Raw genomic sequence first — 72,089 nt, 5'->3', positions numbered from 1 at the left:
ATCTCTATCTTATATGAAGGATAGCCTTATACCTATCTCTATCTTATATGAAGGATAGCCTTATACCTATCTCTATCTTATATGAAGGATAGCATTATACCTATCTCTATCTTATATGAAGGATAGCATTATACCTATCTCTATCTTATATGAAGGATAGCCTTATACCTATCCCTATCTTATATGAAGGATAGCATTATACCTATCTCTATCTCATATGAAGGATAGCCTTATACCTATCTCTATCTTATATGAAGGATAGCCTTATACCTATCTCTATCTCATATGAAGGATAGCCTTATACCTATCTCTATCTTATATGAAGGATAGCATTATACCTATCTCTATCTTATATGAAGGATAGCCTTATACCTATCCCTATCTTAGAGAAAGGATAGCCTTATGCTTATCCCTATCTTATATGAAGGATAGTCTTATACCTATCTCTATCTTATATGAAGGATAGCCTTATGCTTATCCCATGCATGTTTTAACTCCTTCACTGTATTTGCAGCTCACACTTCTGCAGGAAGGCTATTACTCTCTCAGTAAAATAATATAATACTGGGCATATTACTGCAGGAACGTTTCCCCTTTATATAACATCTCCATCTCTCTCTCTCTCTCTCTCTCTCTCTCTCTCTCTCATAAATATAAATAACACCATGTCCTCTCTCTCTCTTTCAATTGCTAATACCTCTCCCTATACACCCATAAGCACCTCGCTCTGCTGCTAATACCTCTCCCTATACACCCATAAGCACCTCGCTCTGCTGCTAATACCTCTCCCTATACACCCATAAGCACCTCGCTCTACTGCTAATACCTCTCCCTATACACCCATAAGCACCTCGCTCTACTGCTAATACCTCTCCCTATACACCCATAAGCACCTCGCTCTACTGCTACTACCTCTCCCTATACACCCATAAGCACCTCACTCTACTGCTAATACCTCTCCCTATACACCCATAAGCACCTCGCTCTACTCCTAATACCTCTCCCTGTACACCCATAAGCACCTCGCTCTACTTCTTATACCTCTCCCTATACACCCATAAGCACCTCGCTCTACTGCTAATACCTCTCCCTGTACACCCATAAGCACCTCGCTCTACTCCTAATACCTTTCCCTGTACACCCATAAGCACCTCACTCTACTGCTAATACCTCTCCCTATACACCCATAAGCACCTCGCTCTACTCCTAATACCTCTCCCTATACACCCATAAGCACCTCGTTCTACTCCTAATACCTCTCCCTGTACACCCATAAGCACCTCGCTCTACTGCTAATACCTCTCCCTGTACACCCATAAGCACCTCACTCTACTGCTAATACCTCTCCCTATACACCCATAAGCACCTCGCTCTACTCCTAATACCTCTCCCTATACACCCATAAGCACCTCGCTCTACTCCTAATACCTCTCCCTATACACCCATAAGCACCTCACTCTACTGCTAATACCTCTCCCTTCTGAAATAGTGACCCCTTAATCCTTTTCCTTAGATACTGAGGTCAGAAGTATCACATATTCTATATTCTGCCCGAGGGTTATTACCCCCCAGATGGACATTAGATGCCAGGGTCCAGAATTCTGACCATTCCTCTAGTTTACATAAATCCCTTCAGGAACATCAACCCTGTTACATATCTTTGTGTCAACCAGATCTCTGAGGACCAGATTCCTGAGGACCAGATTCCTGAGGACCAGATCCCTAAGGACCTGAGAAATGCCGAGAGCATCAGGGTAGAATCTGTATACAACATCCTGAGGCATTTATAAAATAGTGACTATACTGTTCCATGGCTGTGCTGCTTCCCCTTATAGACATCAGTGAAAAGGTGAATGAACCTGCCGGGTTATCTAACGTTTGATTTCAGCTGCTCAATGCTTGTGTTCTTGGGAATGTGTTAAAGGGGTACTCCGCTGCTCAGCATTTGGAACAAAATTTTCCGAACGCTTAGAGCCGATGACAGGAGCTCGTGATGTCATAGCCCCGCCCCCTCATGGTGTCATACCCCGCCCCCTCAATGCAAGTCTATGGGAGGGGCGTGACACCCGTCACGCTCCCTCCCATAGACTTGCATTGAGGAGGCGGGGCGTGATGTAATGAGGGGGCAGGGCTATGATGTCACAAGCTCCTGGCGCCAGCTCCAGCGTTTGGAACAGTTTTTTACAAACGCTGGGCAGTGGAGTACCCCTTTAAGCCTATCAGGCTGTATTTGTACGAAGGGCATGAGTATTTTCCGCCCCCTGCACTTCTAGGCTGGGCATTAAGGAATTTTGTGTAGGAGGCTGGGGTATATAACGCCCCTGCACCTACTGGTGGGGCTTACGTGTTGTTTGCAGAAGAGGGCAGGTCACACTGTGCTACTGTTTCTGGCATTTCAAATCTCCCGGTATTGAGCTCTGTCAGCGGCTCTATAAGAGCCTCGTGTCCCTGAGTCTGTCAGGTGATCCGGGCTCAGCTTCTCATGTACATCCTGTACCACATCTCCCAGCATTAAGAGCCTTCCCAGTCTCCAGTCCTCCTTCCTCTCTTGTTGAGGGGTAAGCCGGCACTGTGAGGTCTAAGCCCCAGCTTTCTTCTATGTGCACACAGGCCAGTATCGCTCCTCACCGCACCTAACTAGGCCCCTCCAGGACTTATGCCCATACCTGTATCTCCCTGTACTTGGCAGTCCAGTTCCCATACAACACAACTGTAGTGTTGGGTGAGGGTAATGTGCAAATTAACCTTTTCGTGATGCCAGGGCATGGTTAACCTATACACCACCCGAGGTTGAGCCAGTTTCTCCTGGGCCAGGCACGGGGCAATAAGTACTCCGACGCAAGGTTATGGAAAAACTGACTTTACTGAGGCAGGATAGATGGTAAAATCTGTTACAGCTCAGATTGGTATAAAAAGAGGTGCAGGATGAACCTTGGAAGCTTATTCGCTTGCTGGGACTTATAGTTGATTGCACTGTGTATGACTGATTGCTGTCTGGCAACCCACACTGGACTTTAGTGACTTGTATGACTGACTTGACTTACTTGAATTGAATCCCCGGGACTTTAGTGCTGACAGCTAGACTTGACATCTGCCTGGGTGCAGGGGTTTTGACTTAGCAGCGTGGTTGCAGGATTAGACTTGAGGCCTCCTCAGAACACCTCACAAACTCACTTCAGACTTCTCTAAACTGAACCTTAGCAATGACTCTCCTCTCCTGAACAGAACTCTGAACTCCTACCACACAATATAAGGGGCTGATTTAGAGCATTCCCATTGGGCAAATAAGTCACATGGTTCACCTCATGCACACTCCCCTAACAACAGGGTTTCTAAGGTTTAACAGTCTTAAAGCAACAGGGACATAGATAATGACAGTACATTAAAGGCGTACTCCGGCCCTGAGACATCTTATCCCCTACCCAAAGGATAGAGGATAAGATGTCTCACCGTGGGGGTCCCGCCGCTGGGGACCCCCACAATCTTGTATTCTCCACCCACCTGTTTGAGCTGCACGCCGTGGTGCCCGCTCACAAACCACCGGGTGGTGACCACGGGGCCGGAGTATCGTGACATCACGACTTCGCCCCCGTGTGACGTCACCCCCGCTATGCAAGTCTATGAGAGGGGGCGTGACTGACTTCATGACTCCACTCCCCGTGTGACATCACCCCCTGCCCCCACTATGCAAGTCTATGGGAGGGGGCGTGACGGCCGTCACACCCCCTCCCATAGACTTGCATAGCAGGAGCGGGGGTGATGTCATACGGGGGCGGAGTCGTGATGTAGTGGATTAAACTCATCGTTCTTGTACATAATGTATATACCGAAGCATGGAGAAATAAATCAGACAGAGCCATTGTGCTTTAGCGTTCTGTGTGCTGTCCACTGGCTTTATTTCAAATCGTTCAAGTTTATATCATCTTTGTCATTAACATAAGTTCCCACCCCCTGCTAGGGGGGTGTGCAAATATCATGAGGAATGTGTCTTGTCCTCATGGCACTCCACTTCCTGTAACTGTTTCACAAGTCTCTTTTGTTCAGTCTTCACACGATGGAGGGGGCCAAGATGGTGGGGGCCAAGATACCGGAAGGAGCAGAGGGGGAAAACAGATAGGGAAGGGGCCTCCTACATGAATCATTTTTTTTTTTACATGGAAGGAAACCATAGAAACATCTATTACAGTGACATCACGATACTTTGGTCCCGGGGGCGGGGCGTGACTTCACACGGGGGCGGAGCCGTGACTTCACGATAATCAAAAGACTGAGAACCTTCAGCCCTTCTGGCAGTACTTACAGGTGGGTGCTGCATGCTAGAATGTGGGGGTCCCCAACGGCGGGACCCCCGCGATCAGACATGCCCTATCCTTTGGATAGGGGATAAAATGTCTTGAGGCTGGAGGAGCCCTTTAAACTTGGAAAAGAGAGCTTTTTTATTGCTACATTACTTGAATACAAGATTGCAGGGGTCCCCAGTGGCGGGACCCCCTCGGTGAGACATCTTATCAACTATCCTTTGGATAGGGGATAAGATGTCTCAGGGCCGGAGTACCCCTTTATACATAGCATAGTATTGAGGTATAGAGTCCTGAGTAATGTGGGCCCAAGACGGACACTGAAGGCAACATCTGCCCCACAGGATGGGCAGTATACTATATTCTGTACTGGGTCACCACACAACCTAACATTGTAATGGGCACCATGGTCCAACATCTCACAGCTTTTTCAATTAAAAACATAAACAAATATATAGAGCAACAGAATAGCATACAGCAATAAGATATATAAGTATATAGATGTAAGTTAGTCAGGAGGACATAACACCTCATTCTGTTATAACAATCAGTCAATAATAGAATATCTCATAGTAATTCTCCATCCCATTGTTACACAACAATCATCAGTCTATTTTCTTCTAACCTTCACAATTGTTGAGGTCGTTGTGTCCCGGTCTCCAGGATGTTGCACCTGCAGGGATTTCCGTGTACGCTCCGGTTACTCTTGGGCTCCGGAGCATCTCTCGTTATAAGTTTTTTAAAATGTTTGAACATAGTTGTGGTAGCCATGGGGTGTTAGCAGAAATACCTGATCTCTTTGTAACGCCAGGGCACTGTTATCCTATACACTGGTGGACCGCGGTCCAGATCCAGACCGGGGCCGCCAGTCATCCAGACCGCCCACCGGATCTCACCTCATTTATTTGTATAGGTGTCTCTAAGACACCAATACAAATGAATAGCCGCGGTCTGGAGCGAGGGAGCGCTGTGTTCCCTGCCCAGCAGACCGGCGCTTCTCCTGTGATGCAGGCGGTGTGATTAGCGCTGCCTGCATTATCTATCTGCTCTGGCCAGGCCTAACTAGGAGAGGCCAGAGCAGCGGAGCAGCATGGGACCTGGGATGGGAGCCAAAGGTCAGGTAAAAATTTGTGTTCTTCCACGTGTGACTCTCCAGTTGTTTTATAACTATAACTCCCATCATGACCTTCTGTCTGTGCAAGATGGGAGTTGTAGTTTACAACAGCTGGAGAGTTCAGGGGGAAAGTTCATATGGGGGCACAGCGGCATCATTAATTCTGGGGGCACAGCGGCATCATTAATTCTGGGGGCACAGCGGCATCATTAATTCTGGGGGCACAGCGGCATCATTAATTCTGGGGGCACAGCGGCATCATTAATTCTGGGGGCACAGCGGCATCATTAATTCTGGGGGCACAGCGGCATCATTAATTCTAGGGGCACAGCGGTATCATTAATTCTGGAGGCACAGCGGCATCATTAATTCTGGGGGCACGGCGGCATCATTAATTCTGGGGGCACAGCGGCATCATTAATTCTGGGGGCACAGCGGTATCATTAATTCTGGGGGCACAGCGGCATCATTAATTCTGGGGGCAAAGCAGAATCATTAATTCTGGGGACACAGCGGCATCATTAATTCTGAGGGCACAGTGGCATCATTAATTCTGGGGGCACAGCGGCATCATTAATTCTGGGGCCACAGCGGCATCATTAATTCTGGGGGCACAGCGGCATCATTAATTCTGGGGGCACAGCGGCATCATTAATTCTGGGGCCACAGCGGCATCATTAATTCTGGGGCCACAGCGGCATCATTAATTCTGGGGGGCACATAGGCATCATTAATACTGGGGACACAGCGGCATAATTAATTCTGGGGGCACAGCGGCATCATTATTATGGATACACAGTGGCATCATTAATTCTGGGGGCACAGCGGAATCATTAATTCTAGGGGCACAGCGGCATCATTAATTCTGGGGGCACAGCGGCATAATTATTTCTGGGGGCACAGCAGCATCCTTAATTCTGAGGGACACAGCGGTATCATTAATTCTGGGGGCACAGCGGCATCATTAATTCTGGGGGCACAGCGGCATCATTAATTCTGGGGGCACAGCGGCATCATTAATTCTGGGGGCACTGCAGCATCATTAATTTTGGGGGGCACAGAGGCATCATTAATACTGGGGAAACAGCGGCATCATTAATTCTGGGGGCACAGCGGCATCATTAATTCTGGGGGAACAGCGGCATCAATAATTCTGGGTACACAGCGGGATCGTTAATTCTAGGGGCACAACAGCATCATTAATTCTGGGGCACAGTGGCATCATTAATTCTGGGGGCACAGCAGCATCATTCATTCTGGGGGCACAGCAGCATCATTAATTCTGGGGGCACAGCGGCATCATTAATTCTGGGGCACAGCGGCATCATTAATTATGGGTGCACAGTGGCATCATTAATTCTGGGGGCACAGCAGCATCATTAAAGGAGTAGTCCAGTGGTGACTCAGTGGTTTACAACTTATCCCCTATCTTAAGGATAGGGGATAAGTTGCAGATCGCGGGGGGTCCGACCCCTGGGGCCCCCCGCGATCTCCTGTACGGAGCCCCGACAGCCCGCGGGAAGGGGGCGTGTCGACCTCCGCACGAAGCGGCGGCCGACACGCCCCCTCAATACAACTCTATGGCAGAGCCGAAGCGCTGCCTTCGGCAATCTCCGGCTCTGCCATTGAGATGTATTGAGGGGGCGTGTCGGCCGCCGCTTCGTGCTGGGGTCGACACCCACTATCTCGGCGGAGAGCCGGGGCCCCGTACAGAGAGATCGCAGGGGGCCCAAGCGGTCGGACCCCTCGCGATCTCAAACTTATCCCCTATCCTTAGGATAGGGGATAAGTTTTTCACCACTGGACTACTCCTTTAATTCTTGGGGCACAGCCGTATCAATAATTCTGGGTACACAGCCATATCAATAATTCTGGGGCACAGCAGCATCATTAATTCTGGGGGCACAGCGGCATCAATAATTCTGGGTACACAGCGGGATCATTAATTCTGGGGGCACAGCAGCATCATTAATTCTGGGGGCACAGTGGCATCATTAATTCTGGGGGCACAGCAGCATCATTAATTCTGGGGGCACAGCAGCATCATTAATTCTGGGGGCACAGCAGCATCATTAATTCTGGGGGCACAGCAGCATCATTAATTCTGGGGGCACAGCGGAATCATAAATCCTGGGGGCAAAGCGGCATCATTAATTCTGGGGGCACAGCAGCATCATTAATTCTGGGGGCAAAGCGGCATCATTAATTCTGGGGGCACAGCGGCATCATTAATTCTGGGGGCACAGAGGCATAATTAATTCTGGGGGCACAGCGGCATCATTAATTCTGGGGGCACAGCGGCATCATTAATTCTGGGGGCACAGCGGCATCATTAATTCTGGGGAGCAAAGCAGAATAATTAATTCTGGGGACACAGCGGCATCATTAATTCTGAGGGCACAGCGGCATCATTAATTCTGGGGGCACAGCGGCATCATTAATTCTGGGGCCACAGCGGCATCATTAATTCTGGGGGCACAGCGGCATCATTAATTCTAGGGGCACAGCGGCATCATTATTATGGATACACAGTGGCATCATTAATTCTGGGGGCACAGCGGAATCATTAATTCTAGGGGCACAGCGGCATCATTAATTCTGGGGGCACAGCGGCATAATTATTTCTGGGGGCACAGCAGCATCCTTAATTCTGAGGGACACAGCGGTATCATTAATTCTGGGGGCACAGCGGCATCATTAATTCTGGGGGCACAGCGGCATCATTAATTCTGGGGGCACAGCGGCATCATTAATTCTGGGGGCACAGCAGCATCATTAATTCTGGGGGGCACATAGGCATCATTAATACTGGGGACACAGTGGCATCATTAATTCTGGGGGCACAGCGGCATCATTAATTCTGGGGGAACAGCGGCATCAATAATTCTGGGTACACAGCGGGATTGTTAATTCTAGGGGCACAACAGCATCATTAATTCTGGGGCACAGTGGCATCATTAATTCTGGGGGCACAGCAGCATCATTCATTCTGGGGGCACAGCAGCATCATTAATTCTGGGGGCACAGCGGCATCATTAATTCTGGGGCACAGCGGCATCATTAATTATGGGTGCACAGTGGCATCATTAATTCTGGGGGCACAGCAGCATCATTAATTCTTGGGGCACAGCCGTATCAATAATTCTGGGTACACAGCCGTATCAATAATTCTGGGGCACAGCAGCATCATTAATTCTGGGGGCACAGCGGCATCAATAATTCTGGGTACACAGCGGGATCATTAATTCTGGGGGCACAGCGGCATCATTAATTCTGGGGGCACAGTGGCATAATTAATTCTGGGGGCACAGCAGCATCATTAATTCTTGGGGCACAGCCGTATCAATAATTCTGGGTACACAGCCGTATCAATAATTCTGGGGCACAGCAGCATCATTAATTCTGGGGGCACAGCGGCATCAATAATTCTGGGTACACAGCGGGATCATTAATTCTGGGGGCACAGCGGCATCATTAATTCTGGGGGCACAGTGGCATAATTAATTCTGGGGGCACAGCAGCATCATTAATTCTGGGGGCACAGCAGCATCATTAATTCTGGGGGCACAGCAGCATCATTAATTCTGGGGGCACAGCGGAATCATAAATCCTGGGGGCAAAGCGGCATAATTAATTCTGGGGGCACAGCGGCATCATTAATTCTGGGGGCAAAGCGGCATCATTAATTCTGGGGGCACAGCGGCATCATTAATTCTGGGGGCACAGAGGCATCATTAATTCTGGGGGCACAGCGGCATCATTAATTCTGGGGGCACAGCGGCATCATTAATTCTGGGGGCACAGCGGCATCATTAATTCTGGGGGCAAAGCAGAATCATTAATTCTGGGGACACAGCAGCATCATTAATTCTGAGGGCACAGCGGCATCATTAATTCTGGGGCCACAGCAGCATCATTAATTCTGGGGGCACAGCGGCATCATTAATTCTGGGGGCACAGCGGCATCATTATTATGGATACACAGTGGCATCATTAATTCTGGGGGCACAGCGGAATCATTAATTCTAGGGGCACAGCGGCATCATTAATTCTGGGGGCACAGCGGCATAATTATTTCTGGGGGCACAGCAGCATCCTTAATTCTGAGGGACACAGCGGTATCATTAATTCTGGGGGCACAGCGGCATCATTAATTCTGGGGGCACAGCGGCATCATTAATTCTGGGGGCACAGCGGCATCATTAATTCTGGGGGCACAGCAGCATCATTAATTCTGGGGGGCACATAGGCATCATTAATACTGGGGACACAGCGGCATCATTAATTCTGGGGGCACAGCGGCATCATTAATTCTGGGGGAACAGCGGCATCAATAATTCTGGGTACACAGCGGGATCATTAATTCTAGGGGCACAACAGCATCATTAATTCTGGGGCACAGTGGCATCATTAATTCTGGGGGCACAGCAGCATCATTCAATCTGGGGGCACAGCAGCATCATTAATTCTGGGGGCACAGCGGCATCATTAATTCTGGGGCACAGTGGCATCATTAATTATGGGTGCACAGTGGCATCATTAATTCTGGGGGCAGAGCAGCATCATTAATTCTTGGGGCACAGCCGTATCAATAATTCTGGGTACACAGCCATATCAATAATTCTGGGGCACAGCAGCATCATTAATTCTGGGGGCACAGCGGCATCAATAATTCTGGGTACACAGCGGGATCATTAATTCTGGGGGCAAAGCAGCATCATTAATTCTGGGGGCACAGCGGCATAATTAATTCTGGGGGCACAGCAGCATCATTAATTCTGAGGGCACAGCAGCATCATTAATTCTGGGGGCACAGCAGCATCATTAATTCTGGGGGCACAGCAGCATCATTAATTCTGGGGGCACAGCGGCATCATTAATTCTGGGGGCACAGCGGCATAATTAATTCTGGGGGCACAGCAGCATCATTAATTCTGGGGGCACAGCAGCATCATTAATTCTGGGGGCACAGCAGCATCATTAATTCTGGGGGCACGGCGGCATCATTAATTCTGGGGGCACAGCGGCATCATTAATTCTGGGGGCACAGCGGCATCATTAATTCTGAGGGCACAGCGGCATCATTTATTCTGGGGGCACAGCGGCATCATTTATTCTGGGGGCACAGTGGCATCAATTATTTAGGGCACAGAGGTACAATTTGTTGTACAGGGCACAGAGTTTGTCAAAAATGTATTTGGGGGCATAGCGTGTGGCAGGAATATTGCAGGAGAATAGCGTGTGGCAGTATTATATTCAGGGGTACGGTGTGTGGCAGTAATATATCAGGGGTACCGTGTGTGGTAATTTTATATTGAGGAGTATAGTGTGTGGCAGTATTTTATTCAGGGGTACAGTGTGTGGCAGTATTATATTCAGGGGTTCCGTGTGTGGCAGTATTTTATTCAGGGGTACAGTGTGTGGCAGTATTGTATTCAGGGGTACAGTGCGTGGTAGTATTATATTCAGAGGGTACAGTGTGTGGAAGTATTATATTCAGAGGGTACAGTGGGTGGCAGTATTATATTCAGGGGTACAGTGGGTGGCAGTATTATATTCAGAGGGTACGGTGTGTGGTAGTAATATATTCAGGGGTACAGTGTGTGGCAGTATTATATTCAGAGGGTACAGTGTGTGGTAGTATTATATTCAGGGGTACAGTGTGCGGCAGTATTATATTCAGGGAGTACAGTGTGTGGCAGTATTATATTCAGGGAGTACAGTGTGTGGCAGTATTATATTCAGGGAGTACAGTGTGTGGCAGTATTATATTCAGCGGTACAGTGATTGGCAGTATTATATTCAGGGGGACAGTGTGTGGCAGTTTTATATTCAGGGGTACAGTGTGTGGCAGTATTATATTCAGAGGGCACAGTGTGTGGCAGTATGATAATCAGGGGTACAGTGTGTGGCAGTATTCAGGGGCACAGTGTGAGGTAGTATTATATTCAGAGGGTACAGTGTGTGGCAGTATTATATTCAGGGGTACAGTGTGTGGTAGTATTATATTCAGGGGTACAGTGTGTGGCAGTATTATATTCAGGGGCACAGTGTGTTGCAGTATTATATTCAGGGGTACAGTGTGTTGCAGTATTATATTCAGGGGCACAGTGTGTTGCAGTATTATATTCAGGGGTACAGTATGTGGAAGTATTATATTCAGGGGCACAGTGTGTGGCAGTATTATATTCAGGGGTACAGTGTGTGGCAGTATTATATTCAGGGGTACAGTGTGTGGCAGTATTATATTCAGGGGTACAGTGTTTGGCAGTATTATATTCAGAGGGTACGGTGTGTGGTAGTAATATATTCAGGGGTACAGTGTGTGGCAGTATTATATTCAGAGGGTACAGTGTGTGGTAGTATTATATTCAGGGGTACAGTGTGCGGCAGTATTATATTCAGGGAGTACAGTGTGTGGCAGTATTATATTCAGGGAGTACAGTGTGTGGCAGTATTATATTCAGGGAGTACAGTGTGTGGCAGTATTATATTCAGTGGTACAGTGATTGGCAGTATTATATTCAGGGGGACAGTGTGTGGCAGTTTTATATTCAGGGGTACAGTGTGTGGCAGTATTATATTCAGAGGGCACAGTGTGTGGCAGTATGATAATCAGGGGTACAGTGTGTGGCAGTATTCAGGGGCACAGTGTGAGGTAGTATTATATTCAGAGGGTACAGTGTGTGGCAGTATTATATTCAGGGGTACAGTGTGTGGTAGTATTATATTCAGGGGTACAGTGTGTGGCAGTATTATATTCAGGGGCACAGTGTGTTGCAGTATTATATTCAGGGGTACAGTGTGTTGCAGTATTATATTCAGGGGCACAGTGTGTTGCAGTATTATATTCAGGGGTACAGTATGTGGAAGTATTATATTCAGGAGCACAGTGTGTGGCAGTATTATATTCAAGGGTACAGTGTGTGGCAGTATTATATTCAGGGGTATAGTGTGTGGCAGTATTATATTCTGGTGCACAGTGTGTGGCAGTATTATATTCAGGGGTACAGTATGTGGAAGTATTATATTCAGGAGCACAGTGTGCGGCAGTATTATATTCAAGGGTACAGTGTGTGGCAGTATTATATTCAGCGGTACAGTGGTTGGCAGTATTATATTCAGGGGGACAGTGTGTGGCAGTTTTATATTCAGGGGTACAGTGTGTGGCAGTATTATATTCAGAGGGCACAGTGTGTGGCAGTAATATATTCAGGGGTACAGTATGTGGAAGTATTATATTCAGGAGCACAGTGTGCGGCAGTATTATATTCAGCGGTACAGTGGTTGGCAGTATTATATTCAGGGGGACAGTGTGTGGCAGTTTTATATTCAGGGGTACAGTGTGTGGCAGTATTATATTCAGAGGGCACAGTGTGTGGCAGTATTATAATCAGGGGTACAGTGTGTGGCAGTATTCAGGAGCACAGTGTGAGGTAGTATTATATTCAGAGGGTACAGTGTGTGGCAGTATTATATTCAGGGGTACAGTGTGTGGTAGTATTATATTCAAGGGTACAGTGTGTGGCAGTATTATATTCAGGGGCACAGTGTGTTGCAGTATTATATTCAGGGGTACAGTGTGTTGCAGTATTATATTCAGGGGCAAAGTGTGTGGCAGTATTATATTCAGGGGTACAGTATGTGGCAGTATTATATTCAGGGGTACAGTGTGTTGCAGTATTATATTCTGGGGCACAGTGTGTGGTAGTATATTCAGGGGTACAGTGTGTGGCAGTATTATATTCAGGGGCACAGTGTGTTGCAGTATTATATTCAGGGGTACAGTGTGTTGCAGTATTATATTCAGGGGCACAGTGTGTGGCAGTATTATATTCAGGGGTACAGTATGTGGAAGTATTTTATTCAGAAGCACAGTGTGCGGCAGTATTATATTCAAGGGTACAGTGTGTGGCAGTATTATATTCAGGGGTACAGTGTGTTGCAGTATTATATTCTGGGGCACAGTGTGTGGCAGTATTATATTCAGGGGTATAGTATGTGGAAGTATTATATTCAGGAGCACAGTGTGCGGCAGTATTATATTCAAGGGTACAGTGTGTGGCAGTATTATATTCAGGGGTACAGTGTGTTGCAGTATTATATTCTGGGGCACAGTGTGTGGCAGTATTATATTCAGGGGTACAGTGTGTCGCAATATTATATTCAGGTGTACAGTGTGCGGCAGTATTATATTCAGGAGCACAGTGTGCGGCAGTATTATATTGAGGAGCACAGTGTGTGGCAGTGTTATATTCAGGGGTACAGTGTGTGGCAGTATTATATTCAGGGGTACAGCATGTGGTAGTATTATATTCAGGGGTACAGTGTGTGGCAGTATTATATTCAGGGGTATAGTGTGCGGAAGTATAATATTCAGGGGCACAGTGTGTGACAGTATTATATTCAGGGTTACATTGTGTGGCAGTATTATATTCAGGGGTACAGTGTGTTGCAGTATTATATTCAGAGGGCACAGTGTGTGGCAGTATTATAATCAGGGGTACAGTTTGTGGCAGTATTCAGGGGCACAGTGTGTTGCAGTATTATATTCAGGGGTACAGTGTGTGGCAGTATTATATTCAGGGGTACAGTGTGTCGTAATATTCTATTCAGGAGTACAGTGTGCAGCGATATTATATTTAGGAGCACAGTGTGCGGCAGTATTATATTAAGGAGCACAGTGTGCGGCAGTGTTATATTCAGGGGTACAGTGTGTGGCAGTATTATATTCAGGGGTACAGCATGTGGTAGTATTATATTCAGGGGTACATTGTGTGGCAGTATTATATTCAGGGGTACAGTGTGCGGAAGTATAATATTCAGGGGCACAGTGTGTGACAGTATTATAATCAGGGTTACATTGTGTGGCAGTATTATATTCAGGGGTACAGTGTGTGGCAGTATTATATTCAGGGGTACAGTGTGTTGCTGTATTATATTCTGGGGCACAGTGTGTGGCAGTATTATATTCAGGGGTACAGTGTGTCGCAATATTATATTCAGGGGTACAGTGTGTGGAAGTATTATATTCAGGGGTACAGTGTGTGGCAGTATTATATTTAGAGGGTACAGTGTGTGGCAGTATTATATTCAGGGGTACAGCGTGTGGTAGTATTATATTCAGGGATAAGAGTGTGGCAGTATTATATTCAGGAGCACAGTGTGCGTCAGTATTATATTCAGGGGTACAGTGTGTGGCAGTATTATATTGAGGGGTACAGTGTGTGGCATTTTTATATTTAGGGGTACAGTGTGTGGCAGTATTATATTCAGGGGTACAGTGTGTGGCAGTATTATATTCAGAGGTACAGTGTGTGGCATTTTTATATTCAGGGGCCCAGTGTGTGGCAGTATTATATTCAGGTGTACAGTGTGTGGCAGTATTATATTCAGGGGTACAGTGTGCAGCAGTATTATATTCAGGGGGTACAGTGTGTCACAGTATTATATTCAGGGGTACAGTGTGTGGCAGTATTATATTCAGGGGTACAGTGTGCGGCAGTATTATATTCCTGGGGTACAGTGTGTGGCAGTATTATATTCAGGGTACAGTGTGTGGCACTATTATATTCAGGGGTACAGTGTGTGGCAGTATTATATTCAGGGGTACTGTGTGCTGCAGTATTATTTTTAGGGGGTACAGTATGTGGCAGTATTATATTCAGGGGTACAGTGTGTTGCAGTATTATTTTCAGGGGTACAGTGTGTGGTAGCATATTCAGGGGTACAGTGTGTGGTAGTATTATATTCAGGGATACAGTGTATTGCAGTATTTTATTCAGGGGTACAGTGTGGTAGTATTATATTCAGGGGTACAGTGTGTGGCAGTATTATATACAGGGTTACTGTGTGTGGTAGTATTATATTCAGGGGTACAGTGTGTGGCAGTATTATATTCAGAGGGTATAATGTGTGGCAGTATTATATTAAGGGGTACAGTGTGAGGCAGTATTATATTCAGGGGTACAGTGTGTGGCAGTATTATATTCAGGGGTACAGTGTGCAGCAGTATTATATTCAGGGGGTACAGTGTGTCACAGTATTATATTCCTGGGGTACAGTGTGTGGCACTATTATATTCAGGGGTACAGTGTGTGGCACTATTATATTCAGGGGTACAGTGTGTGGCACTATTATATTCAGGGGTACTGTGTGCTGCAGTATTATATTCAGGGGTACAGTGTGTGGTAGTATATTCAGGGGTACAGTGTGTGGTAGTATTATATTCAGGGGTACAGTGTATTGCAGTATTTTATTCAGGGGTACAGTGTGTGGTAGTATTATATTCAGGGGTACAGTATGTGGCAGTATTATATTCAGGGTTACTGTGTGTGGTAGTATTATATTCAGGGGTACAGTGTGTGGCAGTATTATATTCAGGGTTACTGTGTGTGGTAGTATTATATTCAGGGGTACAGTATGTGGCAGAATTATATTCAGGGGTACAGTGTGTTGCAGTATTATATTCAGGGGTACAGTGTGTAGTAGTATATTCAGGGGTACAGTGTGTGGTAGTATTATATTCAGGGGTACAGTGTATTGCAGTATTTTATTCAGGGGTACAGTGTGTGGCAGTATTATATTCAGGGGTACAGTGTGTGGCAGTATTATATTCAGGGTTACTGTGTGTGGTAGTATTATATTCAGGGGTACAGTGTGTGGCAGTATTATATTTAGAGGGTATAATGTGTGGCAGTATTATATTCAGGGGTACAGTGTGTGGCAGTATTATTTTCAGGGGTACAGTGTGTGGCAGTATTATATTCAGAGGGTATAATGTGTGGCAGTATTATATTCAGACGGTACAGTGTGTGGGAGTATTATATTCCTGTGGTACAGTGTGTGGCAGTAATATATTCATGGGTACAGTGTGTGGCATTATTATATTCAGGGGTACAGTGTGTGGTAGTGTATTCATGGGTACAGTGTGTGGCAGTATTATATTCAGGGGTACAGTGTGTGGCAGGATTATATTCAGGGTACAGTGTGTGGTAGTATTATATTCAGGGGTAAAGTGTGTGGCAGGATTATATTCAGGGGTACAGTGTGTGGCAGTATTATATTCAGGGGTACAGTGTGTGGTAGTATTATATTCAGGAGTACAGTGTGTGGTAGTATTATATTCAGGGGGTACAGTGTGTGGCAGTATTATATTCAGGGTTACTGTGTGTGGTAGTATTATATTCAGGGGTACAGTGTCTTGTCAGGGGTACAGTGTCTTGCAGTATTATATTAAGGGGTACAGTGAGTGACAGTATTATATTCAGAGGGTACAGTGTGTGGCAGTATTATATTCAGGGGTACAGTGTGTGGCAGTATTATATTCAGGGGTACAGTGTGTGGCAGTATAATATTCAGAGGGTACAGTGTGTGGCAGTATTATATTCAGAGAGTACAGTGTGTGGCAGTGTTATATTCAGACGGTACAGTGTGGGGCAGTATTATATTCCTGGGGTACAGTGTGTGGCAGTAATATATTCAGGGGTACAGTGTGTGGCATTATTATATCCAGGGGTACAGTGTGTGGTAGTATATTCATGGGTACAGTGTGTGGCAGTATTATATTCAGGGGTACAGTGTGTGGCAGGATTATATTCAGGGTGCAGTGTATGGCAGTATTATATTCAGGGGTAAAATGTGTGGCAGGATTATATTCAGGGGTACAGTGTGTGGCAATATTATATTCAGTGGTACAGTGTGTGGCAGTATTATATTCAGGGGGTACAGTGTGCGGCAGTATTATATTCAGGGGTACAGTGTGTGTTAGTATATTCAGGGGTACAGTGTGCGGTAGTTTTATATTCAGAGGGTACAGTGTGTTGCAGTATTATATTCAGGGGTACAGTAGCCGGACGTATTATATTCAGGGGTACAGTGTGTGTCAGTATTATATTCAGGGGTACAGTGTGTGGTAGTATTATATTCAGGGGTACAGTGTGTGGCAGTATTATATTCAGGGGTACAGTGTGTGGCAGTATTATATTCAGAGGATACAGTGTGTGGTAGTAGTATATTCAGGGGTACAGTGTGTGGCAGGATTATATTCAGGGTTACAGTGTGTGTCAGTATTATATTCAGGGGTACAGTGTGTGGCAGTATTATATTCAGGGGTACAGTGTGTGAAATTATTATATTCAGGGGTACAGTGTGTGGTAGTATATTCATGGGTACAGTGTGTGGCAGTATTATATTCAGGGGTACAGTGTGTGGCAGTATTATATTCAGAGGTACAGTGAGTGGCAGTATTATATTCAGGGGTACAGTGTGTGGCAATATTATATTCAGAGAGTACAGTGTGCAGCAGTATAATATTCAGGGGTACGGTCTGTGGCAGTATTATATTCAGGGGTACAGTGTGTGACAGTATTATATTCAGGGGTACAGTGTGTGGCAGTATTATATTCAGACGGTACAGTGTGTGGAAGTATTATATTCCTGTGGTACAGTGTGTGGCAGTAATATATTCATGGGTACAGTGTGGGGCATTATTATATTCAGGGGTACAGTGTGTGGTAGTATATTCATGGGTACAGTATGTGGCAGTATTATATTCAGGGGTACAGTGTGTGGCAGGATTATATTCAGGGTACAGTGTGTGGTAGTATTATATTCAGGGGTAAAGTGTGTGGCAGGATTATATTCAGGGGTACAGTGTGTGGCAGTATTATATTCAGGGGTACAGTGTGTGGTAGTATTATATTCAGGAGTACAGTGTGTGGTAGTATTATATTCAGGGGTACAGTGTGTGGCAGTATTATATTCAGGGTTACTGTGTGTGGTAGTATTATATTCAGGGGTACAGTGTCTTGTCAGGGGTACACTGTCTTGCAGTATTATATTAAGGGGTACAGTGAGTGACAGTATTATATTCAGAGGGTACAGTGTGTGGCAGTATTATATTCAGGGGTACAGTGTGTGGCAGTATTATATTCAGGGGTACAGTGTGTGGCAGTATAATATTCAGAGGGTACAGTTTGTGGCAGTATTATATTCAGAGAGTACAGTGTGTGGCAGTGTTATATTCAGACGGTACAGTGTGGGGCAGTATTATATTCCTGGGGTACAGTGTGTGGCAGTAATATATTCAGGGGTACAGTGTGTGGCATTATTATATCCAGGGGTACAGTGTGTGGTAGTATATTCATGGGTACAGTGTGTGGCAGTATTATATTCAGGGGTACAGTGTGTGGCAGGATTATATTCAGGGTACAGTGTATGGCAGTATTATATTCAGGGGTAAAGTGTGTGGCAGGATTATATTCAGGGGTACAGTGTGTGGCAGTATTATATTCAGGGGTACAGTGTGTGGCAGTATTATATTCAGGGGTACCATGTGCGGCAGTATTATATTCAGTGGTACAGTGTGTGGCAGTATTATATTCAGGGGGTACAGTGTGCGGCAGTATTATATTCAGGGGTACAGTGTGTGTTAGTATATTCAGGGGTACAGTGTGCGGTAGTTTTATATTCAGAGGGTACAGTGTGTTGCAGTATTATATTCAGGGGTACAGTAGCCGGACGTATTATATTCAGGGGTACAGTGTGTGGTAGTATTATATTCAGGGGTACAGTGTGTGGCAGTATTATATTCAGGGGTACAGTGTGTGGCAGTATTATATTCAGAGGATACAGTGTGTGGTAGTAGTATATTCAGGGGTACAGTGTGTGGCAGGATTATATTCAGGGTTACAGTGTGTGGCAATATTATATTCAGGGGTACAGTGTGTGGCAGTATTATATTCAGGGGTACAGTGTGTGGAATTATTATATTCAGGGGTACAGTGTGTGGTAGTATATTCATGGGTACAGTGTGTGGCAGTATTATATTCAGGGGTACAGTGTGTGGCAGTATTATATTCAGAGGTACAGTGTGTGGCAATATTATATTCAGAGAGTACAGTGTGCAGCAGTATAATATTCAGGGGTACGGTCTGTGGCAGTATTATATTCAGGGGTACAGTGTGTGACAGTATTATATTCAGGGGTACAGTGTGTGGCAGTATTACATTCAGGGGTACAGTGTGTGGCAGTATTATATTCAGAGGGTACAGTGTGTGGCAGTATTATATTCAGGGGTACAGTGTGTGTTAGTATTATATTCAGAGGTACAGTGTGTGGCAGTATTATATTCAGGTCATACATCTTTATCTTCCACACTTTAGTTGCTCGTTTGCTCTTTCCTTCATGGCACTGAGGCTGCTATTTGTGAACCAGGCCTTAGCATTCAGCTCGGACCTTTACCGAGACCTGGATAAGCGGACCCTCACTATAAATAGTTGAGTACCTCTGCTCTATAGTCTTATATCTTCCTTAGTTTTTAAACAGAGTACATGTGACACCCCTTGGATTCACTGGAATGGTGTCTTTAAAGCAATAGAACAAAATTCACCACCAGTTCGTAAAATCGAACAATCCATTTGGGACATCAATACTGGATTTAAATTGGGACTCCGCCCCTAGACATCTTATCCCTATCCAAAGGATATGGCGGAGTACCCCTTTAGAATAAACCTTTCTAGAAGTATTTGGCCAGGTGGTCACATGTCGTATCTTGAGATAGATTGTTCCACCTGGACAACATCTCAGTGCCAAAAAAACACAAAGCCATTGATGTTGTTTCCCGGAGAAGAGTTATTGTTGCTCTCTACCCCGTATGAAGTCTTCTGTGCCAAATATTGTTTGTGTCAGAATATTATTGTCTGAGGGCAGTGATCCTGAGTCTGATGAACCTTCACAGTATATAAGACCAGGACCGGAACCTTCTCCAGACACGACCGGCTTCACCTTCATCCTCACATCTCCAGCTCTCCGGTATAAGGTAATAACGATGGCTCTAGATGTCCCCTCCTAGTTGTAGGTTATTATTATAGGGCACTATCACATATAACTACTATAGTAGTAAGAAAAACTGCAGCTTATAAATTCCTATATTGTTATTTTAGTTTATTATTTTTAACATTGTTCGGGGACATCTACATGGAATTCAGGGCTGTTAGAAATGTCAAATTCAAGAAAACATTTCTTATCTACGATGGAGAAATGATCATGTCAGGCTTCTTATATAAAAAAAATAATGGGTTATTTATTAATTATTGAGTAAAAATGGCGGTTCACATACATATAGAGGGGGAGATTTATCAGAACCTGTCCAGAGGAATAGTTGCCCAGTTGCCCATAGCAACCAATCAGCTCGCTTCTTTCATTTTTAACAAGGCCTCTGCAAAATGAAAGAAGCGATCTGATTGGTTGCTATGGGCAACTGGGCAACTTTTCCTTTGCACAGATTTTGATAAATCTTCCCCATTGTCTCTCAGTACAATCTACAGTATTAGACTAAAGATATACTATGTAGGAGTTTCATAGGAATGGTAAAGGCAAATGGCATAGATTAATCTCCTCTCACCATCTCAGCCTAGTCAGTTCATACAAAATGTTAGATTCATCTTGCTTCCTTGTCCAAGATGGCCGACCTTTTCATCTGGTCAGTCGTCTTGACGTCTTCATGTGTCCTTTTTTCTCTGCTCTCAAGGTTCCTCGTGACCTTTCTTCTCTCAATGTTCTGAGCTTCGTCAGTTTTGACGTGTGAGCTTATACACCATAACTATGGGTGTGTCTGAGGGCGTGTTTGAGAATATCTTCTATTATTGAGTGTCCATAAATATACATATATGGTTCATCAAATACACCCCACTCCTCCCTTGTGGGTTGGCTGAACATTCATTTAAAGGACAACTGTGGTGGTACACTTTTATATATTACCGTGCCCGGGCCTCAAAAATAAACAAAATAAACTTATACATACCTTCCTACGAGCCCCCATTGGTCCGGCACAGGCCTCACGGTACGGCAGTGCTGACGTCATTCCACTTCCTGGGGACGCTGCAGAGCTGTCTTCGTATCACCGGCCGCAGTGATGTCCCGCCCGGCCGGTGATAGGCTGAGCCCACTGTCATGTAAGAAGCCGGCCAGAGATCCTTACATGACAGTGGGCTCATCCTATCACCGGCCGGGGCGGGACATCGCTGCGGCCGGTGATACGCCGATGGTTCTGCGACGTCCCTGTCCCCAGGAAGTGGAATCATGTCAGCACTACCGCACCGTGAGGCCTGTGCCGGACCAACGGGGGCTCGTAGGAAGGTATGTATACGTTTATTTTTGAGGCCCGGGCACAGGAATATATAAAAGTGTACACCTGCAGTTGTCCTTTAATATCTTTACACTCCGGCAGGAGAGGAGATTGGGTCTGTTTCTGCAGCATCAGTCTGTAGTTTGTTTAGTCTGTGCAGCAGCATTTTTTTTTTACTTTTTTGGAGCGGTGATGTTCTGGATGCTACACCTCGTGGTTCCCGGCAGTAATCTCCGCTGTCAGATAATGCCGACACACTGCAGTGGCTAAGATTATAATAAATACATAAAATAAATAAATGATGTCCCAAATGTGATAAACCAGGCTAGACGCATTTCAGCACTACTGTCCTTTCTTCAGCAGCACAGGTATAAGCATGATGTTGGTAGTTGTCCCACCAGCATCTATCTATAGATAAAGATTGGAGAAGTTACTATTTTCATTCAGAATAGGTATAAAACCCGAACTGGATCACTAACATGAAAAGGAGACTTTTATGGATACAGACTACAATATTTCTAATAAAAAAGTTAAGTAATAAAAAATTCGGAACTAAACAATATGTATATCAAATGGCAACAAATGTCTAAGGCTTCAATCCTAACAATATGTAATATAATATAAACATACACATTAGTATAATACATTAAAAAGCCTATTAGAGAAAAATGTATTTTATTTTAGAAACACAACAAAAATAAAAAAAATTGGCATGTTATTAAAAAATATGCATCTTTCTAGTTCATTTTCCACTTTGAAAAAATGACCACTAGGTGTCTCCCTACCAGACCTCTTTTTATAGATTTCCGACTATAGGCTGTAGAACATTTTCTCAAACTAGCACATTTCACAGGTCAACAAATACATTTTATGTTATGTTTTATGATCACAGGAAAAGCCATGGGCACCAGGTTCGCACCCAGTTATGCCAATTTGTTCATGGCAAATTGGCAACATTTTACTATCTTACCAAAACAGGTGCTATGGAAAAGATACGTTGACGACGTTATAATAATTTGGAATAGGACAAGAGATGAATTAGAACTGTTTCTGAGAAATCTAAACATTAATTATATATAATATAACATTCTGATCTCCATGTCAGTCATAAATCAGTGGAATTCCTCAATTTACTAATAACAGATAACAATACAAAACTAGTCAGCTGTACATATAAAAAAAACAATAGCTAGAAATAGTTATATTCTATTCTCCTGAGATGGCTGCTTAAAGGGGTACTCCGCCACAGGACATCTTATCCCCTATCCAAAGGATAGGGGATAAGATGTCAGATCTTAGAGGGGATCTTAGCTCCGGCACCTTTCTATCATTACTGCACAGAGCAAACTTGCTCTGTGCGTAATGACGGGCAATACAGGGGCAGGAGCATCGTGACATCATGGCTCCGCCCCCTCGTGATGTCACGGTCCGCACCTCAATACAAGTATATGGGAGAGGGCGTGGCGGCTGTCACGCCCCCTCCCATAGACTTGCATTAAGGGACGGGCCGTGATGTCACGAGGGGGCAGAGCCGTGATGTCACAATGCTCCGGCCTCTGTATCGCCCGTCATTACGCACAGAGCGAGTTTGCTCTGTGCAGTAATGAAAGCGGGGTGCTGCAGCCAAGATCCCGGGGGTCCTTAGCTGCGGGACCCCCGCAATCTGACATCTTATCCCCTATCCTTTGGATAAGGCATAAGATGTCCTGGGGCGGAGTACCCCTTTAACAGTCATAGGTAGTCAGTTTAGGAGATCGAAAAGGAATTGCACATCTGAAAACCAATTTGATGAGGAGGCACAAGAATTGATTGAAGCATTTAGATGCAAAGAATATTCTAAAGCATTGTTGAAGAATTCTTTGGAAGATGTTTTCAAATTAAAAAAAATTTGAGGATAAAAGTAAGGATTATAGTCAAAAGACAGATATACAAAATACTCACAAATTAATACTCCCTTTCAATTAAAATCACAAAACAGTTTCAAAAATTATTTAGAAAAATTGGCATTTTGCCTATAGTGACAAGACACTAGCTCCAATACTCCCAAAAAATCCACCAATCATTTTTACGAAAACACCCAATTTAGGCGTCAAAGTGGCCCCAATTATCAAAAGACAAGCTCAAAGTGAACAGGGTAAAACATGGTTATCCTCAGGCGGTTTCCATAGATGTGGATCCTGTTCTAACTGTACATTAATTGTATATTTTTTCTTTTAAAAAAATGCTTAAAGTTATTTAAAAAACAAATAATTTCAAATGGAAAATTAAGAAGCCACTGACCTGTAACTCAAAAAGAATTCTTTATATCCTGGAATGTCCATATCAAACACAATATATTGGTCGCACATAAGGAGAACTTAAAACCCCCATTTTCACAACATAAGGAGGGCTAGTGATAAACACGCCCATTTGGTCCATTTCAAAACTTACTATGACATGGATCCATCCAAAATAGTTTTCGGGACCCTTGAATCTGTGAAGAAAGATTAGAGAGGAGGAGATTATATTTCTGCAATGTCTAGAGCTGAGTCCTGTAAGATCTTTGACTTCGAAAGTCTAACTCCAGAAGGTTCAAATGAAGAAATAGAAATCTTTGGGTCCAGCTAGACACTACATTTTGTTTGGGACCTTCTCCATGCCCCGTCACCTGCAGGCTGTAAACCTATGAGGTGACGGGTCCTGTGCTTGTGCCCATCTGGGTGATCTGCTTCATGAAGTTACTATGCATTTTACTTTTATTATTATGATTTTATAACTTTATTTTATTTTTATAACTTTTATTTTTATAACTTTTATTTTATTGTAATTTTTATAATCTTTATTATCTTTCCTGTTTACTGTTATTTTAATTTATTTATTATTTATTTCATTTATTTGGGCTAAAAAAGTATTTAGCCAATTGTAAAAGTTCTCCCCCTTATAAAGATAAGAGGCTGTAATTTCCATCATAGGTTATAACCTCAACTATGATAGACATAAAGAGAAAAAATCCATAAAATCACATTGTCTGATTTTTAAAGAATTTATTTGCAAATTATTGTGGAAAATAAGTATTTGGTGAATAAGAAAAGTTCATCTCAATACTTTGTTATATCCCCTTTGTTGGCAATGACAGAGGTCACATGTTTTCTGTCTTCACAAGGTTATCACACACTGTTGCTGGTATTTTGGCCCATTCCTACATGCAGATCTCCTCTAGAGCAGTGATGTTTTGGGGCTGTCGCTGGGCAACACAGACTTTCAACTCCCTCCAAAGGTTTTCTATGGGGTTGAGATCTGGAGACTGGCTGGGCCACTCCAGGACCTTGAAATGCTTCTTACAAAGCCACTCTTTCATTGCCCAGGCGGTGTGTTTGGGATCATTGCCATGCTGAAAGACCCAGCCACATTTCATCTTCAATGCCTTTGCTAATGGAAGGAGGTTTTCAATCAAAATCTCATGATACATGTCCCCATTCATTATTTCCTTTACACGGATCAGTTGTCCTTGTCCCGTAGCAGAAAAACAGCCCCAAAGCATGATGTTTCCACCCCCATACTTCACGGTAGGTATGGTGTTCTTTGGATGCAACTCAGTATTCTTTCTGCTCCAAACACGCCAAGTTGAGTTTTTACCAAAAAGTTCTATTTTGGTTTCATCTGACCATATGACATTCTCCCAATCCTCTTCTGGATCATCCAAATGCTCTCTAGCAAACTTCAGACAGGCCCAGACATGTACTGGCTTAAGCAGTGGGACACATCTGGCACTGCATGATTTGAGTCCCTGGTGGCGTAGTGTGTTACTGATGGTAGCCTTTGTTATTTTGGTCCCATCTCTCTGCAGGTCATTCACTAGGTCCCCCCGTATGGTTCTGGGATTTTTGCTCACCATTCTTGTGATCATTTTGACACTACGGGGTGAGATGCGTGGAGCCCCAGATGGAGGGAGATTATCAGTGATCTTGTATTTCTTCCATTTTCTAATAATTGCTCCCACAGTTGATTTCTTCACACCAAGCTGCTTGCCTTTTGCAGATTCAGTCTTTCCAGCCTAGTGCAGGTCTACAATTTTGTTTCTGGTGTCCTTGGACAGCTCTTTGGTCTTGGCCATAGTGAAGATTGGAGTGTGACTGTTTGAGGTTGTGGACAGGTGTCTTATATACTGATAACAAGTTCATACAGGAGACATTAATACAGGTAACGAGTGGAGGACAGAGGAGACTCTTAAAGAAGAAGTTACAGGTCTGGGAGAGGCAGAAATCTTTCTTCTTTGTAGGTGACCAAATACTTATTTTCCACCATAATTTGCAAATACATTTTTTATGAATCAGACAATGTGATTTTATGGATGTTTCTTCTCTCATTATGTCTCTCATAGTTGATGTTGATGTATGATGACAATTACAGCCTCTCATCATTTTAAGTGGGAGAACTTGCACAACTGGTGGCTGACTAAATACTTCTTTGCCCCACTGTATATATATATACTGTATACTTTTAATAAATATACTATGACTTGGAGGACTGTCTATTCTGTTATGGATTTGTCCCTCCTTGGAGCCAACCTGAATTTTCCTCTTATGCAGCTGATATTGTGTGGTTTACCATTGTTTATGGTACTACAACTCCTAATATGCTCTAATCATTTCTTAGGCCATAGTGGGAGTTGTAGTTTCATAAGAGCTGGGATCCCTGTTCTGTGAAGCTACAAATAACACTGTAATCAGATGAAAAATTTTCGATTCCTGATGGGACTTGGACACTAGATGCCCTTATTTTACTGCACAGCTGGCATGATAGAGATGCCAAGAGCGATCTCCACTGTATTGACGTGGACTTGCCTTACTCCTTAAAGGTCCCCTGACAATCTTGGTGTTATAAACATACCTGTCCTAACTCCCAGGGAGCGTCCTGGGGTCTCTTTGACACCCAGCTCTGTTTAGTTTTTAGCTGTCTGTTATATTACTGACAACCCTGACAACCAATCAGGAGATGGAGGTGCTGGGTCAATCAGCTTAGTGCATGTGCTCACAACCTGTGAGGGAGGGATATTTAAACCAGCAGGTGATTGGTCTGTCTGTGAGTCAGCATTTAGTATACTACTCAGCCTTCCTTGTATCCTGATCGTTTGTCCGTTCCCTGATTTTGCTTTTGTATTTTGACTTTGTACTGCGCTACCTTCCTTGTTCAGAACAAGCCAGGTTCCTCTCTAGGTTTTGTCTTTTTGGCTTGTTTTTGGTTCAACCCCTTGTCTGCTGATTTTGTACTTAGTGTGTCCCTTTGTCAAGACCCAGTATGTTTGACTATCCTTGTGCCCCTAAATTTAGTCCAGTGTAGGGACAGTCGCCCAGTTGGAGGATGCCATTTAGGGTGGATCACCCAAGTAAGTAGTGACAGTGGCTGGGGTAAACATTGGTGTGCACTGGCAGACGTGTCACTCAGGGAGTGAAATGCATTGGATCCTTTGATTTAACATAACATAGATTTGATAAATATTATCTGATCTCCGTACTACTCCCTGCAGTGTGGATGTCCTATTCCGGTGCACTAGTTGGACACATTGGGGGAGATTAAATGTGCTGAGGAAAAGTTGAACAGTTGCCCTTAGCAACCAATTAGATTGATTCTTTTATTTTTCAGAGGCCTTTCTAAAAATAACTAAAATAACGTACATAAAATAACAGACTATAACGGGAGATAACGGATGGCACATGTCCGTTATTTTGACAGAATATCCGCAAAAATTGGTAATTGTAATCATCCATTTTTTTTATGACCGGTTATTGCTGAATAATAGGTGTCAGAATGCAGGAACATACCAGTAGTGTGAAAGGGGACTTAAAAGGTTATTTTCATTAAGATACTCCAAAATAGCGTCTCTCAGAAAACCCTCAAAAATCTTATTCACAACTGATGTTACTTACAGGCCTATAGTTCCCATGATCCCCTTTTGACCGCTTTTTGAACATTGGTGTCACAATATAAAAAATAAAGGGTCATAATGAATTATGCTAATAATAATAATTATAATAATTATTATAATAATTATTACAGTAACAATAACAATAATATTATTAATAATAATAATAATAATAATAATAATAATAATAAAGCATTATTTAATCAATAAAAGATAAATAATGAAGCTGAAAATAAACTATATTAAATCCTCCTCCGGTATTGTTGTTCCCAATCTCCATGGTGCTGGGACGTCAGAGATCGCTCAACCAATCACTGGCTACAGCACTGTAGATGTTGGATATTATCTACCCCCACATAGGCCCATGTTGTTGCATTGTAGATTTCTATTATTTTATGATTTACATCCTGGTCTTTTGGCTTCTGTGCACATATTTTTAACAAACTATAATAAAAGTAATGTTTTAGTTTCCTATTCAGTGATTTATGTTGGGTAACTAAGAAATATATAATATGCCGTGATTTCAGCTTTATATGATGGTCGGGGTTGCAGACATGGGCCAAGATAAAACACGTGTGCCTATCTCTTACCTGATGGATGTTTGAATAGTTATAAATAATTTTTTCTTTCCAAGCTCAAGCGTCATAGAGGCGGGACTGAGCTGCAGCAAGCACGCCTCCTTCTTCCCCTACTCCTCCCTGCTTGACTTCCAGCACTGAATCCTGTACCTCAATCAAGGTATAGAGGGTGGGGGAGGGAGGAGGCATGCATGCTGCTAAGCACAATCTCTATTACACTTGATCCTCTCCCATGCCACAAGTTGGCACTAGGTGCTGGAAAATGTGATACTTTACAGATCTTAGTGACATCTTATACTTTCTCAATTTGTATAACTTTACAGCCTGTCCTTCTTGATACTGCAATTCCAATGTTGAGAAGTCTGTATACTGCTGTACTACTCCCACTACAGATCTTTGAGTTCTACATTGCTCCCCATACAGATCTGTGTGGTCAGCATTATTTCCAGTACAGATCTTTAAGGTCTCCATTACCCCCATTACATATCTTTGTTGGTCTTCAATGCTCCCAGTACAGCTCTTTGTGGTCTCCATTGCTTTCAGAACAGATCTTTGTGGCTCCATTGCTCCCAGTACAGATCATCATGGTCTCCATTGCTCCCAGTACAGGTCATTGTGGTCTCCATTGCTCCCAGTACAGATCTTTGTGGCTCCATTGCTCCCAGTACAGATCTTTGTGGTCTCCATTGCTCCCAGTACAGATCATTGTGGTCTCCAATTCTTCCAGTACAGATCATCTTGGTCTCCATTGCTCCCAGTACAGATCTTTGTGGTCTCCATTGCTCCCAGTACAGATCATTGTGGTCTCCAATTCTTCCAGTACAGATCATCTTGGTCTCCATTGCTCCCATTACAGATCTTTGTGGTCTCCATTGCACCCAGTACGGATCCTTACCTCAGAGTTGCAGAATTTCTTACCAATGATAACCATAGGGTTTATTAAGCTATAAGAGAAGCCTGACACTGACACTCCATATTTATTATCTGAATGATTGACCATCTGTTTTTTTCCCCAGCAGACACGTCTTCAGGAGGTCTATCCACAGAAGAAATGCTTCTCCTCCTTCTATTATTGGCTGTTGCCATCGGAGGTTCACATGGACAGTTCCCTCGCGTCTGTATGACAAAGGAAGCTTTAGATAGTGAAATATGTTGTCCTTTATGGAATGGAAGCGAATGTGGAGTAGAAGCAATGCGCGGTGTTTGTCTGAATTGGTGGACACGCACTTTAGATGATAACCAGTACTATGATGACCGTCTTAATTGGCCAAATAGCTACTTCAGGTCCTCCTGTGAGTGTTTAGGGAACTATGGTGGATTTGACTGTGGAAAGTGCAAGTTTGGATATTATGGGGAAAACTGCGATCGACAAAAAACTTTAGTGAGGCATGAGATCAGAGAGCTGTCCACTATAGAGAGGAGAAGGTTCTTCAGTTACCTCACTTTGGCCAAATACACCATCAGTAAAGACTATGTCATCCTGGTCACTGGTGACAGACATCACCGCAGCACCTATAAATTTATCGATGCCACCATTTATGACGTTTTCTCTTGGATACATTATTACTCTATGAAGCCGATACTGATGAACAGTACTTTTACCTCAAACACCAGCTATGCCCACCAAGGTCCCGCCTTTCCAGGGTGGCATCGGAGACTGCTGCTCTTCCTGGAAAGAGAGATCCAGGAGTTGATAGGAGATGAGGACTTTGCTCTTCCATATTATGACTGGAGCCACGAGAATAATACATGCTCCATCTGCAATGAAGAATTCCTAGGAAGTAATGACCTACAAGGCAACATTGGCGGGTCATCGTACTTTTCTTCCTGGGGGGTGAGTGACTATTTTACTTTTTTAGTCATGAATATAACAATAATCTGTGTAGATGAGGGCAGTATGAACACCCCCAACATAACTGTTAGATTAGGGCCTCAGTTAGCCCTGAGTGTTTTGTCGTGTCCACCATCCAATGTATCAATGAATCGGGGATGGATCAGTGAGGAATTTATACCTTCTGTGCCAGATGCCTGATTAGATGTCACTCACAACGACTACCACTACTCCTGCTGTCCATTCACTAGTACTACCACTACTCCTGCTGTCCATTCACTAGTACTACCACTACTCCTGCTGTCCATTCACTAGTACTACCACTACTCCTGCTGTCCATTCACTAGTACTACCACTACTCCTGCTGTCCATTCACTAGTACTACCACTACTCCTGCTGTCCATTCACTAGTACTACCACTACTCCTGCTGTCCATTCACTAGTACTACCACTACTCCTGCTGTCCATTCACTAGTACTACCACTACTCCTGCTGTCCATTCACTAGTACTACCACTACTCCTGCTGTCCATTCACTAGTACTACCACTACTCCTGCTGTCCATTCACTAGTACTACCACTACTCCTGCTGTCCATTCACTAGTACTACCACTACCTCTACTGTCCATTCACTAGTACTACCACTACTCCTGCTGTCCATTCACTAGTACTACCACTACTCCTGCTGTCCATTCACTAGTACTACCACTACTCCTGCTGTCCGTTCACAAGTACTACGACTACTCCTGCTATCCATTGACTAGTACTACCACTACTCCTGCTGTCCATTCACTAGTACTACCACTACTCCTGCTGTCCATTCACTAGTACTACCACTACTCCTGCTGTCCATTCACTAGTACTACCACTACCTCTACTGTCCATTCACTAGTACTACCACTACTCCTGCTGTCCATTCACTAGTACTACCACTACTCCTGCTATCCATTCACTAGTACTACCACTACTCCTGCTGTCCATTCACTAGTACTACCACTACTCCTGCTGTCCATTCACTAGTACTACCACTACACCTGATGTCCATTCACTAGTACTACCACTACTTCTACTGTCCATTCACTAGTACTACCACTACTCCTGCTGTCCATTCACTAGTACTACCACTACTCCTGCTGTCCATTCACTAGTACTACCACTACGTCTACTGTCCATTCACTAGTACTACCACTACCCCTGCTGTCCATTCACTAGTACTACCACTACTCCTGCTGTCCATTCACTAGTACTACCACTACCTCTACTGTCCATTCACTAGTACTACCTCTACTGTCCATTGACTAGTACTACCACTACTCCTGCTGTCCATTCACTAGTACTACCACTACTCCTGCTTTCCATTCACTAGTACTACCACTACTCCTGCTGTCCATTCACTAGTACTACCACTACTCCTGCTGTCCATTCACTAGTACTACCACTACTCCTGCTGTCCATTCACTAGTACTACCACTACCCCTGCTGTCCATTCACTAGTACTACCACTACCTCTACTGTCCATTCACTAGTACTACCACTACCCCTGCTGTCCATTCACTAGTACTACCACTACCTCTACTGTCCATTCACTAGTACTACCACTACCCCTGCTGTCCATTCACTAGTACTACCACTACCTCTACTGTCCATTCACTAGTACTACCACTACCTCTACTGTTCATTCACTAGTACTACCACTACTCCTGCTGTCCATTCACTAGTACTACCACTACCTCTACTGTCCATTCACTAGTACTACCACTACCTCTACTGTCCATTGACTAGTACTACCACTACTCCTGCTGTCCATTCACTAGTACTACCACTACTCCTGCTGTCCAATCACTAGTACTACCACTACTCCTGCTATCCATTCACTAGTACTACCACTACTCCTGCTGTCCATTCACTAGTACTACCACTACTCCTGCTGTCCATTCACTAGTACTACCACTACTCCTGCTGTCCATTCACTAGTACTACCACTACCCCTGCTGTCCATTCACTAGTACTACCACTACCTCTACTGTCCATTCACTAGTACTACCACTACCCCTGCTGTCCATTCACTAGTACTACCACTACTCCTGCTGTCCATTCACTAGTACTACCACTACCTCTATTGTCCATTCACTAGTACTACCACTACCTCTACTGTCCATTCACTAGTACTACCACTACCTCTACTGTCCATTCACTAGTACTACCACTACTCCTGCTATCTATTCACTAGTACTACCACTACTCCTGCTGTCCATTCACTAGTACTACCACTACTCCTGCTGTCCATTCACTAGTACTACCACTACCTCTACTGTCCATTCACTAGTACTACCACTACCTCTACTGTCCATTCACTAGTATTACCACTACTCCTGCTGTCCATTCACTAGTACTACCACTACCTCTACTGTTCACTCACTAGTACTACCACTACTCCTGCTGTCTATTCACTAGTACTACCACTACACCTGATGTCCCTTCACTAGTACTACCACTACTCCTGCTGTCCATTCACTAGTACTACCACTACACCTGATGTCCATTCACTAGTACTACCACTACCCCTGCTGTCCATTCACTAGTACTACCACTACACCTGATGTCCATTCACTAGTACTACCACTACACCTGATGTCCATTCACTAGTACTACCACTACCCCTGCTGTCCATTCACTAGTACTACCACTACTCCTGCTGTCCATTCACTAGTACTACCACTACCTCTACTGTCCATTCACTAGTACTACCACTACTCCTGCTATCCATTCACTAGTACTACCACTACTCCTGCTGTCCATTCACTAGTACTACCACTACCCCTGCTGTCCATTCACTAGTACTACCACTACCTCTACTGTCCATTCACTAGTACTACCACTACTCCTGCTGTCCATTCACTAGTACTACCACTACCCTTGCTGTCCATTCACTAGTACTACCACTACACCTGATGTCCATTCACTAGTACTACCACTACCCCTGCTGTCCATTCACTAGTACTACCACTACACCTGATGTCCATTCACTAGTACTACCACTACCCCTGCTGTCCATTCACTAGTACTACCACTACACCTGATGTCCATTCACTAGTACTACCACTACTCCTGCTGTCCATTCACTACTACTACCACTACTCCTGCTATCCATTCACTAGTACTACCACTACTCCTGCTATCCATTCACTAGTACTACCACTACTCCTGCTATCCATTCACTAGTACTACCACTACCCCTGCTGTCCATTCACTACTACTACCACTACTCCTGATGTCCATTCACTAGTACTACCACTACTCCTGCTGTCCATTCACTAGTACTACCACTACTCCTGCTGTCCATTCACTAGTACTACCACTACTCCTGCTGTCCATTCACTAGTACTACCACTACTCCTGCTGTCCATTCACTAGTACTACCACTACTCCTGCTGTCCATTCACTAGTACTACCACTACTCCTGATATCCATTCACTAGTACTACCACTACCCCTGATGTCCATTCACTAGTACTACCACTACTCCTGCTGTCCATTCACTAGTACTACCACTACTCCTGATATCCATTCACTAGTACTACCACTACCCCTGCTGTCCATTCACTAGTACTACCACTACTCCTGCTGTCCATTCACTAGTACTACCACTACTCCTGATATCCATTCACTAGTACTACCACTACCCCTGCTGTCCATTCACTAGTACTACCACTACCCCTGCTGTCCATTCACTAGTCCCTCTCTCCTGTACTTTGTTTTGCACTGTACTGCTGCAGCTTCTTCTACCACCACCCCTGTTACCGCTTCTAACAGGCCTACACCACCAGATGATCCCATAAGAGGGATACCTTTTTTTGACTTTTAAAGGAGTTTCATGGTGCAAGACAATTTATCCCCTATCCAAAGGGAGTGTCTGATCGTGGGGGGTCCGACCACTGGGAACCCCTAGCGATCTCCTGCACGGTGCCCTGGCTCTCCCCATGAACAGAGCTGTGTTAACCCCTGCTCGAAGCAGTGGCCAACAATCCATTCATCTCTATGGGACAGTTGGAGATACAGTGTTTGTGTATCTCCAGCTCTCCCATAGAGATCCATGTTGACAACCGCTTTGTATGAGGGTCGACATAGCTTCGTGCACGAGGAGAGCCGGGGCGCCGTGCAGGAGATCACGTGGGGTCCCAGTGGTCGGACCCCCGCGATCAGACACTTATTCCCTGACCTGCGGATAGGGGGGTAAATTGTCCTGCACCACAGTACTCATATAAACTTGTAGGAAAAAAATATTTTTACCTTGTTTTTTCGGACACCGATCCTGTTGCTACTCTCAACAATGGATCATTTTTATAACAATGGTAACAAGTTATTGCGTCTTCTGACATATCCGTGCATCTGCCAACAAAAAGAAATCATTTTTGCACTTTTATTTTATTATTACGAAGCCAGTGTGTTTTTGAACAAGCTGATAGTCACCATGGATTACCGCATGTCACCATAACTTAAAACCAGGGCTCAAATCCTGAAGAAACGCATGGGAACAGAGATCCTGCACTTTTTCTACAGCAGCAACACTGTTCCCATTAGCAGGAGTCCTGCAGGACCGGCCCTTGAGTGAAAATCTTGGGTTCCCACACTTTTTTTAGGGTTATTGGCGAGTTCTGGGTTCAGTACGAACGTATTTGTTCAGAACTGAACTTTTTGACAATATTGGGTGAACTATCACAGAGTATAAGATACACTTAGTGTCAACCGAAAAATTCCTAATCCAAATATGAAGCACTAAAATGTAACTTTTATTATATACCTAAATTAAAGCAAATGAAAATTAAGATCCTATCAGACCAACCTATGTTAAAATCAAAGATCCAGATATATATTCATGTTGGCATGATGAAAGCCATAATTGATTTATCAGAAAACCAATTGCTCCCACCAATCAGGAGACTTGCCGTTAATGGTCCGTTATATGGTTACTAAAGAAAAGATGGGGGGGTGGGGAGGGTGGAGGGGGGGAAAGGGCCTAGGGATGTGTTGGCCTATGGATGGCGGCCTCTACCTACTAGCCCTTTCTACTAGGTCCCTTCACTACCCCTAAACCTAGACGGAGTGATCGCCCTAGAAAGGGCGGCCCCGTACTGGAACCTACCCCTATTGTACTAGCCTTACCCTGTACTATAGACAATGAGGAGGCTCTCTGTCTCACTAGTGGGAGCTATCTATCTCTTAGGATGGGAGAAGGATAGAAATGACCTATTGTCACCACTGTCATAAGGATACCATCTGAGATGGATCTAATTGTAAGGGAATGACAACAATGGTCCGTTGTCACCCCTATCATAAACTGTCGCTGGTACTCTAGATCTTACTAGGTAAATCTATATATGCGGTTATAGTGCAATAGGGTTTTTGTATTGTCTCACCCAGCTACTTGGTATCACATAAATATAACATACATATGATGAAAAAGGATCATAACAGTATAGATAGACTGTAGTATATGTTAAAGCGACAGTAGGATCATACACGAGCACATATTGTGGAGACAGAGCAATAGATGTAACCTTGTAACTTATCTGGACCAAAAGTGGAGAAATCGATGATGGGGTGAAACCCCAGCTGTGTCCCGACGCGTTTCTTGCCCTAATCGTCAGGGGACAATAAAGGGTGTAAGATGAAATTAGGACCAAGGTTGTCCAGCATGATGGTCAGTTGGGGATAGGGATAAGATGACCAATGTTCCCGCTGCCATGTTGGAATATGGTGTCGGCCATACCTATATACCACGTCACAATCAGTCCTGGCCAATCATTGATCACCGGGCGATAGACTGACTGGGAATACCAGCCAACCAGTGTCTCTCATTCTAACTCCGGACCGCCCTATACCTGTAAGGAGGAAGTCCTTACCTTGTTGGTATACTCCTCGGTGTTCACGTGTATAAAGCATTTACTTGCGGATATCGGTCATGTGACCGATCTAGGTCACATGACCATAGACGTCGGAAGTACGTTTGCGCGTGTCATCTAATGTGTTTCATACTCCCGGACTGCGCCGCGCAGGCGCACAGGAGTAATTGTGATAGGTTGATTCCCGCACCTGTGCCTGGCAATGATTTTACCCTATCAAGAAGGGGGTCAGCCTGGAGGATAGACCAATTTTTTTGGATGATCCCATAAATTTCAGCCGAATTTTCGGCTGAAATTTATGGGATCATCCAAAAAAATTGGTCTATCCTCCAGGCTGACCCCCTTCTTGATAGGGTAATATCTTCCCGACCATTAATAACGTACCGCAAGGGTCGCAGTCTTCAGGACAGACTTGTCCACAGCCACTATACCCGCCCGACTCTGCCAGGATCATGGTTAGATAGACGCATTTGCGGTAATTTTCCTTGCAGTGGCTGCACGGCATGCCCCTATATGGCCAGAACCAAACAGGTCACAAGTTCATTCATGGGTGTTAGCTTTGACATCCGAGATTTTGGAAATTGTAGAACCAAAGGGGTAGTATATCTCTGCCAGTGTAATTGCCCTCTTGACTATATTGGTAAAACAATACGGGAGTTTCGGAGGCGTATATGTGAACACCTCAATGATATCAAACACCAACGCCCAACCCCGATAGCCTGACATTTACGGGATAAACATAACAATCATCCCAAATGTCTGAAATTCTCCATCATTGAAGTTGTGCGCCCCTCTCCCCGTGGTGGGGATTTTGATAAGAGACTTCTTCAAAAAGAAACACGATGGATACACCGTTTCAAATCGACCACCCCTAGGGGGATGAATGAGGTGTTATCCTTTGCATGTTTCTTATAGAGCTGATGTTACCTTTCCATGACTCAAGACTGTACCCCCTGGGGATTAATAGGCCAAATCATGAGCCTTTTTCTCCACATCAAGGGTAGAATTAGTTTTGGTGTTTGAAAACCTTGCCAGTGACTATTAGCACAAGAGTGTGCATTTGTCCTATATATCATCCTGGAATATAGTATCCAGCTACATCATTTGTCATATTAGGTATAACCCTTGTTTTATTACATTATCTGACCTTATATGCATAGCTTTATGGTTTATTTATAACAGAAGTAAATCACCATCCTGAAGATAAAGCATTTAATCCTACATAGGATTCAATATACTCACATCGGTTTCCCCCATGTATATACGGTCTCTCTGTCTTTCACTTTTCCAAACAAGCAGGAAATATTTCTAAGTGTCACTTTTGCCTCAATGCGCATGTCTCAACACTTAGACACTGCAGGATCACCGGCAATCATTGCCAGGCACAGGTGCGGGAATCAACCTATCACAATTACTCCTGTGCGCCTGCGCGGCGCAGTCCGGGAGTATGAAACACATTAGATGACACGCGCAAATGTACTTCCGACGTCTATGGTCATGTGACCTAGATCGGTCACATGACCGATATCCGGAAGTAAATGCTTTATACACGTGAACACCGAGGAGTATACCAACAAGGTAAGGACTTCCTCCTTACAGGTATAGGGCGGTCCGGAGTTAGAATGAGAGACACTGGTTGGCTGGTATTCCCAGTCCCAGTCAGTCTATCGCCCGGTGATCAATGATTGGCCAGGACTGATTGGGACGTGGTATATAGGTATGGCCGACACCATATTCCAACATGGCAGCGGGAACATTGGTCATCTTATCCCTATCCCCAACTGACCATCATGCTGGACAACCTTGGTCCTAATTTCATCTTACACCCTTTATTGTCCCCTGATGATTAGGGCAAGAAACGCGTCGGGACACAGCTGGGGTTTCACCCCATCATCGATTTCTCCACTTTTGGTCCAGATAAGTTACATGGTTACATCTATTGCTCTGTCTCCACAATATGTGCTCGTGTATGATCCTACTGTCGCTTTAACATATACTACAGTCTATCTATACTGTTATGATCCTTTTTCATCATATGTATGTTATATTTATGTGATACCAAGTAGCTGGGTGAGACAATACAAAAACCCTATTGCACTATAACCGCATATATAGATTTACCTAGTAAGATCTAGAGTACCAGCGACAGTTTATGATAGGGGTGACAACGGACCATTGTTGTCATTCCCTTACAATTAGATCCATCTCAGATGGTATCCTTATGACAGTGGTGACAATAGGTCATTTCTATCCTTCTCCCATCCTAAGAGATAGATAGCTCCCACTAGTGAGACAGAGAGCCTCCTCATTGTCTATAGTACAGGGTAAGGCTAGTACAATAGGGGTAGGTTCCAGTACGGGGCCGCCCTTTCTAGGGCGATCACTCCGTCTAGGTTTAGGGGTAGTGAAGGGACCTAGTAGAAAGGGCTAGTAGGTAGAGGCCGCCATCCATAGGCCAACACATCCCTAGGCCCTTTCCCCCCCTCCACCCTCCCCACCCCCCCATCTTTTCCTTAGTAACCATATAACGGACCATTAACGGCAAGTCTCCTGATTGGTGGGAGCAATTGGTTTTCTGATAAATCAATTATGGCTTTCATCATGCCAACATGAATATATATCAGGATCTTTGATTTTAACATAGGTTGGTCTGATAGGATCTTAATTTTCATTTGCTTTAATTTAGGTATATAATAAAAGTTACATTTTAGTGCTTCATATTTGGATTAGCAATATTGGGTGAACCTGAATTTTAGAAAATTGTGTTCAGTTCTAGTAATGACCTCTCCGTCTTGTCTATGAACATCATGGACGTTTTTTGATCCTGGATGGCGGTGACTATAAGAATCAGTTCTGTGTTCACCATTGAGGTCCCTTCACTATGTCTTACCAGAAGCTTCCGTCTCCATGTGTCCATTCTTCTGTCATCCTGCAGGCCATCTGTAGCGGATACTTCTACACTGATGCCTACTGCCGAAGTGCGGAGAGAGGTTTCCATGTGGAGAATCTGCTGAGAAAACCAGGACGGGACCCAAAAACTCGTATACCCACATATCAGGATGTAGAGGCGACACTGAAGTGGAAGATGTTTGACACGGAACCATTTGACAAAACGTCCAAGTCCAGTTTCCGTAATGCTCTAGAAGGTAAAGGTCAAAACTGATCCAGCTGATCGTCCTCCATGTTTGTTGGTTTATGTCGGTCATGTTAGAAGTGGTCTCTGTGGAAAAAGACACGGAACATTTATCTATCTAACTTTCAATCTATCTCATATCTATCTATCTCATATCCATCTATCTATCTATCTCATATCTATCTATCTATCTATCTATCTATCTCATATATATCTATCTCATATCCATCTATCTCATATCCATCTATCTATCTATCTCATATCTATCTATCTATCTCATATCTATCTATCTCCTATTTATCTCATATCTATATATCTATCTCCTATCTATCTTATATCTATCTATCTCATATCTATCTATCTTATATCTATCTCATATCTATCTATCTATCTCATATATATATCTATCTATCTCATATCTATCTATCTATCTAAAGCAAATAAAAAGGGCACAACCAATATCCAGAAGGAAAGTGAGGTTAAGGGTGCCCGCATAACTGGAACCTGGGTCCGTCGGTTCCTCGATCCAAACAGTAGTAAAATACAATGCAGCACTCCACAAGTTGCAAAGAAAAGGGTGGTTTTATTCCATCATGTGCATAGACAACGTTTCACCAGTCTCACACTGGCTTTTTCAAGTGAATCATAGTGATACAGGTGGGTATTTATAGACCGCCCACCAGGTCATGTGACATAGGTAATACATGATTGACATATGTAAACAAAGAAGTCCTCGGAGAAAATTGTACAATCCATAATGCAAACAATCATTTATACAGTGTTGAATTGATATATAGACATCCGATAATCATCTGGTATAAAGATATCAATATTAAGCATAATAAATCAAAAGTGCAGTAGTAGTGATCAATAATTACGTGCAAAGACGTGAATGCCTTCCGGGGTCCTGCCGCGACGTATCCCGATCACAAGCGCCAAAGCGCCGGATGTGGTGTGTGCATCACTGTAGAGTAGAAGTATTTCCGGGTCCGGATGAGACGTAACACCAGTAGCGCGTCCTCGCATCCATGGTAACCCGGATGCGAGGACGCGCTACTGGTGTTACGTCTCATCCGGACTCGGAAAAACTTCTACTCTACAGCGATGCACACACCACATTCGGCGCATTGGCGCCTGTGATCGGGATACGTCGCGGCAGAACCCCGGAAGACATTCACGTCTTTGCACGTAATTATTAATCACTACTACTGCACTTTTGATTTATTATGCTTAATATTGATATCTTTATACCAGATGATTATCGGATGTCTATATATCAATTCAACACTGTATAAATGATTGTTTGCATTATAGATTGCACAATTTTCTCCTAGGACTTCTTTGTTTACATATGTCAATCATGTATTACCTATGTCACATGACCTGGTGGGCGGTCTATAAATACCCACCTGTATCACTATGATTCACTTGAAAAAGCCAGTGTGAGACTGGTGAAACGTTGTCTATGCACATGATGGAATAAAACCACCCTTTTCTTTGCAACTTGTGGAGTGCTGCATCATATTTTACTACTATCTATCTATCTATCTATCTATCTATCTTTCTCCTATATTTCTCATATCTATCTATTTATCTCACATCTATCTATCTATCTATCTATCTATCTATCTCTATCTCCTATCCACTAATATCTCACTTCCGGTACCTTACTCCACAAGCTCTGCACCTCCTGTTGAGTGTGTCTTTCCAGCTTGCAAGGACGGGATATGGGGACAGGATATGAGGACAGGATATGGGGACAGGATATGGGGTCGGGACATGAGGTTGGGATATGGGGTCGGGATATGAGGGCAGGATATGGGGGCGGGATATGAGGATGGGATATGGGGTCAGGTTATGAGGTCGGGATATGAGGATGGGATATGGGGTCGGGATATGAGGACGGGATTTGAGGTCGGGATATGAGGACGGGATATGAGGTCGGGATATGAGGACGAGATATGGGGTCGGGATATGAGGACGGATATGAGGAGCATATATGAGGACGGGATCTTGGGTCGGGATATGAAGACGGGATATGGGGTCAGGATATGAGGTTGGGATATGAGGAAGGGTTATGAAGACAGAATATAAGGACAAGATATGAGAATGGGATATGAGGACGGGATATGAGGACGGGATATGAGGTTGGGATATGGGGTCGGGATATGAGGACGGGATATGAGTATGGGATATGAGGAAGGGTTATGAAGACAGAATATAAGGACAAGATATGAGAATGGGATATGAGGACGGGATATGAGGACGGGATATGAGGTTGGGATATGGGGTCGGGATATGAGGACAAGACGTCATTGTTGCTTTTCTTTGAGCACTCTGCTGGTAATACATATATTCTGATTCTTCTCTTTTCTCTCAGGATATGTGAACCCTGTGGATGGGAAGACCACAGACAGAAACATGCACAATATGTTCCATGGTTATATTGGGGGGACAATGTCTCAGGTTCCCATATCTGCCAATGACCCCATGTTTATATTACACCATGCCTACATAGATAAGTAAGTCATTGTCCTCACGTGAATAAATATGTATTTATGTGATATATTATAGATTATCATTTATAGGTCACATATTTTTTTACATACACAAAATGTTCCATAGTCTCACCTCAGTCCCTGATTCAGTCCTCAGCGCCTCCTGTTATTTACACTGTTATGGACATGGAAAAGGATAGTTGTGTTTTACACCCATAGCTTTTACAGTAGGCGTGGCCAAAACCTGTTTTCCTGCTTACTGGAAATGGAAGGGGAGTAGGCGGAGACTAAGCAAATGGTGGGGCATTAGTGGATTTTAGTCCTTAAAGGGGTACTCCACCCCTAAACATCTTATCCCCTATCCAAAGCTGGGGATCCCCGTGATCTCTGCTATGGCACACTAGTCATCCGATGCACAGAGCAATGCGGAGCCGGAGGCTCGTGACGTCACAACCACGCCCCCTCGGGATGTCACGCCCTCCCCCTCAGTGCAAGTCTATGGGAGGGGGCGTGGTGGAAGCCATGCCCCCTCCCATCGACTTGCATTGAGGGGGCGTGACGTGAAGCCACACAGGGGTGTGGCTGTGATGTCACGAGCCTCCGATGGCACAGCCAGAGTTCTAAATGCACGTGGGGGTTCCAGTGGCCAGATGGTCTCTTGACCACACATCTTTTCCTCATCACCGTAACATAGTCTGGGATGGATATGTATATTGATTGTCTCATTTCAGCACTTTACATATATATATATATATATATATATGTATATATATGTATCACTGGGGTAGATCCATGCTAGTCTGCTAAACATATGCATGCTCCATAACATTGGTGCTTGTATGTATGTTTTTTAGTTTAGCTATAAATGTTTTTATTGAACATTATTGACTGTGGTAGTTGACGAGTGATTCTGCCAATACACCGGGTACGAATCATTTACGGAACTCAATCAGTGTTTTGGGGTGTTAGTAAACGTATTAATGCTCTATTAATTTAGCCCGGGCCTCCAGCCTCAGTTACAAAAGATTGTCGGCCATCTTGGGACTTTCACAAAGGAGCACATGGTCAAGGGGCCATCTTTGTTTCTGTAATTGCGCAAAATCCTCAAAACCACAACAATTGGTTTAGTCCAGGATTACCAGAATAAGTGAAGCTGTGAACAGGATTACAACCCCAACATAAATGGCGTAGTCGGCAGGACCACTGATATACTAATACACAAATGATATTGTGACACGACTATTACATTTCCCTCCCCTATAATGAGATACCTACCAGACAATGGAGCTCGGGTGCACCGGTCTTCTATCTCTCACTCATCTCATGCATCTACTGGTGACACTGACTTCGATAACCAAGATCTACCTGTCATCACCTACCAACCATTACGGCTCAATAATAATAATGTTCCCGCAGCCTGGATCATCATCCATACATTTCCTCGTTAAAGGGGTTTTGCAGTAAAATAAATATCTGATTCCCTATCCATAGGACCACTGGGACCCCCCTAAGAATGGGGCACACCACTTGGGCATCTCCAGCAGTCCCATCCAAATTAAGGGAGCAATTTACAGATCCTGGGCCCTGTTTTAAAGATTACTGGAGGTCCCAGTGGTCAGACCCTCCATAATCAGATACTTATCCTTATCTCCTACCCTGTGGATAAGGGATAGGTATTTTTCACTAGACAACCCATTGTTTATCCTAAGGTATTAGTCTAAGGTTAAAGCTTAAAAGAGAGATCCCGATTTTGCATATAGTCTTGTTTATGATGCCTTTACACACTCCCCTTCTGAACGTCCTCTACCTCCCTTCATGTACTTTCATCGCCTTTGCATATGTTCTGTCACATGCTGCCCCTCTCCTCTATCTTCATTATCATATTATATCCTCCAGTCTAGAACATCACCTGAGCTTCTCTCTATCTTCTTAACCTCCTCATGTCCTTCTCTAGAGGACGACTTCTCTCAAGCCTCTCTGCTCCTCCATCCATATCACCTCAACATACAGGGCCGGTTCTATCTATGCCATGAACTGTTCTAATTGTTCTATGCAGTTTAGCACTATACGGCTTCTACAGTGACACCAGTTAACTCCCAGACACTGATATTTGGGAATGTTCCTTTTTCATTGTGTTCTGACCCTTCACATTTAGTCTCTAATGACTCTGCGATCTGGTGCTCACCCGGGCAGCTATGGTCCTGATTTAGTAGGATGTCCTCTTCTGATTCGGTGCTCAGCCGGGCAGCTAGGGTCCTGATTCAGTATTATGTCCTCTTCTGATCTGGTGCTCAGCCAGGCAGCTATGGTCCTGATTCCGTATGATGTCCTCTTCTGATCTGGTGCTCAGCCAGGCAGCTATGTTCCTGATTCAGTATGATGTCCTCTTCTGATCTGGTGCTCAGCCGGGCAGCTAGGGTCCTGATTCAGTATGATGTCCTCTTCTGATCTGGTGCTCAGCCGGGCAGTTGGGTCCTGATTCAGTATTATGTCCTCTTCTGATCTGGTGCTCAGCCAGGCAGCTATGGTCCTGATTCAGTATGATGTCCTCTTCTGATCTGGTGCTCAGCCAGGCAGCTATGGTCCTGATTCGGTATGATGTCCTCTTCTGATCTGGTGCTCAGCCGGGCAGCTATGGCCCTGATTCAGTATGATGTCCTCTTCTGATCTTGTGCTCACCCGGGCAGCTATGGTCCTGATTTAGTAGGATGTCCTCTTCTGAATCGGTGCTCAGCCGGGCAGCTATGGTCCTGATTCAGTATTATGTCCTCTTCTGATCTGGTGCTCAGCCGGGCAGCTATGGCCCTGATTCAGTATGATGTCCTCTTCTGATCTGGTGCTCAGCCGGGCAGCTATGGTCCTGATTCAGTATGATGTCCTCTTCTGATCTGGTGCTCAGCCGGGCAGCTATGGTCCTGATTCAGTATGATGTCCTCTTCTGATCTAGTGCTCAGCTGGGCAGCTATGTTCCTGATTCAGTATGATGTCCTCTTCTGATCTGGTGCTCAGCCGGGCAGCTATGTTCCTGATTCAGTATGATGTCCTCTTCTGATCTGGTGCTCAGCCGAGCAGCTATGGTCCTGATTCAGTATGATGTCCTCTTCTGATCTGGTGCTCAGCCGGGCAGCTATGGTCCTGATTCAGTATGATGTCCTCTTCTGATCTGGTGCTCAGCCGAGCAGCTATGTTCCTGATTCAGTATGATGTCCTCTTCTGATCTGGTGCTCAGCCGAGCAGCTATGGTCCTGATTCAGTACGATGTCCTCTTCTGATCTAGTGCTCAGCCGAGCAGCTATGGTCCTGATTCAGTATGATGTCCTCTTCTGATCTAGTGCTCAGCCAGGCAGCTATGTTCCTGATTCAGTATGATGTCCTCTTCTGATCTGGTGCTCAGCCGAGCAGCTATGGTCCTGATTCAGTATGATGTCCTCTTCTGATCTAGTGCTCAGCCGGGCAGCTATGATCCTGATTCGGTGTGATGTCCTCATCTGATCTGGTGCTCAGCCGAGCAGCTATGGTCCTGATTCAGTATGATGTCCTCTTCTGATCTAGTGCTCAGCCGAGCAGCTATGTTCCTGATTCAGTATGAGGTCGTCTTCTGATTTGGTGCTCAGCCGGGCAGCTAGGGTCCTGATTCAGTATGATGTCCTCTTCTGATTCAGTGCTCACCCGGGCAGCTATGGTCCTGATTTAATAGGATGTCCTCTTCTGATTCGGTGCTCAGCCGGGCAGCTATGGTCCTGATTCAGTATTATGTCCTCTTCTGATTCAGTGCTCACCCGGGCAGCTATGGTCCTGATTTAGTATTATGTCCTCTTCTGATTCAGTGCTCACCCGGGCAGCTATGGTCCTGATTTAGTAGGATGTCCTCTTCTGATCTGGTGCTCAGCCAGGCAGCTATGGTCCTAATTCAGTATAATGTCCACTTCTAATATGGTGTTCAGCCGGGCAGCTATGGTCCTGATTCAGTATGATGTCCACTTCTGATCTGGTGCGCAGCCAGGCAGCTATGGTCCTGATTCAGTATAATGTCCTCGGGCAGCTATGGTCCTAATTCAGTATAATGTCCTCTTCTCAATAACATACAGAGTGCTCTTGGGCAGTAGATCTTCATGTCGGGGAATACCTTTTACGTATGATACAATATTATTATATCTCTTCCTGTACATCTCTACCCGGGATTGATAGGGTAAGAACCCAAAGCCACCAATGAGAAATGAGTTGATGGTCATGTGACCAGAGTTAAAGATGCAGGAGCAGTAAGCGGTTCTTCTGATGACATCATCAGAAATGACAAAACACAGTGGCCCAGATTAACTATTGCAAATGTGTCAGTCAGAATTTTGGACCATGACTTTGCACATTTATCATGGGTTTTATATACTTTTATGACGTTTTTCTGCTGGATCAGACAAAGGGAGCGTGGTCTCTGTTAAAGAGGAATGATTTATATGCACCAGAAACGCACAAGAATTTTGATGCAAGATTCTGGTTTGGAGTGCACCAACTACAAGTTTCCCCAGATTAGACACTTTGATAAACTGGCACATTTAAAGGGGTAGTCCGGTGCTCCAGTGATCTGAACATTTTGTTTAGAACGCTCGGAGCCAGAGGTTATGACCGTGACGTCACAGCCATGCCCCTTGTGACGTCACTCCCCCTCCATTCATGTCTATGGGAGGGGGCGTGTCGGCCAACACGCCCCCTCCCATAGAAATGAATTGAGGGGACTTGGTGTGACATCATAAGAGGGGGTGGCCTTGACGTCACAACCACTGCCGCAGGAACCCCATGTTTGTTTAGAACACCGGGGGCTGCGGAAGAGCCCAGCAGCGGTACAGGGGATAAGATGTCTAACAGCGGAGTACCCCTTTAAGGCATTCCTGTCAAAAGGGATGTTCACACTTGAAAATTCACAGGTGATCTCATAGCGTGTAATCTGCTCTTTATTCTTAATCCTTCTCCGCTCTCTTCCAGGCTGTTTGAAGTGTGGATCCGGAAAAACAAGGCAACTCCAGACAAATACCCGAATAATCAGCATCTGGGGCATCAACGATTAGAGTGCGCTATGCCCTTCTTCCCCTGCGTGATGAATAAACACATGCTACAGAATTCTGCAGTCTACGGATACACGTTTACATACATGGATCAGTATTGCCGCCTTTATAATCAGGTGGCGGGGGGTTCCTAGAAATCCTAAAAAATCAGGAGCAAAGGTCCCAGCGCATGTGTACCGATGCCAAATAGGTTGCATCTAATATGATATTACATAATACCCATAAAAATATTTGTTCTTTAACAGTATTACCCTCCACATAGTGTTTCCCAAAAATAGTGGACCCAAAAATTTTACTTGTACCACAAAGCCACGCATTCAACATCTGTTAAAGGAGAACTGTAGTGAATATAACGTATTCCCTATCTGACAGATATGGATTGCAATGGTTCCAGTGGTCGTACCCTCCGCGATCTCCTGTATTGGGCCGCTGCAGTCCACAGAAAGCACCGTGCCAACTCCTGCAGGAGGCCGCAGCATGTATCTCTATGGGATGCATGGAGGGGGCCTATCCGAAGGATTATATCTCCTGTCCAAAGGATTATATTCCACTACAGTATTCCTTTAACAGATAGAAAAAGCTATCTGAAAAGGTGTGAAAAAGAATTCCCCTAAAAGTTCCAAGCAAAGTGGCCTTAACAATAGTGCCCAGGGTCTGTAAAACACCAAAAAGTGCAGTCATAGCGCCCCCATCATACCAGGCAGAGTAGCCACAATTGTCGTAGTGCTTAGTGTCTCCCAAATCCCTGCACCTAGAATAGTGCTTCTTTTATTCCCCCAATATTAATAGAGCAATGCAGCATATCCCAAATTATGACAATGCACACATTTCTCAAAAGTAATATTGTAGAGATCCCCCCAGATCCCCCTATTATTAATAGTGCCCCCACAGGTAATAGTGTCCCCCAAGTTGAATACCTAACACTTTATGCACTAAACAGAATAAAAAAGCGAGTCTATGAACCAATGGCCCCAAATGTCTCCTATAGTGTAACCCTCATCTCCATCCTAAGGAGACTCAGACCACCTAGAAGACAATGTGATGTATAAGCCCTGGACGCCCGGAGCTAACAGCCCCTGATCAGAAGTACCGTGTGTTCTCTACATATATATAATAAACTGATCACATGTGCAAAAGAAAAAGATACAAATGTTCTTAAAAATAAAATAAAGAAACCTTTTGAACCTTAGTTGATGTCCTGAGCTCTGGAAAAATAATATTCGGCTTTACCTGTCACAATAGACCAAGGCTTTAGGTCATCCACACACAACCGGCCAACCATTCAATGTGTACTTGGACCTCCAAACTACCCCTAATGGCAGATATTGGGAGACAGAAGAATTGGGCGTTTGGATTCCACCAATCACACGGATCCTCTGCTCTCTCTGATTCCATTGATGGCCGTACTTAGTTTTGTATTATACACATCACTATGCTCTTACCATGGCCTTCTTTTTTTGGACAGTTTTTTTTGCAAAATTCAGAACAGACAATTCAGGAGACAATAACGTACAAAAAAGACATAAGAAGGAGATCATAACATTAGGGACTGGTAACGCTATGTGGAGTGTGAAAACAGAAAAACATAAAATGTCAAATGAGAAGTATCTCCATAGAGGAACATAAGGTGACCAAGGACTATAGGGTCCACAAGTGCAGACTATTTGTGGTCCACAAGTGCAGGTCCTCCACTCCAATGTAGGTGCACAACTGCACTTTGGTTTGGAGCACCTCCTATCACCATAGACCACATTAATGGAAAGGACTATAGGGCCCAACTCCATAAGGATCTGTGAATGACCCCCAAATAAACAAGAGCGCAGTCATAGTAGATGGGATATAAGACAATTGGGCTGACCCTTTGCAATAAATCTAAATGGTAAGTGCTTCTAAGAGCCCCCAAAGCCACCTCCAAAACCATTGCCAAATTATTGGCATCTGCTCTGAACCACAAAACTGCAAACAATGCTATCCTTTTGTCGCACGCTCTGTACTTTTGCTGACCTCTTGGTTTCTGACTCTTGGCTTGTTTCTGGTTAAGAGCTGGCCTTCCTCATACCTAGCTGAACATCCTCATACCTAGCTGAACACCCTCATAACTAGCTGAACATCTTCATACCTATCTGAACACTCTCATACCTAACTGAACACGCTCATACCTAGCTGAATATCCTCATACCTAGCTGAACATCCTCATACCTAGCTGAACATCCTCATACCTAGCTGAACACCCTCATACCTAGCTGAACATCTTCATACCTATCTGAACACCCTCATACCTAGCTGAACATCTTCATACCTATTTGAACACCCTCATACCTAGCTGAACACCCTCATACCTAGCTTAACATCCTCATACCTAGCTGAACACCCTCATAACTAGCTGAACATCCTCATACCTAACTGAACATCCTCATACCTAGCATCCTCATACCTAGCTGAACACCCTCATACCTAGCTGAACATCCTCATACCTAGCTTAACATCCTCATACCTAGCTGAACATCCTCATACCTAGCTGAACACCTTCATACCTAGCTGAACACCCTCATACCTAGCTGAACACCCTCATAACTAGCTGAACATCCTCATACCTAACTGAACATCCTCATACCTAGCTGAACATCCTCATACCTAACTGAACATCCTCATACCTAGCTGACCATCCTCATACCTAGCTGAACACCCTCATAACTAGCTGAACACCCTCATACCTAGCTGAACATCCCCATACCTAGCTGAACATCCTCATACCTAGCTGAACACCATCATAACTAGCTGAACATCCTCATACCTAGCTGAACATCCTCATACCTAGCTGAACATCCCCATACCTAGCTTAACATCCTCATACCTAACTGAACACCCTTATACCTAGCTGAACATCCTCATACCTAGCTGACCATCCTCATACCTAGCTGAACACCCTCATAACTAGCTGAACATCCTCATACCTAGCTGAACATCCTCATACCTAGCTGAACATCCTCATACCTAGCTGAACATCCTCATACCTAGCTGAACATCCTCATACCTAACTGAACATCCTCATACCTAACTGAGCATCCTCATACCTAGCTGACCATCCTCATACCTAGCTGACCATCCTCATACCTAGCTGACCATCCTCATACCTAACTGAACACCCTCATAACTAGCTGAACATCCTCATACCTAGCTGAACATCCTCATACCTAGCTGAACATCCCCATACCTAGCTTAACATCCTCATACCTAACTGAACACCCTTATACCTAGCTGAACATCCTCATACCTAGCTGACCATCCTCATACCTAGCTGAACACCCTCATAACTAGCTGAACATCCTCATACCTAGCTGAACATCCTCATACCTAGCTGAACATCCTCATACCTAGCTGAACATCCTCATACCTAACTGAACATCCTCATACCTAGCTGTACACCCTCATAACTAGCTGAACATCCTCATACCTAGCTGAACATCGTCATACCTAGATGAACATCCTCATACCTAGCTGAACATCCTCATACCTAGCTGTACACCCTCATACCAAGCTGACCATCCTCATACCTAGCTGAACATCCTCATACCTAGCTGAACATCCTCATACCTAGCTGAACATCCTCATACCTAACTGAACATCCTCATACCTAGCTGAACATCCTCATACCTAGCTGAACATCCTCATACCTAGCTGAACATCCTCATACCTAGCTGTACACCCTCATACCTAGCTGAACACCCTCAAACCTAGCTGAACATCCTCATACCTTGCTGTACACCCTCATACCTAGCTGAACATCCTCATACCTAGCTGTACACCCTCATACCTAGCTGTACACCCTCATACCTAGCTGAACATCCTCATACATAGCTGTACACCCTCATACCTAGCTGTACACCCTCATACCTACCTGAACACCCTCAAACCTAGCTGAACATCCTCATACCTAACTGTACACCCTCATACCTAGCTGAACATCCTCATACCTAGCTGGACATCCTCATACCTAACTGAACACCCTCAAACCTAGCTGAACATCCTTGTACCTTACTGAACATCCACTTAAAGGGGTTGTCCCATCCCTCTGCTGCTGCCCCAATAGACATTAGTGAAAAGGTTTTATTTCAGTCGCTCAATGCTTTTGTTCTTGGGAATAGAAGGAGCTGCCCGGCAGCAGATTTTCTGGTCTGGCCATTACAGTGTATGATGTAAGACCTGGAGTATGTGCGCCATCTTATCCCATACTATGCTTGTCTCCTACTCCAGGGGTAGCATGAGCTTCAGTCTCTATTCTCCAGGCCTCCCTTGTCCTTCTGTGGAGCCTCCTTGCACAGGGAACCCTCCTGAGATGTAGTGGAGCACCCCACACCCTGCACCTTATCTCCCAGCATTCACAGCCTTCCCAGCCTCCGGTCCCCCTACCTCTCCTATTTAGGGGTAAGCCGGCTATGTGATGTCTAAGCCCCAGCTTTCTTCTATGTGCACAGAGACCAGTATTGCTCCTCACCGCACCTAACAATGCTTTTACCTCACTCTCCCCACTTGGCAACAAGATATTGGCCTTTAAACATTTCACAAAGCTTCCGTAGGGTTGTGCAGCGTAGTGGGGTCACCGTGGAGGCTTCATGGTCAGTACTAGGCCCCTACAGGACTTATGGCCATACCTGTACCTCCCCTGTACTTGGCAGTCCAGTTCCCATACAACACAACCTAACATTGTAATGGGCACCATGGTCCACCATCTCACAGCTTTTTCTATAAAAACATAACAAACAAATATATAACGCAACAGAATAACATACAACAATAAGATATATAAGTATATAGATGTAAGTTAGTCAGGAGGACATAACACCTCATTCTGTTATAACAATCAGTCAATAATAGAATATCTCATAGTAATTCTCCATCCCATTGTTACACAACAATCATCAGTCTATTTTCTTATAACCTTCATAATTGTTGAGGTCGTTGCGTCCCGGTCTCCAGGATGTTGCACCTGCAGGGATTTCCGTGTACGCTCCGGTTACTCTTTGGCTCCTGAGCTTTACTGTGAACATTTCCTTCAGATTCAAGATTCCGAGAAAAATCTAAATGGTGAAAATGAACAGAAAATGTGGAGAGTTGTGTCGCAGATATCAGGCACTGCATAGGTGCAACCAAATCATGGATTTGTATTCACAGCCCACAGTATGTAGCGCCTGATATCTTTTTTCTGCAGATGGTGGTGCCGTTCTGAATTTCCATGCGCTCTCTGGTGCTCGGGTGGTGAGTTGGAGTCCATCATTGTTGACATCATGTAACTTTTGTCACAGTCTTGTTTTATAAGTCAGTTTTCCTCCATCTTGGCCCTGCTGTTTCCCCTCCACTTCATGGACAATCAACTCTCATGAGCTTCAGTTACTTCCATACTTCCATTCCTAACTTTCCTGCTCTTCTGCATTATGTTGTGTTACTACAACCAGGAGAAAAACCTTCAAGAGAAGATCCTATCGGAATCATAGGCCAGGCTGAAGTGGGCGCTTTGCTCCTGCCCTATGGCAAAGGATACTTTTTTTAAACTTTTTTTTTATATTGTTGCTTTTTATTTATGTCCCCATAGTTCATTATTAAAACTTAGTGTGCTGTGTGAACAATTTTTTCTCTTTTCTATACTTGTACACAGCCTAAATAACTTTTTGTTAAAGTGCCTTATGTGTGCTCTCCTCTCTCTACAATATGTGTGAAATGTCCATGAATGCTCTCCTCCCTATTTACAGCCTGTGTAAGTTGTCCTCCATGTATACTCTCCTTGCTCTCCAGTCTGTGGGAGCTGTCCTCCATGTATGCTCTCCTCCCTATCTCCAGCCTATGTGAGCTGCCTCCATGTATACTCTCCTCCCTATCTACAGCCTGTGTGAGCTGCCCTCCATGTATGCTCTCCTCACTATCTTCAGCTTGTGTGTGTTGTCCTCCATGTATGCTCTCCTCCCTATCTACGGCCTGTGTTAGCTGCCTCCAGGTATGCTCTCCTCCCTATCTCCAGCCTTTGTGAGCTGCCCTCCTGTATGTTCTCCTCCCAATCTCCAGCCTTTTGTGAGCTGTCCCCATGTACGCTCTCCTCCCCATTTCCAGCTTGTGTGTGTTGTCCTCAATGTATGCATGTATGCTCTCCTCCCTATCTACAGCCTGTGTGAGCTGCCTCCATATATGCTCTCCTCCCTATCTACAGCCTTTGTGAGCTGGCCTCCATGTATGCTCTCTTCCCTTTCTCTAGCTTGTGTGTGTTGTTCTCCATGTATGCTATCCTCCCTATCTCCAGCCTTTGTTAACTACCCTCCATGTTTGTTCTTCTCTATATCTACAGCCTGTGTGAGCTGCCCCATGTTTGTTCTCCTCCCTATATACACCCTGTGTGAGCTGCCCTCTATGTATGCTCTCCTCCCTATCTCCAGCCTTTGTGAGCTGCCCTCCTGTATGTTCTCCTCCCTATCTTCAGCCTTTGTGAGCTGTCCCCATGTATGCTCTCCTCCCTATCTCCAGCTTGTGTGTGTTGTCCTCCATGTATGCTCTCCTCCCTATCTACAGCCTGTGTGAGTTGCCTCCATATATGCTCTCCTCCCTATCTCCAGCCTTTGTGAGCTGCCCTCCATGTATGTTCTCCTCCCTTTCTCTAGCTTGTGTGTGTTGTCCTCCATGTAGGCTCTCCTCCCTATCTCCAGCCTTTGTGAGCTGCCTCCATATATGCTCTCCTCCCTATCTCCAGCCTTTGTGAGCTGCCCTCCATTTATGTTCTCCTCCCTTTCTCCAGCTTGTGTGTGTTGTCCTCCATGTATGCTCTCCTCCCTATCTACAGCCTGTGTGAGCTGCCTCCATGTATGCTCTCCTCCCTATCTACAGCCTGTGTGAGCTGCCCTCCTGTATGTTCTCCTCCCAATCTCCAGCCTTTGCGAGCTGTCCCCATGTATGCTCTCCTCCCTATCTCCAGCTTGTGTGTGTTGTCCTCCATGTATGCTCTCCTCCCTATCTACAGCCTGTGTGAGTTGCCTCCATATATGCTCTCCTCCCTATCTCCAGCCTTTGTGAGCTGGCCTCCATGTATGTTCTCCTCCCTTTCTCTAGCTTGTGTGTGTTGTCCTCCATGTACGCACTCCTTTCTCTCTCCGGTCAGTGTGAGCTACATCCATGTATGCTCTACTCTCTATATACAGCCTTTGTAAGCTGTGCCCATGTATGCAATCTTCTCTGTCTCCAGCCTGTGTGTATTGTCCTCCGTGGGTGCTCTCCCTTTCCAGCCTGTGTGAGCTGCCTCCATATATGATTTCCTTCCTATCTCTTCTAGCCTGTGTGAGCTGTTCCATATATTAAACAAACAGCTGATTGGTATCATATGGGTGTTACAGAGTGCCAACCATACTAACTATACCAAAAAAAAAAAAGCCAAAGAAAACACACTATAGACCATCCACACCCAATATGTCACACATAAAGGAACATCACATCTAAAAAGGGGTTATCCAGGAATAGAAAAACAGAGCAAATGTCTTTCAAAAACAGCTCCATGTCTGTCTCCAGGTTGGATGTGGTTTTACAACCTGGTTCCATTGACTTCATTGAAACTGAGCTGCAATAACACACCTAACCTGGAGACAGATGTGGAGAGGTTTTTTAAAGAAAGTAGCTCTGTTTTTCTATTCCTGGATAAGCCCTTTAAAGGGGTACTCCGGTGGAAAACAATTTTTTTTAAATCAACTGGTGCCAGCAAGTTAAACAGATTTGTATATTACTTCTATTAAAAAATCTTAAACCTTCCAGTACTTATCAGCTGCTGTATGCACCAGAGAATGTTCTTTTATTTTGTAATTTCCTTTCTGTCTGACCACAGTGCTCTCTGCTGACACCTGTGTCCATGCCAGGAACTGTCCAGAGCCGGAGCAAGACATGGACAGAGGTGTCAGCAGAGAGCACTGTGGTCAGACTGGAAAGAACTACACAACTTCCTCTGTAGAATACAGCAGCTGATAAGTACTGGAAGGATTAAGATTTTTTAATAGAAGTATTTTACAAATGTGTTTAACTTTCGTAGCTTCCTGCGGGGGTCACAACGGCCACTTCCGGGAGACTGCCGGGGCCCTGTTCAGGATATCGCGGGGGATCCAGGCGCTCAGACTTACTGTGATCTATAACGTATTATAAGTTATTTAATACTACTCCTTTAACCCCTTAAGGACATAGAGCGTACAGGTACGCCCTGACGTCCTGGTACTTAAGGACCAAGGGCGTACCTGTAAGCCCGTGGGTATTCCGGTCCCCGCCGCTCGCCGGCTGAAGGCACACTGGTTGCGAAACACTGAGAGTTTGTTACCGAACTCTTAACCAGTGTGCCTCCAGCTGTTGTAAACTACAACTCCCAGCATGCACTGATAGACCGTACATGCTGGGAGCTGTAGTTTTGCAACAGCTGGAGGCACACTGTTTGGGAAACATTGAGTTAAGTAACAAACTCTCAGTGTTTGGCAACCAGTGTGCCTCCAGCTGTTGCATAACTACAACCCCCAGCATGCATGGACAGCCAAAGTGGGGAGTGGGAAACTCGCTGTGAACCCCCGCCTGTGTGAATGTACCCTAAAAATACCACACTACACGAAATAAAAAGTAAAACACTACATATACACTACACCCCTACACAGCCCCCTCACCCCAATAAAAAGGAAAAAGGTCTGGTACGGCACTGTTTCCAAAACGGAGCCTCCAGCTGTTGCAAAACAACAGCTCCCAGCGTTGCCGAACAGACATTGGGAAACACTGCCGTAGGGTAATTTTGGTATCGGCCGTAAGTGTAACTCTTGCATCCGTGTCCGTCCCTATGCAAATCCCCAATTTAGGCCTCAAACGCGCATGGCGCTCTCTCACTTCGGAGCCCTGTTGTATTTCAAGGCCATGGTTTAGGGCCACATATGGGGTATTTCCGTACTCGGGAGAAATTGTCTAACAAATTTTGGGGGTCTTTAGCTCCTTTTACCCCTTGGGACTTGTTGCAAAACATCAAGTCCCAGCATGCCTGGACAGCCAAAGGCTGTCCGGGCATGCTGGGACTTGTAGTTTTGTAACAGCTGGAGGCACCAGGGTTGGGAAACACTGCCTTAAGGGGTTATTTGGATCTGCTGCGGGAAACTCTTTGTAGACCTGCCCGTGTTAACGTACCCTCAGGCAGTGATACCCAACCAGGGCACCTCCAGCTGTTGCAAAACTACAACTCCCAGCATGCCCAGTCAGCGGCTGTCTGGGCATGCTGGGAGTTGTAGCTTTGCAACAGCTGGAGGTGCCCTGGTTGGGTATCACTGCCTCAGGGGATTGACATTCATTATATATGAAAAAAATAAAATAATAAATAAAAACAATATATATATATATATATATATATATGTGCAGAGTCTTAGTACCAAATATCCTGATAAAACACCTCAGAATCCACCCTATACATCAATCATAGCATAGCCCTTTTTATTTCCAGTTATTAAGTCATATATTATTCCATATGGTATTGTGGTACTTGTAGTTCTACAAGAAATTACACATTAAGATTGCAGTGGTTACTAGAGGCCGCTTCTGCTCCTATAACATTCTATGAATGCCGAAGTGAAAATATGGAAAAATTCTGTCCTGCACTAGGAGCTCTAGCTTTCATTTTGTTGAAGCCAACCAATCCGGAAAGGGGGCGCGGCCTCATTGGGCGGCATCACTGCAGGAAGAAGAATCTCGGCCAATCAGTGATGGGGGAGTGGCCTCGCTCGGCGCGATTTCGGCAGGAAGAGGCTTCGTAGCCATTTTGCGAGTGTGAGAGGATGAGGGAGGACACAGGGGAAGCGTGTGAGGGAGAAATGAGCTGTGAGACGGAGATAGGGGAGATATGACCGCAAATAATGATGATATGAGGGAGAAATGAGCTGTGAGACGGAGATAGGGGAGATATGACCGCAAATAATGATGATATGAGGGAGAAATGAGCTGCGAGACGAAGATAGGGGAGATATGACCGCAAATAAGTACAATAGGAGGAGGAATAACCACAAGAAGATGTGTGTGAGGGAAAAATGACCGCATACAAGTACACTATAGTACAGTATAAGGGAAAATGACCGCCGAGGCGAAGGAAGGCTCAATATGACCGCAAATAAGTTCATTAGGAGGAATAATTCAAAGAAGAGATGCGTGTGAGGGAGAAATGACCGCAAATAAGTACAATAGGAAGAGGAATAACCACAAGAAGATGTGTGTGAGGGAAAAATGACCGCATACAAGTACACTATAGTACAGTATAAGGGAAAATGACCGCCGAGGCGAAGGAAGGCTCAATATGACCGCAAATAAGTTCAATATAGTACAGTATGAGGGAAAATGACTGCCGAGGCGAAGGAAGGCTCAATATGACCGCAAAAAAGTTCATTAGGAGGAATAATTCAAAGAAGAGATGCGTGTGAGGGAGAAATGACCGCAAATAAGTACAATATAGTACAGTATGAGGGAAAATGACCACCGAGATGAAGATAGACTCAATATGACCGCAAATAAGTACAACATAGTACAGTATGAGGGAAAATGACCGCAGAGGTGAAGAAAGGCTCGATATGACCCAAATGAGTTCATTAGGAGGAATAATTACAAGTATAGATATGTGTGGGAGAAATGAGCTCAGACAATAAGAGGAAAACAAACAAACAATGTGAACAATATGGAAGAGGAATAACCACAAGAATAGATGCATGTGAGGGAGACTTGACGGGTGAGATGGAGATAGGGGAGAAATAACCACAGAAAAGACATAATGAGGGAGAAAGTACCTCAAGTAAAGACTCTGTGGGAAAAATAACAGAAAGGACAATGTGAGGTGGGAATGACCATAAGAAGGCGAATATAAGGGAAAAATTACGTGAAGGATGGAATGAGGGGAAAAAACGACTCAAATTACAATGTTATGGAGAAACAACCACAAGTAAAGGGACAATATTAAGGACAAATATCTACAAGGTGAACGATATGAGGGAAAAAATTACGGATGCTGCTGTGTGCCACCAGTTTCCTAATAATATATACCCATCTGTCACTATTGAACTCCCTTAAAGCCTGGGGCTCCAGTGTTACGTGTGGAATCAGTGTGTGTGTTTCAAGTTCTAATAGAGTTATTCAGTACTGACTTACACTACACTGGCTAGATACACGGTTCAGGACCAGCCTGATACCCTTAAACACAGATAGGTCTCAGACAACTAAGGGAAGCTGCGGCATGTATGAGTGAGGTCTGTACTAGAGTCTGCTTTCGTGACTTTTATTTGTAAGGAGGCCCCCAACATTGTGATCTGGGTTGTCCTGGTTTAGCGACCACAAATTGTGGTACATTGCAATATTATAATAGTAGATGTCATTTTATGTGGGACCCTTCTGCTCAAATAGTAACTTTGCACATGACTCTAATGATGCTATGAGAAAACAGGGTAGTTCATTAGGAGGAATAATTATAAGAGGAGGTGTGAGTGGGAGGAATGAGCTCAGACAATGAGGGGAAAAAGACAACATGGACAACAATATGGAAGAGGAATAACAACAAGAATAGATGCATGTGAGGGAGAAATGACCACGGAAAGGACATAATGGCCCTTATTTACTAAAAGTGAAGTGTAGGTTTCTTTCTGGGTTTTAATTCCCTACAATTTATTTTCCACGACATTTTACCAAGGTTTCCCTACATTTTCCACTTTCCCTACACTTTTGCTTTTTTTTTTTTTAACACATGCTCTGACCTGTAGGGTTTTCCTCAGCTGAAATCCACCACATTTTATGGGAAAACCTTAGTAAATATGTTGTTTTTTTGTGAAAATGTCAGGAACATGCCCCTTTTCAGATACCATGACCCCTTTCCACGGTGACCACGCCCCTTTTTGGGTTTTCTTCGCAAAATGGAGTTAGGGTTTTTTTCAATTCTGGCGTAAAATCTGGCGCAGACAATTTCTAGCGCAATGTAACAGAATCTGGCGCACAACCCGACAAAACATGTCGGGTTTGCAATAGTAAATGCGGGCCAATGAGGGAGAAATTACCTCAAGAAAGACACTACGAGGGAAAAATAAGTTAAATGACAATCTGAGGGGGGAATGACCATAAGAAGGTGAACATAAGGGAAAAAATCTCTGAAGGATGGAATAAGGGTAAAAAAACTACACAAAAAAAGCTACTACAGTTTTTAAGATTAGGGTACATATTTTGATAGTGTAATGAAGATTAGAGGCCAATTGCGATAGTAGAATAAATACTCTTTATTAGAAACATACATGTAATTAAAATGAGACTGAGACGATTAGGCACCAAGGTACACAGAGAAAATTGGGGTGAGGAAGGTCGCTGGAATATCATGGGGTACAGGATAACAGTACAATACAGGTAAATGACTGGTAAATGATCACAGTATAAAAGAGTTAGAGTAACAGGCAATACTGAGTACTAACTAAACCTCACGTAGGCCACATTATCAAAGATTCTTGCCATGCATCCTTCCTGAAACCACCTCACCTCCTTACCCTGAACGTATGTTTTTGCTGCATTCGGCATTTATGCATAGCTGGTGTTTTGTGTATTAATAAAGATTGTTTTACTATTAAGGTAAATGTGCGACCTTGTGCACAAGTGTGGCTTTCCCAGTTGTGCAAAATTTGTTGCTGCGTGCACAATTGTTAATCTTAGAGCACCTGCTAACCACATTCCTGGAAGTGCACAACAGGAAAAATATCAAAGCCAGTGCAGCCAAAATTAAGAAAAACTTATGATTTTATGCGCCATTCAATGCACAAAGCAAAAATGTGCACAATTTTGCAGGTGTGCACCAATTGGTAAATTGCCCCCATGTTCATGGATCCTCGTAGTGTGAGGGTTTACAGATTCTTTACACAGCTCCATTTCTGTTCCACAAAATAGTGACATAGGACCAGACTACACACTAGTATAGAAGGGCAAAAAGTGAAATTTAGGGGTGAACTACAAAAGACAAATGTCTAAGCTCTTGATTAAGCTGACACGTATGGCCTTATCACAAAAAAAATTAAAGGTGTACCGAAAATAGTTTCCCATAAGATGGTCGAAATTAATGACAATAGTCATTAGCAGTCACATCTCTGGTGGCCACAATCTGATGCAGGGTTCCTGTTGGGCATCATCAGTGTGTGAAGATCTAGACAAAAGTCGGGATGAAGTACAGTGGTGGGAATTTTGTTGTGTAAATCAAGTTTTTACCCCCATTTTCATGCATGTACATCATGTGTACTTGCACCACATTCATCAGAGGCGCGTTTTCTTCATAAATAGCAAAGTTGCTTAGATGTAGACAGCTTTCTAAGTGTGGTCCTGGCTGCCCTGAGTTTAAGCCAAAATGTTATTCTTTTATTCTTGTTACACTTTTTTTTAACCACACAGACATACATATCCCTGTAAGTAACGTCATGAAAGTGATGCTATAATAAACACACTTTTTTTTTGTGTGTAAAAAACACTGGCCAGGTGTCAGCTTGAAATTAGTAGGAAAATATGCCTACAATGCTTTTTTCTTTCTTGCATATTTCTTCAGTATTCCACATGTTAGAATTCTTTAATGTCCTACCGTTACTTAGGCTATCATTATGGTAAATTAAACCAACAGGTGCTCTGGTATCTAATTTTCAAATCCAGAATGTGCCTTGTTTGTGAAAAATTTGTGTGCCCAATCTATGCCTATGATTTTTATTCTGCTACTCTCCCCGCCATGCCCATTAACAAATGTATTCATGTGCATGGCTCAACTGTAAGAACTGGAAGAATCTACTATGTATCTGTTATGGAGTAAAAAAGAGCAGAGCTTCCCATAGGACAGTAGATCTGTACAGAATCAATATATTGAGGACAAAAGTGAACTGAGCGAATGCATGCTCACCTATCCAGGTTGTGTATGAGACACAACAACTGGAAAATGCTTGGTTTAAGATAATAAGGTGCAGCCACCCGGGAATCAGGCCAGGAACATCCAAGCCGATCATGGTACAACACAACAGCAGTTGAAGAAAAGACCTCCCACCCATATAGGAATATTACAATGTGAAAGAACAAATATTAAAATACATGCAACAATAAACGTGAACACATTCATTTTGATGCACATTGTGTTGATCCAAACAGTTATTAGAATATATATCGCATAATAGTAACAAATGTCAAAAATGCCTAAACAATAGGTTTACAAAACGACAATAAGAATAAAACCATATATTTTATTGATCTTCAAAAATAAAAGACATGGGCAATTTAAAATAAATTGGTGACAAACATTATGAAACTACAGGTACATGCACCAGATGTCATGTGTGTTGAAGGTATAAAATACATAAGTCAGAAAAAAACGCAATAGTGTAGACAAAGGTCTAAACATGTAAATGTAATTCAAATTGGACTAACAGCATAAAGATGTAAATCCCTGTAGAAAAGCATGGCATCATGGATGAAACATGTTAAAATGACTTATGAATATTAGATATGCAGATTGGGCTTGAGAAATAATTGGGGATGGGAATAAATGAAATAAAAATAAAATTGTGAATAAGAATACAATCGAAAAAGCTTGGACGGATAGCTAAGCAAGCAAAAGAGGTCTGAACAAGAGCCAAGAGAGTATTAAATATGAAATACTTCCCTCAGTATGTAAACTAAAATAGTGGAAATGTATCTTTGAATTATTAATAATGCAAGATAACATCTTATCTTGAGGAAAACTGGTATCTAATTTTAGAATCCAAAAAACCTCCCAGTCTAATAGCTTCTGTTTGTGATTTCCCCCTCGGGTTGGTATGTTAACCCTCTCTATACCCTGGAGTTTAAGGGTTGATGTGCTGCCAGAATGTTGTTCGGCACTGTGGCGCATAACTATTGACATGTGCACTCTGACTTTCAACGGGTTAGTGGTGCTCCCCACATATTGAGTTTGACAGTTTTCACATGAGATCAAATAAATTACAAAAGGAGTGTTGCAATTTGCATACCGTTTTACATTGTGAATTTCACCCGTGGAGTAAGATTTAAACTGAGTACTAGAGATGAGCAAACTTTCAAAAATTTGATTCGGCTGATTCGCCGAATTTTTTGAAAAATTTGTTTCGATCCAAATTTATTCGTGGCTAATCTATATTAAAAACAGCTATTTCTAGCCTACAGAGAGCTTCAATAGGGGTATAGAACACTTTGCTGTGTTCTAACATGCATATGGAGTGTGCTGGGGTAGTAAAATAATACTGTGATTCAGAATAACATGCAGATTACCGGCATCACTTTTAGAATCACTGCTGCAGAGCGGCACAATGACAGAGCTTGGAGGTGGCATCAGTATGAGGATACCATATAGTGACTGACACAGCGTGGAGGTATTGGCAGCATGAGGAGACCATATAGTGGCGGAATGACAGCTTGGATGAGGCTGAAGCATGAGGAGACCATATAGTGGCTGAATGACACAGCGTGGAGGTGTTGGCAGCATGAGGACACCATATAGTGGCTGACACAGCGTGGAGATTTTGGCTGCATGAGGACACCATATAGTGGCTGAATGACACAGCGTGGAGTTGTTGGCAGCATGAGGACACCATATAGTGGCTGAATGACACAGCGTGGAGTTGTTGGCAGCATGAGGACACCATATAGTGGCTGAATGGCACAGCCAGGAGTTGGCAGCAGCATGAGTAGGCACTAGGCCTTCACAATCCCTAAGATTAAAAGATGAATTCAGAAATGTAAACCGAAGATTTTGGATAGCTGGTGCTAACACAATTTTTATTCCCAGAACCAGGCCCAGCAGCGGCATCAGTAAACCATATCTTGCCTGAATGACAGCCTGGAGTTGGCTGAAGATATCCCCAAGAAAAGACACAAGAATTTTTGAAATTTAAAATTAAGATTTTGAATAGCTGGTGCTACCTACCATAACACAATTTTTATTCCCAATTTTGAAATTTAAATCAATTATTTTGAAAATTAAATCTATTATTTTGAAATGTAACTTTTAACTCCATCAGTGTCCCGGACCCCAGCGTGTAGGTACAAAGGACCTAATCTAACAAGCCCCCACAGGGCTCATGTGGCCGTGAGATGTAGGCGCAAAGTCTCCATTGCGCCAAGGCAAACCATGTGAAGAACAGCGTGACACCGCTGTGCCCTGCACACATGGTATGCTGAAGGGCCACTAAGACTTGTACGGACAGTGGAGGCTGAGGACACAATGGAGGATGTGGAGGCGGAGTCGCACATTGTCACAGGACCAACAGGCTGACAGTGGAGCAGGAAGCAGCATGAGTACACGAGGGGTTCACAACTCCTAAAATTAAAAGGTGAACGTTGAAATCTCTATTGAAGATGCATGTTAGGTAGTGCTACCATCCAAAAATGTAAGGCCCAAGCCCAGAAGCATCAGTAAGCCAAGTAGTTCCTGAAAGACAGTCAGGAAAAGGCATCAGCAGTACACAAGAGGATTTCATAACACCTAAGATTGAAAGATCAATGTTTAAATCTCAATTAAGCATGTATGTAAGCTAGTGCAAAATAACCAAATTTAAGGCCCAAGGCCAGAAGCATCAATAAGTCAAGTAGTTCCTGAAACACAGTCAGGAGCAGGCATCAGTAGTACACAAGACGGTTTCATAACCCCTTACATTGAAAGATCAAAGTTGAAATTTCTATTAAGCATGTATTTAGCTCGTGCTAAACATCCAAAAATTTAAGGCCCAAGCCCAGAAGTATCAGTAAGCAAAGTCAGGAGCAGGCATCAGCAGTACACCCAAGGGTTTCTTAACCCCTTAACATTGCAGGATCAATGTTGAAATTTCAATTAAGCATGTATTTAGCTAGTGCTAAATATTCCAAAATTTTAGGGCCGAGGCCAGATGCAGCATTAAGTAAATTAGTTACGCAAACAAACCGGAAAAGGCATCTGCAGTACACCGGGGGATTTAATAAGCAATAAGATTGAAATATCAATGTTGAAATTTCTATTAAGCACTCACGTTAGGTAGTGCTAACATCCAAACATATTAGGCACAGGCCCAGCTGCATCCCAAGAGAGCCTGGATCTGGCCGGAGGATGCTTACATAAGAGGGCTTTCATTTAAAAATATAAAGTTTGTGTCCCGGGACCCAGCGTGTGGCTACGAAGGACCGTATCCATGGAGCCACATGTCACATGGTGGCACAATGACAGAGCCTGGAGGTGGCATCAGTATGAGGAGAGACTATATGGTGTCTGAAAGGCACAGCCTGGAGGTGGCAAAAGCAATGTGAAGCCAATATGGATCACAAAAATAGGAAATTGGTTCATCCAAAGAAGCAACACGTAATTCATTTGAAGATTTGAATTATTTAACTCAAGATCACCTGATAGCAGATTCTAGACTATATGGTGTCTGAATGCCACATCCTTGAGGTGGCTGAAGCAATGTAAAGCCACTGTGGATCACACAAATAGGAAATTGGTCCATCCCAACAAGCAACATGTAACTCATTCGAGGATTTGAATTCTTTAACTCAAGATCACCTGATGGCAGATTCTATCTCAAATTCAGACAGACACTCCAATTTTAATAAAAAGTAAAAATGACAACCTTGAGAGACTCATTAAAAGTGGATAAGTGTTGAGTCACATGACACAGCAGTCACATGTAGCCCAGTTCCATCAAATAAAGCCTTGCACAAAATTGATATTCCCACAATAAATAGACTGAATAAAAAAGGGCAACTTTAGTGCCTATTAAAAGGTGTACCAGAAGAATTAAATAGTTGTCAGAATAAAATATTAAAGTTGTTTTAGGTATGTTGTCTGACGAAATACCTTTGTAAGAACAAGCGCATATCCAAAAGATTACACCGAACTATACTGCACATAAGAAAGGCACATAAGACAGTTAAAAAATCTCTTTAGCTTGTGGCAAAATATGGAAAGAGCAAAAATATGGCCAAATTCTGCAGTGTACAGGAACATCTTACTGTTAAAGGCAAAGAGGTAAATCCTAAACAGGTAGAAAGTCTAAGCAGTCAGATTTACCAGACAGAAGATTCCTTTAAAATTTAGAAAGTTGCCAAGGTACAGAAGGGCCCAACTACAGACAGAAAATGTCTAACAGTATCAACTCAAGTGATGGTTAATGGAGCGTTTGTGCAAGATTCCCAGCAGGCCAAAGTAAATGGCAATTCAGCTACAAAAAATTTAAATTGTGACTCCTTACAAACTTAACATGTCCTACCCAGTTACTCCTGAAGACAGTTCTAGCATCAGATAAAGAAAATGCTATTCCAGTAGTTCCTTCTGTGAAATCACCTTATAATGGCAAAGGAAAGCATATAGTAAGTTGCAAAACAACTTATGAAGACTCTATAATGCAGGATGGTGGACCAAAAAAAGACATTCTTCTCTAATGTTTTCTGAAATGAAGAAGCAGAGTTCATCCCTCACCACATTCTTTTTGAAAATTTTAATTAAGAAATCACAGCATACGTTCCATGGTGTAATGGTTAGTACTCTGGAAATTTCAAGATTATTTTTGAAAATTTTAATATAAAAATAAACTCAAACAGTACCAAAGAGGGTTTAATAACCCCATACCTTGCACCATAAATTTAAAAATTTTAAATTAAGCATGTATGTATCTATTCCAAAAATCCATAAATTAAAGGCCCAAGCACAGAAGCATCATGAAGGCAAGTAGTTCCTGAAAGACACAGCAGTCAGGAGCAGGCATCAGCAGTACCCAAGAGGCTTTCATAACCCCTTACATTGCACGATCAATTTTGAAATTTCAATTAAGCATGTATGTAGCTAGTGAAAACATCCAAAAATTAAAGGCCCAAGGCCAGAAGCATCAGAGGCGCAAGTAGTTCCTGAAATACACAGAATCAATTAGGAGCAGGCATTCGCAGTACCCAAGAGGGTTTCATAACCCTAATTGATAACCCAAGAGGGTTTCATAACGATAATTGTGAAGTGTTGGTCTAGCAGCATGGTCAATCTACTCTGAGGCATCTGGCATTGGTGGCTGGAAATCCTGGCTGATCCATCCCTGATTCATCTGACAAACGTCAGTCTTTACACATTTTTAGTGGACAGACGAGTTCGCCTTGGGGTGACTATGGCCCTGGCCGCACTAAACACCCGCTCTGATGGCACACTACTGACCGGGCAGGATAGCTTTTCCAGGGCAAACTGCTAGCCATAAATCAAGTTTGGCTGTCCAGAAGTCTAGCAGATCTTCAATGGTTGTTGGCATGGCCATGTCAAGGTATGCCACCACATGCTGGTTCAGGTGCTGATCCATTTTTACCTGCTGCTGATGGGTTGCTTCACTATGCGAGTGAAGAAAGCTACTCATAAGCGACTGTAGACTTAGGCTGTTGATAATTGAGCTGGTACTGCTCCTGTCACCCCTCCCCAGCAGCAATGGCAGTGGAAGGTGAGCGCAGAGGGCCCCCCGAGTCAGACCTGCAATTGGATGGACCATATCGCCTATAGGCATCGGCCAACTGACCGTAAAATCTCTCTGTAGTTGGTCAGTTTGTCCTCCCTCTTAGTGAGTGTAAAAAAGGCCCCAATTCTGTGACTGTAGCGAGGGTCCAATAAGGTGGAGAGCCAGAAGTCATCCCGCTGACGTATTCTGACAATTCAGGGGTCACTGCAAGCAACTGAGCATGCATCGTGCCATTTGCGCCAGTGACTCGGAGGGACTACCTGCCTCCATCTCCAATGCATACTGCCACAGTGTGTCTGGGCCCTCTGTCTCGCCTTCATCATAACCCTCTAGCTCCTCTAGCTGATCATGCTCCTCCTCCTCCTGTCCGATGACTAGAAACACCGCCTATCTCATCCAACCTAAACTGTGCTCCACTCTGCCCCTCCTCCTCCTCCAGTTCAGCCCCCACAGGGCTGATGTAGCCGTGAGATGTAGGCGCAACGTCTCCATTGCCGGGACCAGCCATTGTTTCAATCATTTGTTGTAGGCAATACCTTGTTCATCCCATAATTCAGGCGACTTACAAATAATGTGGCTTCCTCAAAGGACCTCAGCAAAGGTGTCACGTATGAGCTGCCACTGGTTCACATTGAAGTTACACAGGGGAGTACTCCTATCTGCTTGGATCATCAAAAAATTGGTGATGGCTTTTCTTCGTATAGTCTGTCCAACATATGGAGGGTGGAATTCCAATGTGTGGCAACGTCATAAATAAGACTCTTTTGTGGGATAGCGTTCTGATGCTGCAGCTCAAGGAAGGTGTGCTTTGCGGTGTACGAGTGATTGAAGTGCATGTACAGTTTCCTTCCCATTGTTAGGATGTCTTGCAAATGGGGTGAAGACTTCAGTAAGTGCTTGACAACCAGATTCAACAAGTGTTTCACACTTCCTTGTCGCAGCGCGGACACAATGTTCTTCCCGTTGTTGGTCACCATGGTTCCCATTTCCAGATTTCGTGGAGTAAGCCATACTCGGATTTCTTGACGAATGAACTTTAGCAGTTCCTCCCCTGTGTGACTCCGCTCGCCAAGGCAAACCATGTGAAGAACAGCGTGACACCGCCGTGCCCTACACACATGGTACGATGAAGGGTCACTGAGATTTGTACGTGCAGTGGAGGCCGAGGACACGGTGGAGGATGAGGAGGCGGAGTCGCACACTGTCACAGGACCAACTGCCTGAGAGCGAGAGCGTGGAGGAGGAAGCGCTGTGACCTGTCCAAGTTGCTGTTGTGGCTGTGCAGGAACCACATTTACCCAGTGGGCCGTAAGACAAGTATTGTCCCTGCCTGTAGTTACAGCTCCACACGTCGGCGCTGCTGTGCAGTTTTGAACACACAGACAGGCTCAAAGACTGGCCCACCTTCTCTTGTACAAAATTATGCAGGGCTGGTACTGCCTTCATCGCAAAGAAATGACGGCTTGGGACTCTCCACCTTGGCTCGGCACAAGCCATCAATTCTCTGAAAGGTGCAGAGTCCACCACATAAAAAGGGAGGGACTGCAGCACCAGCAACTTGGAAAGGAGGACATTCAGCTTCTGCGCCATTGGATGAGTAGGCGCATACTGTTGTCTCTTGGACATGGCTTCGCCGATGGATTGTTGGCGGAATGGCTGACGAAAAGTAGGAGGAGCAGAAGCTTTTGGAGCGACAGAAGGAGGGTATGACACACAGCTCCCTTTGCCTGAGGTGGTGGAGCCTTGGCTTGCTGAAAGAGGGAGTGGCGTGCCACTGGGTGATGCGGCAGGCTGGACCACCACATCTGAGCCACGGTTGTCCCCGGCCGCTTTATGGCGGCGCATCATGTTGACGCATGGCCATGGTGCCAACATTGCTATCCTGTCCACGCTTCACCTTCTGCCGACGTATCTTGCATGTGGCTGTTAACTTCCTCCGGATGCTTGATGAAAAACTGCCAGACTGCCGATTATGTGACTTTATCATCAACAGTGCGCAAAATAATTGACTGCTGCTGTCGCCATCTCCGGGAACCCCTGTTCCACTACCTCCCTGGTAGGTAGGTTGCCGCGAAGCAGGTGGCCTACCCCAGCCACGTTTTGGCTCCTGAATTTCCACTTCTGCTACTATGCTGACTGCCAACCATGCTACCATCTTGCTGGCTCCTCTGCTGCCTCACGGGCAACCTGCAACTCTCTTCTCCTGATGATGATGAAGCCCCCTCTGCACCTGGCTCCCAAGTGCGATCGGCTTCATCATCATCGAGTTCTGTCTGCACGTCACTGAGTTCCTCCTCAGGTTCCTCAACAGTGTATGATTCAGGACCCTGAATGCTGGAAACACCACCTCCCACCCTCCTCATCAATAATTGCCCACATACCGTAGGAAGTGACAGATGTCTCCTACACTTCTTGGCTGGATAGTAGCTGCTGACTGTCATCTAATACATCTTCCTAACTGAATAGTGGAGCTGAACCCACTTCGTAAGATTCTTTAGGGGAGGGAACAGCATAGGACAGAGGCAATTTGGGGACAGGGACTGCTCCCGGGCCATGCCAACTGAGGGTTGTGTCTGAGGAACCCACCGACTGTTGACTGGGGTATCAGATGTTACTTGTGATGAAGTGGATGACCGTGTCAACCCATCGCGACCGGTAGCTGATACCGGGAGCTCAGGCCTCTCGCTGCGACTCTTGCTGCCACTCTCCCTAGTCTGCTGGGTCCTCTGCCTGATAAATTTAGGCCTCTGCCATTACTCTTAGCATGTTCCTGGCACTTCTCTGCCTGACATACTTAGTGCATATACAAGGGGAGTAAAATATGCTTCACTACACACCTTTCACTGTATGTGGGATTGTTGCAGATTAACAGGTTAAAAAAAAGTAGACTACTTATATGTGGCTATGTGGTATGCACATATGACAGAAAAAAGGCTCTATAGTACACTTAGAAAAAGTGTTTTTATAACACACCAGCCGGTGATTACTATTCCCTGGCCTTTAACTGTATGTAGGCTTATTTCAGATTAACAGGTACAAAAAGCACACTACTTGGATGTAGGTGTGTGCTGTGCATGTATGATGGCTATAAAATGCGCCGCAGTACAATTGGAAAATGTATTTTCCTAAAACACCAGCTGGTGATTACTATTCGCTGGCCTTTCACTCTATGTAGGCTTGTTACCAAAAACTGACATAAAATACATGTTAAACGTATTAACTGTATTTAAATATTTTACAACGTCCATAAACTGTTTAGGAGAGCCTGACCAACTAGGACGTCATCTACGTACCTCAAAATTAACTGAATAAATTGCAAAAATGGGTTCTGTGGTGTAAAAATATACTGCTCGAAAAATGGCGAATTTTTTTTTGCTAATGAGCAAGAAACTGGGGACCTCCATCACGCAAACTTTATAGAAACATTTTCTTCTTTGGTTTCAAAAGACTTTAAAGAATTAAACTAATTTGCACTAATCCAACATTTCTACAAAAGAGAAACAAGCCCTTATGCATTTATCCAAAAATTCCGACATAAATATCAAACCCGCAGATAAAGGCAGAGGAATTGTCATACTAAACAGAGAGGACTATATTGAGGAAGCATTAAGACAACTATCTGATACTACAGTAAATTTTATAAACCACTCTTTGAATCCAGCCTCCAAATACAATGCTGAACTAAAGTCTCTTGTTGGCCACTATCATGAAAAAGGTGTTTTAACAAAGCAGGAAACTGAATACATTCTAATCACCGAACCCGCTTTTCCAATATTTTATCTTCCGAAAGTTCATAAAGATTCCAAAAATCCACCCAGTAGACCCATAACATAAAGTATAAATTCCCTAACGGAAAATGTATCCCATTATATTGATATCGTCATTCTTCAAAGATACGTCATTACCCTAGAATTATATTTAAAACACACTGCTGCTTTTATCTCTTCTATTTTACAAATTAAATGGGAAAAAATTACCTATTCATAACAATGGACATCTCATCATTATATACAATTATAGACCACAAATTGGGTATTAATGCTATCTCCTATTTTAACAAGGATGCCACTATACCACAGGAGCAGAGTGATTTTATCCTGAAAGGAATCCAATTTATTTTAACCAACAACTACTATTCATTTTTAAACAATATTTATACTCAGCAGAGGGGTACCGCGATGGGGACAAATTTTGTGCCTAGTTTTACAGACCTTTTTGTTGGACGTTTTGAGGACACTCTTACACACGCACCCCTCTTTTACCCACTGTAAATATTAAAACGGCTATATTGATGACATTTTTATTGTGTGGGACGGTACCCTTGAAGAACTCTCTTCCTTTTTATACCAACTTAATAACAATGACTGGGGTTTAACCTTTGCACAAAATATTTTTAATAAAAATGCTAAATTTTTTGACATGATTGTTTTTCATACATATGATCTTAAGATTAATACAAAAACATCTTTAAGAAGGTAGATAGCAATAGTTATCTAGATTTCACTAGTTCTTACTATAAAAAATGGCTTTTAAATGTCCCATATGGACAATTAAAAATAATTCATCAAAACTGCACCTTAGGATCTGATCATACAGCACAGAGCAAAATCCTAAAAAGTAGATTCCATGTGAAAAAATATCAAGAGACTCGTTGAACCTGCTAGCAATAGAGCCAATCAACTTACACAAGTAGAATGTTTAACAATAACTGCCAAGAAAAGTGCCGCCATATCTCAAGAAAAAGGATATCTTAATTTTATTACCACCTTCTCTGATTTTAGTGAAACATTGGGACATCTTATTAAACGACCCATTTCTCAAATCCAGTGTTCCATCTAAACCACAGATAACCTATTGTATGTAGGGCACGATCTCTGAAAAATATACTTGCTCTTAGCAACCTAAAAAACCATAGTGATAAAAACCCTACAACTTTTTCTTCATAAAAATGGATACTTCAAATGTAATCATACCGTTGTAAATGCTGCTCAAACTTGACACACCTGGCAACAGAATTTTGTTCGCAAGATTCAGGAGAAATCTTTCCCATTAAAACTCACATGACATGTGACTCCTGCAATGCATGTGCAAACTGCAATATGTGGGCCGAACAATGCAATGCCTGAGGAACCGTGTGAACAAACATCGAAGCAACGTAACTCTAAAATACCAACTTCATAGTGTGAATCTACCACAATGGAGACTTTTCTACATTCAAAATTACGGCCATTGAACATATTCATAAAGACATCCCTCAAAGATTTAACACTCTAAGACAACGTGAGAACTTCTGGATCTATAAATTGCGCACTTTACATCCTTTAGGCCTCAACGAGTATATTGAAAGCAATCTGTAGTTGTGGGTACACAACCACAATTAGCTATAGTACATATCTTATACATATTAATATATATTCGTTTTCTTTACATTTTATCTTTATATGCATATAAACATATATACTAATATTTATGTATTTTTAATACTTTTTTATCTACCACTGAGATCTATTCATTCATCCTTAATGGAATGTGTATATATACATATGTACTTATTTTTTAATTACTCATATTTATTTATTATATTTATTATACTATTCATACTTAGTTTCATTAATATGTCTCTGTTCCTTATCAAAGATAAACTGACATTTCCTATAAGAATATTTAGCAAATGCCCTTTCACCTGTTCCTACTATGGAGACAATTTCACAATGTACCTATGGCTCCCTATGGCCTATATAATTCATATGGGGTGTAGCATTATATATTATATTTTTCCCATCTATCCACATAGTCCCATTAATATTTTTACATATTTATTTTATTTATTTATGTGGATGTTTTATTGAAAATGGATAGTCTTTATTCTCATCTACCTCCATGGTGTAATACTATCTCCATAAATGGTAACCTAATTTCTGGTCGTAAACTAATAATTTACCAAGTTCTCGTTTCAGATCCCCCAGTATATAAGGATAAGTTGGCCACGCGTCCCTTACTACAAAGAAGTAACACGCGACTGTTTACATTGTGCGTAGCTCACGAAGAAACACGCGCCTATTGTTTACAGTGTGTGGAGCGCACGAAGCGCTAACCCCCCTCCTGCTACTGAAACCAAGCCTCACTTAGGATCATATACCAGACGGAATAAACCCAGTCATCTGTAC

At 43.7% G+C, this 72,089-nt stretch overlaps 1 protein-coding gene and 1 long non-coding RNA gene across 6 annotated transcripts; one reads left to right on the top strand and one right to left on the bottom strand.

The window, feature by feature from the left end:
- Window positions 1–20,013: 20,013 nt before the first annotated feature.
- Window positions 20,014–47,569, top strand: LOC130312425 (tyrosinase-like). 5 transcript variants are annotated; one of them, XM_056552577.1, is made up of 6 exons: window positions 20,014–20,233; window positions 28,078–28,181; window positions 29,041–29,855; window positions 38,689–38,899; window positions 41,267–41,408; window positions 46,362–47,569. In XM_056552577.1, exons 3-6 carry the CDS (start codon window positions 29,073–29,075, stop codon window positions 46,573–46,575), a joined length of 1,350 nt encoding a protein of 449 aa, XP_056408552.1. In that variant the 5' UTR covers window positions 20,014–20,233; window positions 28,078–28,181; window positions 29,041–29,072; the 3' UTR covers window positions 46,576–47,569. The 5 variants fall into 5 exon arrangements, with proteins under 5 accessions (XP_056408552.1, XP_056408550.1, XP_056408551.1 ...); XM_056552575.1 differs by lacking the exon at window positions 28,078–28,181; XM_056552576.1 differs by lacking the exon at window positions 28,078–28,181 and having other exon boundaries at window positions 29,038–29,855.
- LOC130312478 (uncharacterized) lies at window positions 21,641–29,709 on the bottom strand. Its single transcript, XR_008860597.1, has 3 exons — window positions 29,624–29,709; window positions 23,822–24,014; window positions 21,641–21,949 (listed from the first exon to the last, which is right to left on the bottom strand). It is a non-coding gene; the product is annotated as an uncharacterized LOC130312478 (long non-coding RNA).
- Window positions 47,570–72,089: the final 24,520 nt, after the last annotated feature.

The sequence above is a fragment of the Hyla sarda genome, chromosome 1, assembly GCF_029499605.1.
Source record: "Hyla sarda isolate aHylSar1 chromosome 1, aHylSar1.hap1, whole genome shotgun sequence".
Taxonomy (NCBI): Eukaryota; Metazoa; Chordata; class Amphibia; order Anura; family Hylidae; genus Hyla; species Hyla sarda.
This window is presented reverse-complemented; position numbering and strand designations above follow the sequence as displayed.

Bases quoted from the DNA above. Each gene is read 5' to 3' on its own strand.
- LOC130312425 (XM_056552575.1), top strand. From the start codon at position 29,073: ATGCTTCTCCTCCTTCTATTATTGGCTGTTGCCATCGGAGGTTCACAT. The intron at 29,856-38,688 runs GTGAGTGACTAT...GTCATCCTGCAG, and splicing joins CGTACTTTTCTTCCTGGGGG to GCCATCTGTAGCGGATACTT. The intron at 38,900-41,266 runs GTAAAGGTCAAA...CTTTTCTCTCAG, and splicing joins TTTCCGTAATGCTCTAGAAG to GATATGTGAACCCTGTGGAT.